Here is a 72,089-nt window from a genome sequence, read left to right as displayed (position 1 = left end):
AACTTTGGCTACCTAGCTGTCTATGAGGTGTCGAGCTGCTTGTGAGGTGCCGAGCTGCCTATGAAGTGCTGGGCTGACCAGGTGGCGAGCTGCCTATGAGTCGCCGGGCTGACCAGGCGCAGGGCTGCCTATGAGGTGCCGAGTTGACCAGGTGCAGGGCTGCCTATGAGGTGCAAAGCTGAATTGATGAGGTTCGTTGCTCTTTAGAGACCTGCAAGGAACCAAATGTTAGAGGACCCGGGGTGGCTAACCCGGCGAGGTCGCTCCGATGCTTAAGTCAGTACTCTCATAGTAGACTGTGAGCTAAAAAATCACAAAGTCTAAGAGCTAGAACTTGCTTGCTTGCTCACTTTGCCTCTAGGGTTGGTGCCTTTATATAGGCATTGTTTGAAGTGGGCTTCACACACCATATCCGAGATTTCTACAAGGTCATCTAAGTGTTTTGAGATTCCTGGAGGTAACCGCCATGCATGTTGACCACCCTCGAGATCGTTCGACACGTGAGCCAACTTCTAAGGATCGTGGGAGTGTTAGGATATGCATGCTGAATTCGTTGGCGAGCACGTCTTACAAGTCGCTAGGTCGGCGCATGTGCCAGGTCGTCAGGTCACACCAGGGCCATGCTGCTAGGCCACGCCTGGGCCGCCAGGTGTGACACCATCAAGTTGGCTAAGGCAAATTGTTGCCAAAGTGATTGCAGGCATCACCTAATTGTTTTGAAGTGCCATGTGTCACAATATCATTAGATGGTTAAATCCGCCCTCATCAATAAGAGTGTGAGGAGATAGTCGTTGCTTTGGACTTGGTGACCCATTGAAATAGCTCTAGGTGCTGGAACTTGGAGAAGAGAGAGGGTGAGAAGTTATCCATCCACGTAGAACTCGAGAGAGACTTTTGTAGATTGAGATGCAATTATACAAAGTTGTTCAGTTTTTAAAGATGTTCAGATTTCTGATTTATAAGTGAACAGAGATGGTGTTTGAGCCGTGAACTCAACTCTAAAGAGACATGCATGTCACATTTATGAAATTGCCAAGTTTGTATTTTCATGGCTACATTCAAATAGTTATGTATCGTTTTACACTTTTACTATCATTGTATCTTCTTATTTTTCATTTGCCACATAGATTGAATCAAACCGTACATATAGCATCATCAATAAAGCACCAAACTGAGCCTCCTCATGACGATGTACCAGATTAATGGATTCAAGGCAGCTGTATGCCATACGGATCGGTCCAATCTGTTGGGTAGTATTCTCTGGAAAAGCACGTTCCAACAACCTTTATATCCTTACGTTACGTTGGAAATATCTCTATGCTTATTTATATGATTTATTTTGGTGGGAGACAAAAGGGCCATTCGCACCGACATGCCCCGACAGAAGTCGAACTCACTTTGAATCTAGTAAGGCGTCAATTCCTGAGCCAAAATTGGCAAAACGTACTAGAAACCGACGGGGTCCCTCCTGGAGACGGATCAGCTCCTCGTAAATGGGCGCCGCACATGCACATCCACCGTGCATTTGAAACATTTCTGTGAATAATAACTAATATTCACGGGAGACGTTCGCAAGGCATGATAGGATGTGCGCGTGAGGCGCAAGGTGTGAGAAACAGATCCCGTCTCTCCCTCCAATTTCATGGTATCTTTGAAGAATGGACTGCAATTAATCTTGATATTTTGTTTATTTCAAATATCCCTTGATATTGGTGACTTACTTCTTGGATTTGCTTCTCATCGGTCGCTAACTGGAAAAAAAAAAATCTGCTGGTTGATTTAAAATAAATAAATAGGACAACGGATCAATATGTTTCACAAAGATTTGAAATGTTGAAGGCAAAAATTAATTGCCAAACAACGGTTATATTGCTTGCTAATAATGTATATATCAAAAATAAAAAACCAATTTAATTTGAAAAATAAAGAAAAGGGATAATAAATTTACCCTAGGTTTGAGCTAAATAGTATATGATATATATATGGTTTCTACTATTAATCATAGTGTACTTTGCTAATTGGCCCTACTTGACACAAATAGGAAAAATGTCATGGGTCGTTTATATTGAGAATTGGGGTCATAGAAATTTAGATGAGAAGCTCTAAGTCATGTCCAAATACACTGTTTTTAGAACATCATTTGCCTCCATTCAGTTTTATTGGGTTTGTTATTGGGTTATAGATGAATTCGTTCACAGGATACAACAGAGCCTTGAATGAGAATCCGTAACTAGTAAAGTCGAAAAGTATCTGAAGAAATCTTCTATGAAATAGTAGCAAATCGAACTAAGAGAGACAAAAGTGATTTTCGAAAATTTATGTTCATTTGCTTGATTCACACTCCTTATATAATTTTTAAAGTCATGGAAAAGAGGAATGTGCTAGTTCAGAAAAGGCTCTTTGAACAGTCACAATTTCAAACCATGTGACTGTTAAAAGGTAGTTAATAGTTAATGATTATTAACTTTAAATAATGCTTCTTGATCACAACCGATCAAATCATAACCATTGAAACATCAACAGTTAGCCTCGCACCAAAAGTCATAACCGCCTTATATAAACCACATGAAGTGCGAGCAAAATGCACCTCTAAAGCATCTCATTGCACCGCATACTAGTGTGTGCGCATGTTGCACGGTAGCAAGTCTCCATACTCTCTTATAGTTTTAAGGCATGTAAACAAGTTCCTATTTAAAATCTCAAAACATTTTTATTAATTTAGAAATGTAGGACAAGTTGAAAACTGATTTTAGTATAAGAAAATAATTTTCCAAGATATATGTGCAAGTGTGTTTTCCATGTAATTAACCTATCAAACCCTAATGGATTTAATCTTTAATGAGACTAAAATCCAACAACCCCCTACTTTGATTGATTAATTATATAGGTCTGTCTCGATCCAATCTATTATGACATAATTATGCATATAAAATGTGTTTTATAACTTAAACCTTCAATTAGTATAGATATCTTAGAGTTTTGTCAATATTATTATTGACAAGACATTAAACTAATTACTCTCAAGACAGACCGAAGATAACCTATACACATAAAAATGTCATGTCTCTAAAGAGTTTCAAATATTTACTCAACATTATTTATAGTCATGTGTTTCTTTCCTAGTTTAATGAACAATCCCGAGAGCAAACCCAACCTCTCATGAGAAGCAACACCACTATTATGTTCACATAGGTGAAGTTCCACTATGTGTTCCGTTACTTGACACGTTTCAAAACTTCATTAAGAGTTTAACTCAACCTCTCATCGTAATGGATAGCACTGTTTATATTGTGATGGAAATTTTCTCAATGTCAGTAATAACAACCACATCACAGTAACTTGTTGTTATTCGTTAAACCAAATATCGATGTTTTTAGTTCAGGTTGGATTATCATTACTAGTGATTAAGTAAAGGATTTTAATCTCATATCTTTAGTTGTCATTCTTACCAATTTTATAGACAAATCTTTGGTAAGAGGATCAACCAAGTTGTTACTTGACTTCACATAAATTATAATGATGACTCCATCTTGAATCAATTGTCTAACAAATTCATGCCTCAGACTTATATGTCTAGACTTACTATTATAGGTATTATTATATGCTCTAGACAGAGTTATTTCACCATCATAGTAGATGAAAATTAGAAGCAAAGGATTAGGCCAAAGTTTTATATCTAATAATAAATTCCTAATCCATTCAGCCTCTTTTCTATCAGCCGCCAAAGCTATGAAATCAAATTCCATGGTCGAGTAAGACATACAAGTTTGTCTCATGGATGCCCAAGAGATTGCACCCGCACGAATGATGAAAATCCATTAAGAATTTGGACTTGTTATCTCTATTACCAGTAATCCAACTTGCATAAGTGTACCCTTCTAATATAGCTGGATAATCGCAATAGAATAAGCAAGTTCTAAGGTCCTTTTAAGGTATCCAAGTAGTCTTCCAACCACCTCCCAATGCTTTGCACGAGGACTACTTGTAAACTGACTAAGTTTACTTACTACATATGCAATATCAGATCTAATATAAAGTATAACATAAATTAGACTTCCTACTACACTAGCATACTCAAGTTGTGCAATTGGCTCTAATAGAATTTTCTACTAACTTTATACTAGTCATATGGTGTGTTATATTCTTTAAATCCTAAATGCTTAAATTTCTCAAGTATTCTCCCAATATAATATGATTGGATTAATGTATAACTCCTATTATACTATGTTTTTTAACTTTTATTCTTAAGATGATATCTATTTCTCATAAATCTTTCATCTTGAAGACAAAGGATAAGTAGTTTTTAGTTTCATTTATGCCAACCATTTTAGTACCCACAATAAGCATGTCATCAACATAAAAACATACAACCATACCATAATTTTCACTAAATTTTGAGCAAATGCATTTATCAGCACTATTGTGCTTAAAACCAATAACTATAATGCAAGAGTCAAATTTCATATACGAGAGGGTATTCATCACCTTGATGCATGAAGAGTTCAAGGAAAATTGACCAACCACAACCTTCAACAAGGCTGGTTGGAATGTCATTAGGAAACAACTTCGTAAGAAGACCGGTAATGATTATTCAAGCACACAGTTTAGAAACAAATTTATAACAAGTTGAGATTAGTGTATAGGGAATTTGAGAAGTTACTTAAGCACACTAGGTTTGGATATAACTCAATCACTCATATCGTGACAGCTTATGACAAGGTTTGGGATGCATATCAGGGTAGGTGAATTTGTTTTGATTTTTCTTTTTTTTTTTAATAATACAAGTCACTAATTGGGTTCATATATAGATAATATATGATGAAGTGTATGTTTTATTTTGATCCTTAAGTGATCAAGGATCAGGTGGTGACAACATGAAGACATTGCTATGACAATGACGTGTTTTTTTATGGTTAATTTTAGGCTTAATGTTGGTCGATTTGCAAGCATATCTATTACTCCCGAAGAACAAGGAATAAAATTCTTGTTCTAAAACATGAATTTTTAAACATATCTAGTACTCTTGAAGAACAATAAATAAAATTCTTGTTCTAAAACAAGAATTTCTAAAAGAACAAGAACAAGTGGGAACATTGCAAAACAAGGCCCTAATTTCCCCGATGGGTCATTACCTTTTTTACTTGTTGTCTCTTCAATCGGGTAGTTGGTTTTGTTTTCCTCTTTGTAGGTGTTGTTGTTTAGTTTATTTTGCTTAGGTGTTGTTGTGTTGTTCTTTCTCCTTTGTTTGCTTTTGTTCTTTCCTTCGTTCTTGTTCAATGAAAGCAAGGTTTAACAAAAAAAGAAAAACATCGTCATTCTCTTATCCATCAAATAAAACTACAACAGTATCTTCATAGCTCATAGGTTACCACCCTACTTATACTAGGTAATAGCTAGTACTTATAAACGAATTCACATATGCACCCAACATCTCCCGTACTTGTTATCGTGCCATGCCATGTGTGGAGCCAACCCGAAATCTTCAATTTGTATTGGGAACCCGTGCGATGGATAGGATTTGTTAATCAAGAATGAAACAATTAAGACTTATAAATAAATTAAAAGAATCCAATTAAAAGAAATGTATTTATTTGAAAAAATATATAATTATTATTGAATTACTGTATTTGTAATAATAATTATTGAAAAACAAATTATAATTACTGTTAAACTATTGAAAACAAATAAAATGCTGTTAAATTACCGTATTAATTTGTAACTATTAAAAATATGGTTAATCAAATTATAATTACTGTTAATTAACAGTATTTAAATAAATACTGTTAATTATATAAAAATACTATAATTATTTAAAATAAATGTAATTACTATTAAATGTAATTAACTTATAATCATTTTAATTACCATTTTTAATAAATACTGTTAATTATTTAAAAATACTATAATTACTGTTAAATTATTGTATTTGTAACTATTAAAAAATACAGTTAATTAAACTATAATTACTGTTAATTACAATTTAAAAATATTTACAGTTAATTAATTTCTATTTTCTAATAAATATTGTTAATTATTTAAATATACTATAATTACTTAAATTTCTGTTCATTATATTGCTGTTAAGTAACAATAAAATTATATAAAATACGGTTAATTAATAAAACTCTATTCATTAAAGTAATTAAAAGAAATGTATTTAATATATGTAATTATTAAATTATAATTACTGTCAATTAATTACCGCTAAATAACTATGGAAATTAAATGTATTTTTCTGCTGTTTATTATTATTATTATTTAATAAATACCGTTTATGATTAAGAAACATGTGTACTACATTGGTTGTTGATCAAGCGTGACACGGACTGTTGGGTTTCGCAACCTGCACCGTTATCCTAACGGAATTTTTGGATATGGGTGGAAGATGACTTGATTGGATCGTCTTCTTCACTCGCACGGTAAAACGGGTCATGCGAAGACTCGGTTCTGTTTTTTTTACCATTTTTTCATTTTTTCCAAATTTTTGACGTTTAGTGAGTTGACTTGGATAGAGGTCTAAATTGGGCCGGGCCGCGGGTGGCCCGACATGGCATGATGGATAATAGGTCGTGTCAGGCCCGATACAGAGGTCCATGTTGTGCTGGGCTGGGGGTTCGAGGCCCATGAGCTGGTATGGCACGGCAGGACAGCACGTACCATGCTGCTTACGGCTCACATTCTGGCACGGCCTAACCCGTGGCACGGCCCACCACAGGCCAGCACAACATGGCCTGCCAGGCCCGTAATGGGCTGCGCTCGGCCCGCTTGGGAATATAGTCGTTGGGCCCCATCTCAAAGGGGCCCAACGGCTAATTTCATCCTTTTTTGGTGGGGGAGGTTTACAAAAATACCCCCCAACAGCTATAAATAGCCATATTAGGGGGGGGTATTTCTGTATTTTGCTTATTTGGGAGTTAAAAAAATGACATAAATGCCCCCCAACAGTAATATAACAACTAGTTTAAGGGACATTTAACCAAAATACCCTTCCCAACAATTAAATAACAAATAGTTTTTTGGGTATTTTAGGCAATTGAATTATGTTCAATTCCTATAAATAGCTCTATCTTCCACCATTCTCATCACACCAATTCAACAATTCTCTTAAGTCTTTCTCTCATACTCATACATTCTCAATTATCTACAATCTGAAAAATTCTGATTAGCTAATTGTCTGACTTTGCATTTTCCAATTCTCAAGTTTCAATTTTATCTAAGTTTCGACTTTCAACAAGAAGAAGACTTGCTCAACCAATCCAGTTATCTCAATTCGAAAGGCTTGGACGTTGAAAGGCCTCAACCATTGAAATCAATGTTGGATTTTGAACTAACAATCCAGGTAAGTCGAATTAGATTAATATTTATCCTTTTAGAATTTAAAAAAAAAATGACTGGCCCTTCTCAAAACCGATTCCCCAACATGTTCACCGTGGATGAAATTCAATAGCATCATGATAGTATTAGTGTTAGCACTGATGACGATGCGTTTGATGTCGATGGAAGTGGAACTCTCACCCCTAATATTACTAATACTATGGGAAAAAGGAGGGCTTCTAAGCTTAATAACCCGATCTGAAAAATTTTCAAAGCAGAGGATATTGAGGGGAAGGGGAAAAGGGTCGTTCACCAAAAATGTAGGAAATACTTTAGTTGTTGTAGCAAGGGTAGTACGGGTCATTTGAGCAAACATTTGCTCACACATGAGCGAGAGGAAGATGAAGGGAGAGAAAGTTTTGGTACTTCTAGATATTTACAATAAAAAATGAGACAAGAACTTGCTAAGTATATTGTACATACATAACAACCATTTATGTTAGCTGAAGATCTAAAGCTAGAAAAATGGTTGTGTATAGTTCTGTAAACCCACAATATAAAAATGTTTTTAGGAATACTATAAGAACTAATGCTTTAAAAATTTTTGATTCATATAAACAAAATTTAATTTCTTTGTTAGCAAATCTTAATTATAAAGTTGCAATCACTTCGGATGTTTGGGCATCCAAATTTAATATTAGTTATATTTGTATTATCGGTCATTTCAATGATGAAAATTAACTTTTGAATAAAAGAATTTTAAGTTTTACTAGGCTTGAACGGCCACATAGTGGCCCAACTATTGCTGCAAGTATTTTAAATACTTTGCATGCTTATGAAATTGTTTTCTATTAGTTTTTATAATTCTAGCAATAATGATTCTGCAATAAATATTTAAAAATCTTAATTAAAACTATGCTTAAATGGTAAATTATTTCATATTAAATGTGCATGTCACATCTTAAATTTATGTATTCAAGATGTCGTGAATATTATTTCAAATCATATTTCAAAAATTAGAATTTGCATTATATATATAAAAAGTTCAAGGGCAAGAAAACAAGAATTTAAATATTTATACCAAAATAATGGTTTAAAATATAAACATTTTATATTAGTTGTAAAGCATAGGTGGAATTCTACCTATGCTATGTTAGAAAGTTGTATATCTCATAAACAAATTCTTTCTAATTTTTATAATTTAAAAATGCCTAATAATATGATATTTGAGGAAGACTGTGAAATGACAGTCTAAGATATTTTTTAAAACATTTTTATGATGCAACAAATGAACTATTTAGAATTTATTATCCAACTAGTTGTAATTTACCATATCAATTAATGGTAATTAGTGATTATTTTGCCAAATATAGAAATAATCCACAATTTCAATGTATTGTTGAAATTATGGAAAATAAATTTAAAAACTATTGGGAGAACATTTCTCCCTTTTATTGTTTAGCTATAATATTAGACCCTAGGATTAGGAAAGATGGTTTAGATATTTTACTTGAAACATATTATGAAAATATGAATATTGATATAGGAAATAAAAAAGAATAAATTAATAATTTATTATTTGAAATGTACAGTTTGTATGAATCTGAAGTTGTAGGATAGAAAAGCTTGTTCATCTTCTTCTTCTTCTCTTTCTGACTTTGAGCCCAATAGTAGAAGAAAAAAAGCTTTTTTATTTAATAAGTAGAAGGCAGAAATCTGTTAGTTCTACAACAAATTCATTTACTGAACTTAATTTTTATTTGTAAGCAATTTTTTTTTTTAATTTAGGTGAAGTATCAAATAATTTTGATATTTTAGCCTGGTGGAGTGAACACTCGAAAAATTATCCGATTCTCGCCGCCATGGCACGTGATCTAGTAACCCCTCCAGTGTCTACAATTCCATCGGAGTCTTGTTTTAGTGCAGGTACCAGGGTGTTGGATGACAAAAGAAGCTACATGAACGATGAGAGCATAGAGATGTGCATCTCTGTTTCAAGGATTGACTAGATGCAGAAGATAGATTACAAGACAAGGGAGGGCATCATACAACACCACACATTTCACTCGAAGCAGATGATGAAAGTCATGAATTTTTCATTTTTTCAAATTATTATAAAATTTTTAAGTTTTATTTAATTTATTTGATATATTGTTTTAATTTTTTAACAATGTAATTTTGTATTTTCAATTTGTAACCATATTGTATTTTTTATATTTTATTAATTTATTCCATTTTTATATTTCATTTATCCAAGTTTGCAATGATCCAATCGTTGTATGTGCAATTCACTAATTTGTACCATTCAAATTTAAATGAAATAAAATTCCTATTTTTCTTCCATTTGTTATTCCATCATTCTTATTTCAATTTGGTTAAGTATTTTTTTCATTTATGTATTAAATAATTTAAATTTCTCATTTCTTAATTTTTTAAATAGTTCATAATTCCCAAAGTTCATATGAAAGTTAAATATTTTAGTTTTACAATTTTACTTAAAAAAGAAATCAAAATTTTCAACAAAAAATAAAAAATAAAAAAACAGTGTAGCCCGGTTCGACCTATGCCCAAGCCCGCCCTATGGCCCAACCTGGTATAAATCAAACCCACAGCCCAGCTTGCAACCCGGCCTGGCCTAGGCCCACATGCTAGCATGGCACGGCATGAACCCACCTGGGCCTAAGCCGTGAACCATACTAGGCTGACCCCCAAAATTTCCAACAGGGAGGATGGCACAACCCACGGGCCCGCATGACATGGCACGGCCCACTTTACACCTCTAGGCTTGGGTGTCATCTACCATACGAAATAACAAAATTGACCTAATTATGCCTGTTTATTGTTGTTGTTTCTTTAAGTTCTCAAAGCCCTGAACCGACTTAAAAATCCAAGGGAGAAGGCGTAGTTGAAAATCCAAGGGAGAAGACAAACCTGAAAATGAAAAGCAAACACAAAAATCCGGTCTACGTCCGGGTTATTAATCATAACTTAACGGAGTCCAAACGGTCAACGGGAGCCTAGACTCCAAAAAAAAGTTGAAGTCTATAAATCTGCCTTCATTGTCCCCTCAATCGTTTTCTCTTCCCAGTTCCCACCTCTCTTTCTCTCTCTCCATTCTCCTTCAACCCATCACTGTCGTCCGATCCATCACAACCACTAGCGGCTGACGACGAGCAATGTTTCTCTCTCTTCCTTGTTATTTCCCTCTCTCTTGAGATTCTCTCTATCTCCCCCCTCCTTCGTTCTTCTTCAGCCACCACCGGAACCAGTACAACAAAGATCACTTTAGATAACGCTTTTGTTTTACAGAATTGCTTGAAAGTTGATCATGTTTTGGATTCAATTATGAGAGAAATTTCTTAGTGGTACAATCCTTTTGGCCTCCATGCTTGCCTAAGTAGAAATTCAAGTTGAAAACATCGAGCAGAGCAATTATATAACAAACAGTTGATGGGATCTCTTCCACGATCCATCAAAAGCTTATTTGGCAAGCAAAAACTCCTTCGCAGGATTTTTTTATTTTCAGGTAGCAATACAGCTAAGATAGTAAGATTGCAACAAGATGGATTTTAGCAAAAACAAGTTCTCAACCCCATTCACCTTAGAGATCAACCAATGCAAGCTGCTAACATTCATTGACCAGAATAGGAGTGAATTACCTGGTGGGATTCCACCTAAGATTAGAGGTATACGAATCTTGGATCAACTGAATCTATTGAGGAATATGAAAAATCATTTTGTAGGGAGCATCCCTTGTGTATTGAGTGATGGATCAATGCTTTTGCCGACTGGTGTGGTTTTCCTCAGTTAAAATTTCCTTCTTCCTTAGGTTTTCTCAGCTCTTTGACTCTAATGTGGTAGAGCAAGGAGGGCGACTAGATGATTTAACATATTAGGAACCATAACCTAGGAGCATTTATATTTTGACCTAATAGGATCCCATTAAGTCTATATGGGCCAAAATGTGGTATCCACACATTAAGCCCCATACCCTTTTGTTGAAGTCTATGGGCTTTGCATAATGAGTCACTTGATGTAGCCCACTTACAAGATAGCCCATCAATGCAATTGTTTCACTGAATATGTAAGCTCACTTAACAGAGATTAAAACCTAACAATCTCCCATTTGGGCTACATATGAGAACTGAAACAATTATATTAAAAGAATTCCTTATGTGTACACTTATGCTAATTTCTTTAGACTTCTCCTTAGTTTCAATCTGGTCCATTTCCTGTACTAATAAGAGACCATGACGGCTTTCGCCACATATATGTGTGATTAAGCCTTTCATGCTCACCATATCAATGCATTCAATGACATATATCAAGTATAGATGAGTGGCATAGAAATTACATGCAATGTGATCTCAAAACATGCCTATTTCCAACTGGTTCAACTTTATTCTTTAGAGAGATCAATCAAAAATCACAAACATATTCAGAAATGTAGATGATGGAAAGAGTGATAAACTTTATTATGTGTAAATGTAGACATGCAAACATGCCTTAATCCATAGTACATCCAAGAGCAAAAGAAAAGAAAACTCCCACTAAATCAAGGTATCATAAAACATGCCTATACCCATACGAGCAGTGTGCTCATGAAAGACCTTGGGTTGCAATCCCTTGGTCAACGGATCCGCTATCATGGAGTTTGTCCCTATGTGCTCTATGCAAATCTGACCACTCTGAACTCTTTCCTTAACAGATAGAAACTTGATATTAATATGTTTCAACTTCACAGAACTTCTGTTGTTGTTGGAATACAGAACTGCTGATTTATTGTCACACAATAACTTTAATGGTCTTTCAATGCCATTAACCACTCGCAGCCCCGTGACAAAGTTACGCAGCCATATCCCATGATTGGATGCCTCAAAGCAAGCTATGAACTCTGCTGTCATAGTTGAAGGGACTATGAGTGTCTGTTTGGCACTTTTCCAAGATATAGCTCCTCCAACTAACATGAAAACATATCCCGAAGTGTATCGTTGGCTGTCTTGGCATCCCGCAAAATCAGAATCAGAATACCCAATGATCTCCAAATTGTCCAATTTTCTGTAGATTAGCATGAAGTCCTTTGTTCTCTGTAAATACCGCATGACCCATTTGGCTGCTTTCCAATGATCTAGTCCTGGGTTACTTAAATATCTGCTCAACAGTCCCACTATAAATGTTATATCGAGACGGGTACAATCTTGAGCATACATCAGACTTTCTATAGCCGAGGCATAGGGAACCTTTTGCATCTCCTTTATTTCAATGTCCGTTTTGGGGCACTGACTGAGACTAAACTTGTCTCCTTTAGCCACAGGCGTATCACCTGGCAAACAACTTTCATGCCGAATCTGCTTAGCACCTTTTCGATATAGCCCTTTTGTGACAATCCAAGAACGCCTCGAGAGCGATATCATAGTATTTGTATGCCTAGCACAAAAGAGGCTTCCCAAGATCTTTCATCTCAAAATTCTTAGTGAGAAATTTCTTGGTTTCGTGCAGCAAACTTATATCGTTACTCGCCAGCAGTATGTCATCGACATATAGTACCAGGAAGATAAACCTGCTCCCACTGAACTTGTGGTATACACAATCATTTACCTCAAAACCATATGAAGTAATCACTTGATGAAATTTGTGTTACCATCGACGAGAAGTCTGTTTGAGACCATAGATGGATTTCTTTAATTTGCAAATCATAGATTTTGAATCTTTGGATTCAAAGTTTTCTGGTTGAACCATATAAATCGTTTCATCAATGTCTCCATTAAGAAATGCTATCTTTACATCCATCTGATGTAGCTCTAAATCAAAATGAGCTACAAGTGTTATTATTGTCCTAAAGGAGTCCTTCAAAGAAACCAGAGAAAATGTCTCTTTATAATCAATGCCTTCCCTTTGAGTGAAACCTTTGGCAACTAGACGAGCCTTATATCTTTCGACATTACCTTTTGAATCCCTTTTGGTTTTAAATATTCATTTGCAACCAATGGGTTTCGAGCCTTCAGGCAACTTGACAAAATCCCAAACGTCATTGTCTTTCATGGATTTCATCTCTTCTTGCATGGCATTGATCCAATGTTGAGAATTATAACTTTGAAGGGCTTCGCGAAGGGTGATCGGATCATCTTCCGCTAAGCCTATCGAATCTTCTTGTTCTAGGAGGAACACCATATAGTCATCTGGAATTGCACTTCTCCTTTGTCTGTTGGATCTCCTCAATGGCACTTATTGAGGTTGTTGAGTTTGCTCTATGGAAGGAACTCCATTGTTGTCTTGAACCGGAATTGCTTCATGAACAGTGACAGGAATTGTTGTCTGATCACTGTCGATAATAATATCAGGAAGAGAAATGAATTTCTCTTCTTACAAGACAATTGTTTCGTCAAAAGAGGCGTTCCTTAATTCTTTCCTTCCAAACTCAACATCTTCAAGAAATCTCGCATTTCCCGTCTCAAAGAAGGAGCGGGTAGTTGGATCATAGAACTTGAACCCTCGAGAACGTTCCGCGTATTCAATAAAGTAACAGCTAACTGTCCTAGAGACCAATTTCCTTTCGTTGGGCCTATAAGGCCTCGCTTCAGCTAGACATCCCCAAATGTGTAGGTGCTTTATGCTAGGCCTTTTCCCAGTTCACAACTCATATGGAGTTTTAGTTACTACTTTGCTGGGTACTCTGTTAAGGATATACACTACAGTTTTTAATGCTTCTCCCCAAAGTGATTCAAGTAAAGAAGAATGACTAATCATGCTCCTTACCATGTCCTTAAGTGTCCTGTTTCGTCTTTCAGCAACACCATTCATACTGAGTGTACCCGACATGTTGTATTGTGGGATGATACCACATTCCTTTAGGAAGTTAGCAAAGGGTCATGGACGTTGCTCTCCTAATCCATCATATCTGCCATAGTATTCCCTACCACGGTCAGATTTGACGGCTTTAATTTTCTTACCAAGTTGAAGCTCAACTTCAGCTTTATAAGACTTGAAAATGTCCAGGGATTGAGACTTCTCACTTATTAAGTATAGGTACCCATACTGTGAATAGTCGTCTATGAATGTAATGAAGTACTGCTGGCCATTCCATGCAGGCATAGGGAATGGCCCACAGATGTCCGTATGTATCAGTTCTAAGACTTCCGTACATTTATTGGCACATATTTTCTTTGTGTTCGTCAATTTTCCCTTAATACACTCAATACAGACTTCGAAGTCCATTAAATCAAGGGAATCAAGAATTCCATCTGACATAAGCCTATGAATTCTCTGTTTAGAGTTGTGGCCTAAGCGGTTATACCATAAGGAAGTAGAGTTTTCGGTTAATTTACGCTTTGCACCTTTAGTACTTGCATGCAGGATTGCATTGTGGGAAGCAATAGTTTCTGACATATAAAGACGATCAATTAAAATACCGGTACCAATAATATTTGAGTTTAGAGAAATACTAAATTTATTATTTCCAAAACCACAAAAGTAACCAGATTTGTCTAAATAGGAAATAGAAATTAAGTTCCATTTAAATGACGGAGCTACAAACGTCTCAACTAAATTTAAATAACAACCAATTTTTAAAATCAATCTAAAATGTCCTACAGCTTCCACAGGAACTTTATTGCCATCGCCTACATAGATGAACCTTTCAGCATCAGTTGGTGGTCGGCTCCAGGTGCAACCCTACATAGACACATTTATGTGAGTAGTAGCGCCAGAATCTATCAACCAAGTGTCTATAGGTATAAAAGCTAAATTAGCCTCAGAACAAACTAAAATGAGAGACATACCCTTCTTTGTGTGGATGTTCCATTTGCAGTATCCTTAGTCCTCTTCTTTTTATTATTCTGAGAGGTTGATGCTAAGTGAGCACTTTCCGTCTTTTCTCTCTGGATTCTTTCTTCTTCTTGCACACATTGAGAAATGAGCTCATTAAGAGTCCATTTCTCCTTTTGAGTATTATAACTCACCTTAAATTGACTGAATTGTGCAAGAAGAGAAATAAGAACTAAATGCACGAGCAAATCATCATTTATCTCTAACTTTAGTGCCTTTAGTTTACCCGCAAGTTTTGACATTTCCAATATGTACTCCCTTATATTTCCTTAGCATTATTGCTCTCAGAAATAAAGCCTCGAAATGCTTCCAGTATGGAACGTTTCATAATCATCAGACTCATGCGATTAGAGTGATCCCATTTCTCAAATTTGGCCTCATTGGAATTGTCCTCAGCCGGGATGGGTCGTTCCGTCCTTAACGCAAGGTCTAAATCCGTGCAGCCGAGAACGATTTCTACATTCTCTTTCCAGATCTTAAAATTTGTACCATTCAGTATAGGAATGGCACTGATTTAAGCAGAAACATTATTTGTAGTTGCTGAAACTGAACAGAGAACAAAAACAACATATAATCAATAATAATATAAATTACAAAGGCAAGATACCCAACGCAATTTGACATTTAGTGTTTGCAAAGAAACATCAATTGTAAATGGTACTCTCAATGCAACAATCAAACATTGATAATAAATCATGTCGAACAATAGTCTTTCTTTGGACCGACTACTATTCACATGGATAATAGCTTTACAATATCAATATTCATCATCGCATGTGTGTTCATTGCCCGGCCAAACATCAACCTCCCTTTGGGCCGACCAATGCCTGCAAGGACAATGAACACACAAAATCTTTATATTTCAAATCAAATTAATTTTACACTACAGAGGCTACTTTGGTAACATGCTGCTTCAATCAATTTAATTTGAAAAGAAAAAAAGGTATTCATCCAAAACTGTATTCATCACATGCATGACAAAGTCAAAAAAGGCTCAAGGTTAATTCTATGCAAAAGGAGAAAAAAACGGACGCATTTACTTACGTGCATGCAAATCACGATTCCCAAAAAAAAATTTGAGTCGGTTCTATAGACACATCGAATCACTGATGCGAATTCTTGGGTTCCAGAGACGCATTGCAACACTGATGCATCTTCCCTTTTTTTTCCTTTTTAGGGTTCCAGAGACACAAAACCGATGCATCTTCCCTTTTTTTTTTGGGTCGACTGAAACCGCATTGAATCATCACAATGCGTCTTTGTTTTTTTTTTAAACAGCCTTGCTTCATGGTTGTTCGACAAGCACACACAGCTGAACAACTGTATCCTCAATCGAGACGCAACCACAAAGAAACCAATTCAGAAAAAAAAAATAGTAATCCTAATAACCCTACATGATATAAGGCTCTGATACCACTTGTAAGATAAATTAAGGGGGAGCAATCAAATCCTAATCTTGCAATAGCATACCAATACCATACAATACACGAAGAACAAGAAGCCATGTTGCACCCCAAAGTATATCATGTTGTAGTTATCAAGGAGGTTTGAATATAAATACTTGTATCCATCGTAGCAGACAAACCCTTGTGGATTGAGTGATAATCAATGCTTTTGTCGACTGGTGTGGTTTTCCTCAGTTAAATCTTCCTTCTTCCTTAGGTTTTCTCAGCTCTTTGACTCTAATGGGGTAGAGCAAGGAGGACGGCTAGATGATTTAACATATTGGGAACCATAACCTAAGAGCCTTTATATTTTGACCTAATAGAATCCCATTAAGTCTATATGGGTCAAAATGTGGTATCCACTCATTAAGCCCCATACCCTTTTGTTGAAGTCTACGGGCTTTACATAATGAATCAGTTGATTTAGCCCACTTACAAGATAGCCCATCAATGCAATTGTTTCACTAAATATGTAAGCCCACTTAACAGAGATTAAAACCTAATAGAGAGAGCTCGAGAGAGAGAGAGAGAAATAACAGGGAAGAGAGAGAAACATTGCTCGTTGTCAGCTACTGGTGGTTGCGATGGATCAGACGACAGTGTTGGGTTGAAGGAGAATGGAGAGAGAGAGAGAGAGAGAGGTGGGAACTGGGAAGAGAACGATTGAGGGGAGAATGAAGGCGGGTTTAATAGACTTCAATTTTTTTTTGGAGTCCAAACTCCCGTTAACCGTTTGGACTCCGTTAAGTTATGATTAATAAGGTGGAGTAACGTGGCTTTTTTTTATTCGTGGTTGCAGATATTTTAATACAACTCGGATGTAGACGATGTGAACTTGGAACTTATACCAAAAATGGAAAAAAAAACTAACGATATCAGAAATGGAAAACTGATGCAGAAAAACAATGAAAAAAATACCAACCTGAGACTTTTCCCTAACGTTCTCAGACTACTGATTCTCAAAATCCAGAACCGACTTGAAAATCTAAAGAAGGCGCGGTTGAAAATCCAAGGAAGAAGGAAAATCTGGGAATGAAAAATCAACGCAAAAATAAAAATAATAAAATATAGAAAAAAATCTAAAAAGTACTGAAAAAAATCCAAAAAATATAGAAAATTTTCCAAAAATAAGGATTAATCAAGGCACAGTGAAAGGGCAACTCTGAATCAGTTAATTGATTGATTCAGTTGAATCAAGAGCTCCCTCATCAATCAGTAAAAATAAGGATTAAGGAATTAAGTGACCCCTTTAGAGTCATTTTCTTTCAATCTCAAGTTGTCTCTAGAAATCCTACCAAAGAAAAAAATCTCTAGAAAAATTAATTCATGCTTACTAAACAAGTATATATGTATATACAGGGTTAATGACAATAAATTATACCATTCTAGCAAGTCCAAAGAATTCAAAAAATCAATTAAATCACAAAAAAAAAATCAGAAAAAAAATTATACCTTCAGGGATTTACCGCCAGTGGGCTCGGGCAGTCCGCCACTGTTGCAAGTCACTCACCATTTGCCACTACAAGTCGCTGCTGCTGCAAGTCACTCATCGTCTGCCATTGTAAGTCGTTGCTGCTGTAAGTTCGCTGGTCGCCATCAGATGCCAGAGTTGATGGCCGCCACAGGTGGTAGGGTGTGAGGGTTGAGACTTGAGAGTTGACAGGACTGAGGAGTGACTAAGTAAGGAGGGAACTCGGGAACCCTAAAGGCTAAACTGAATAAGGGACTGGGATTCGGATTCGAAAATCGTGGGATATAATTGGCATTTTAGTTTTAGTTTTTTATTTAAAACATTAAAAATAAAAATATTAACTCGCAAACTGCTACTCGGGTCAAACGGTTTAGTAGTTTGACTGCCCGGGTCAGTGGTTTTTTTGACTTTTTAACATTTTTTTCAATTTTCCGGTTTCTAGTAAAACCGGACTCAAATGGCTGATCGGTTATCGATTTTTCCGGTCCAACCATCCAGCCTGATCCGATTTTAAAAACCATGGATCCAACCCAAAACTGATCCATTGACACCCCTACTTATAAGCACAATCGCAATACACCCGATGGTCCGCCATGGAACTGTCACCATAATCAGTACTCATGTATTTGTTCAAGACATAAAAGTTTATTATCCTACCTATAGGATAAAGCACATAACTCCAATGTTTAAGATAGTAGAAAAAGCTTTATTCTAAGAATGCATTCGCATCCACTTACTATCACTTTGACAAACTTGAAACACAGCTAGACTCTAAATAGCAGAACAATCTAACTCTATTAGGCTATGTTTGGTTTGAAGAGCAAGGTAGGGAAAAGAAAGGAAAAGTAAGAAAATTTATTGAAGATTTGTAAAGGTTTCCCTACATTTTCCTTCTTTTTTCTACTTTTTCCTTCAAGCCAAACATAGCCTTAGGGACAAGATTTTATTAAGAATGGCCATGCAAAAATTCAGTAGAGAGGGGACCCGAGAGTTCCTCCATATGCCGATAGAACCATGTATCATGATTCAAACAAACCTAGTTTTAAAATGTCTCTTGTCTTACAATTCCTCATCCAACTTGTTTGGTCTAACATTTGCTAACCCAACCTGAAATTCAACCCATAGTATCTTGACCCAATCCGGACCCAACTCATGCCCAACACAATTGCCAGGTCTATGGATAACGTATACTTAACAGAGGTCTTAGTTCATTTTGAAAAGAGAGGGTGATCTTATTATTTACCATAAATATAAAAGGGGAGGTTTAAGTCTTTTACCCTAATTTGAAACATTTAAACATCATAATATGATAATACTATATATATATATATATATATAATATCATAAGGAGTTTAATTCGGTGAAATAGATATCATTTGCAGCCCTAAATGCATAGGTACCAATAAGATGACTCCAGATCTCCTGCCCACAAGAATCCTATCCATGTTTACCCACGACACACTACCCCCGTGAATTGAGAACATCTCCCTCTTCATAATACTATGCAGAGGTTGAGATATTCTCCATGTGTGGCTGAGATAAACATGGGCAGAGTTTGTGTGGATAGGAAATTCGGACTCAAATAAGACTTATAAGTGAAAGAGATGAACTACATAGTCTAGTTTATATATAAAATTTTGGGTTGGACCAATCTGGGCTTAGAAGTTTGGGAGTAGGCCCTGCTTGCAAGTTTTAAGGCACGATGTAGACCAAAGCCCAGGGCAGGCTGGATACAGCCCATCTTAGAAATATCGCTGGCTATATAGGACATGCTAGGAATGATCACCCTTATGGAAGCTCTATCTTCACTTTACATCTCCTCAAATTGCTATTTATTTTTTATTTTATTTCCTGAAACCCCCATTTATCACATATTACTCTTCTCTTGTATTATGCCAGATTCTCCCACCTGTTAGGGTTCCCAATCAGATAATTCCTCTTTTTTTTTTCTTCATCGGACTATACAATCAATTCAGATCACCTACTCACATAGGAGATATTTCCAATGTACAACTGCAATATCATGTGGGTAGGTGTGGATAAGAAATCATTCGATCTCAAATATCTTTTACAAACAGTCTGAATACCATACCAACTAGCCTGTTGGAACCTTGCGGCCATGGACTTAAGAAGTGAAAATGTGGCCAAGCCATAGAGTGCTCTCTCTGGTATAATGACATTGGATTGACAGTAAATAAATTAGAAGTTATTAGTTTTTCACTATGACTACGTTGGATTTTGTAGAGATTATCCGGGCAGTGGCAAATTTAATTCATATTTTATCAAAAAATAAAGCATGATTTGGTATTCAATTTTTCAAAATTTAATTCATATTCAATCCATTGCATATTGAATCTCAAGCATAGCCCATGCCCAATTTGTTCAATTTGTTGTTGTCAAGGACTCAAGGTCATTGATGTAGGAAGAACAACTAACACAGGTTTATAACAAAAAATCCAATGTGCATTCATTAATACTTCATTACAAGCTATTGGAGTTCCCAATCATTGGTATAATCTCACCATGTCTTGTGTGCATACCACCTCTTAAGGGTATTGAAAGAGGCTGTTTTACTGGCTATTAAAATATCTCGAGGCAGTATTGAAAGAGGCTGAACTAACTTAGATGGTTCAACTACTTGATGTGCTTTGGATAAGCTATTGAAAGATGCTGAAGTGGGCAGCCCTTCAAATGAGTGACTACCATTGGATATGGGCTCTCCAAACTTCTCACCAAACATGGTTTATATTTGAAGGTGGAGAGAGATAGACATATAAATAGATATAGAGATATAGTGGGAGGAAAAGAGACATGGTTTATTGAGCATGTTTGATTGGGAGATATTAGGAGGAAGTTTTAAAAGGGGAGATAATTTAGGAGAAATTTTAGACGACGATATGTTTTAGGTGATCCTTGAGAACATGAAAGAGAGTGCTGAGGTGGCAAGTTAAGAGTATTAAGAATGATATTTTGAGGAGTGAGAGAGAGGCAACCAAGGAGAAGCCTTGGTTGAAGAAAGGGAAAAAGGAGAGAGAGAGGGCCACTTTTGTTTTAATATGTATTAATGATAGATTGGGACAAGAGTAGACTATAGAGGAACATTTTGCCCTTGAACCTTTAAATCCCTAAACTACCATTTAGACAATTTTGCCCTTTCTCTTACATATTTGTCTAAACCCTTTACTTGTTTTTCTTTTTTCTTTCTCACCCAATGTGGCAAGTAGGCGAGAAAGAGATAATTTGCTTTGCCCTACCCAATTTCATCATTTAGAAATGTCGTCCTCTCACGGTCTCACCCACACAAATCTCAAAAGTATTTTGGTAAATTACATTTTCCCATCGACAGGGAGGGGGCAAGGTATTGGAATTTGAAAGGTCAGGGCCCCACAATAAAAGTGGTGAGTAGTGAACTAGGAAGATATTTCAGAACTTGAAATATGAATCACTTGGGTAGAGGAATCAAAAGATTCATGGTATGCATTGGTTAAGGAGAAAATGTAGAAACTGAGAACAAGCGTAATGGCCTATTAGCTTAGTTGGTTAGAGCGTCGTGCTAATAACGCGAAGGTCGCAGGTTTGAGACCCGCATGGGCCAAAATGTGGGGATTAGTATTTTTACTATGACACACCACCTCTGGTTTCACATGTAAACATGGCTTTTAAAATCAGGCCAGAATCCACTTCATCTCAAAATCATTTTTTGGCCAAAAACCATTGATTTCATCAACCGCTGACCCAAATGGTTGGATCATTCGACCTGGGAATCAGTCCCTAGAATGATTCCTTATTGGACCCGGTTTTAAAAACCTTGCATGTAAATACTAAGACCTACCCTATAATCTGTAAATTACTAAGGCCCTGTTTGGTTTGCAGGAATAGGGCCTATAATCGGAATCAGAATAGGCTATTCCAATTCCAAGTTTCCAACTGTTTAGTTGGGTGGAATCGGAACCCCATTCCCATTTCTGCTGGAATGGAATTCCCCCATTTCAGGGAATGGTCATTCCTTGCCCCTCCCTTGGGAATGAAATTTCATTCCTGCTGATTTCAATTCTCATTCCCATTCCTATCTGAACCAAACGGACTATGGGAATAAATCACTTTGATTCCAATTCCGACTCCAACCGCAAACCAAACGGACCCTAAGAAATCGTCAAATTTTGGAACAGCTTTACTCAATGAAATTTTTTGTTAGGAACCATTTATATATATTTCACAATGGTTTTTTATTTCAAAAATGAGCCTTGCATACATTTGGGAATGGCATTTATTTCAAAAATATCTATTAAAAACTCTCATGTCACCCTTTTAGAAATTAAGGCTCAGTTTGGAAAGAGTACAAATACAAATGATTATAGTGCAAATACATACAAAATACAAGGTTTTGCACTCTACATATTTACATTGTACTCCTTCCAAACTGAGCCTAAAGGTGTAAAATGAGCCTTGCATACAGTTGGGAATATTATCTATTAAAAAACTCTCATGTCACCCTTTTAGAAACTAGAGATGTAAAATGGGCCATGCAACCTGTGGGTAGGCACATCCCACAAGCTACAACCCCAAGGCTGAGCTATATATAAACAATTGTTTACATCAAAATCCATGTTGGCCCACGGCCCAACTAGTCTTGCAACAAATTGGGCCTGAGCCTTGGGTCGTGTTGGGCTTCCCTTGCAGGGAAATAGAATTGTGGTGCAAAACAAAGTACTTTGATAGTTTGGAACAAGTTATTTTGCACTTGGATTGTGTAGTACAAAACAGAGAATTATGCCCAAAATTGGTTTTAGATTGCTTTAAGTGTTTTGTTGACCATTTCATTGTGTTTTCAAGGCCTACAAATTGGTATCAAAGTCATTGTTGGTTGTGTTGTGATTTTCTTTTGTCCCAATTGAAATGGAAGAGAGTTCTTGTGCAATGTTTAAGTTGATAGCTACAAACTATACCGTTTGGACGATAAGAATGGAGGATATATTGTATTGCAAAGAGATGTTTATTAAGCTAAAAGGTGTTAAACCACCAAAAAAAAAACAATCAATGATGATTGGGAATTGTTAAACAAAAAGGCATCAGACAAATTAGGCAATGGGTTTATCAAAGTGTTTGTCATCATAAGATGTTGATGATTACAAGCTTTGGCTAGGAGAGTCTATAGGAATGCAAGACCTCACAAAACAAAGCATTCATGATTAGGAAACTTAAAAACATGAAATACAAGGATGGGTGGAGTATTGCAGAGCACTTGAATAGCTTCCAAGAAGTCTTGATTAAGCTGTCTAATAGGAAGATTGTGTTTGATGATGAGATTCAAGCATTACTTCTCTTGATTTCCTTGCAAGGCAGTTGGGTTGGTATTTTCACTTAGAAACTCTGCTTCTAATAGTGTTGACCTTGATCATGGTGAAAGATAGCATGTTTAATGAAAAAGCAAGAAGAAAAATAGCATGGTACATTTTCTCAATCAGAAAAATTTGTTGTAGAAAAGGAGAAGCAAAATGTTTTCATTGTGACTAGCTCAATCATATGAAAAAAGAGCATAGAAAGCTTAAAAGAAAGCAATCAAGGGAAAGAGAGGTGAAGATAAAAGAGAAGAGACAACTGCAGTTACAAGTTACAACCGATGGTGATGTTATTATTAATGGTGATGGTAGATAGTGGATTCGGGTGCCTCATTCCACGTTACTTCACGACACGATTTCTTCACATCCTACACTAGCGGTAACTTTAACTATGTTAGATAGGGAAATGGTGGGGTATCCAAGATTATCCTCATAAGTGATGTTTGCCTCTAACTTGATTTTCACTGGTTATCTTGATAATGATAAATGTTTCAACTATTTTGGTGAAAAAAAAGTGGAAGCTCACCAATTTAAATTATAATGTTAAGTTTTGAACTATATTATTATTATTATTATTATTAGGGGGGTGAGTAAAGAAAGATCAAGTTCCACCACTTTGTTTGGTTCGATTGGCTAAACCCAACCCATTTACAGCCTTATCTTGGTTAAGGGAGAGAAGTTTTCTTTGATATACTGACCCAAATGGGTACCCATGAAACAACCAACCAAATCCTTTTGATGACACAATGGTGATTTGACCCATATGCAATCCATATTTTTATTTGGTGGGGTTGGGTGGGTTGCAGCTTACAAGAGAGTGGAGGTCAGAAATTGCCAACCCCAGATCCTAGAGAGTGGCTTTGGGTCAAGTTCGTCGCTGGCAAAAAAAAAATTCTGCCGAGCCCTCACGGTAATAATCTTGATAATGATTAAATAGTTTTTGTATTACGGCTTTTTTTCTCTTTTGTTTCATCTATTACAAAACGTTTAGCCTATACTTCCACCAGCTCCTTCCATGCCATACTACATAGGGAGGTGCCCAAGACCCATGAACTCTAGCTACCTGGCAATAAATAAACGCATAATGCAGAAGACTTCACTGGCAGTTAATCCATGTAGCTTGTACAACCCTATTTTGGTCAATCCCAGGAATACTAAGGGTCCATGTATTTCACATTATCGTCATCTTAAAATGTCCCAAGATTGGTTCTTTGACACAAGGAGAAAAGCGTCATTTCCCTCGCCCTTTGATTTGAATAGAAATGTCATTATTTGTAGGGAAATGGTCCAATGAAAACAAACAAATTTAAGTATCTAGAAATGCTCTTTGTTTTCACTGATTCAAGTTGCAAGGCTCGCATCCATATTGTTGTAAAATGTTTAGCTCTTTTGCACATGGTAAGAAGCCATTTCCCTTTAATTCAGAATTGAAGTTCTATTATTCATTGGGAAGCACTGCAATATATATAATGAAAATGGGGCAGGTACAAAAACAACTAAATTTAGACATACTCTTTGTTTTCACTAATTCTGAATGCAAGAAGACCCAGCATACATGGCATTGGATATTCATTTTCCATTATCATCACTCCTTTCTCCTGTATATTGCTTGTATATTAAGATTTAGAGATGATTTTCTTAACCTGCATAACAAGACTTTACTTTCCTGTCCTTGTTTGTTATTGGATTATCAACACCAATAATACAATGAAGATACACCAAATCAATCCACAACCAAATAAAAGCGATTCCAATCACTGATGCCAATGGCAAATACCTATCCCAGACCCTCAGCAGCTCTCTGCAGAGCAAGAAGCAGGAAAGAAGAATCCATCTACTATTATCCCAAAGGAGAGAAAAGGCTCCTTTGCCAGTCATTCACTGAATATGAGATAATAGCACCCTACTCCATTTTCAAACATGTCAAGATTTTTACTCAAGCATTCAATCAACCAGTTTCATGGTGATTCCTCACCAGAACAACTGGTCCCTTTGCCATTAATGTTGCAGTTTGATTCATTGATTGGATGACATGCAGATCCATCAGATTGTAAACTGTCACGTTCTTTTTCAGAAGATCCTGATATATTGGATGATGGATAATGAATTGACTGCAAGAAGTTGAAGTATGCATACTTAATATCAAACTGCATATCATACCCTGCCACAAAATGTGTTATTAGCAAATTGCCTTCAACAGAACCCTGACTTAAGAAACAGAATATTAGCATAAAGCAGCATTCTTACAATAGTTTATTGCAACAGTGCGCCCTCTACTGTCTGGACTCTGCCTAACATAATGAAACCACATACTTGGCCTGTGTTAACGCAAATAAATCCTTTATCCCATTAATGCAGTGAAGCTGAAAGCAAAGGTGGATAGATATAGATTCACAGAATATAGCAAAACAGCAAACTTCTGATTCTAACTAATGGTACCTAGATACCTGTATAACAGTGCCATATTGTTTTTGATACTTCAATTTTGGTATGAATGTCCAGCCATTATTGTCTTGGATTCTAGTTCTAGTTCTTTTATACTCCATCTTATTTCCAAAACATAAACATAGTTGTCAAACCTTTATTATACATTGCCAATGTTAATTTTGAGGATGACCTAGCTTGTTTTTCTGTGACTAATCTAAACACTGATACTCCAAGTGAAGGATGTCTCACCATGGCTGAACCCTGAATGGTAGGCTCTTGGGGAAGTGACAACAAACTCCCCCACATTTTGCACCAATCTGATTTATGATAAATGAATTAAGAAAAAACAATGTGTTCATGCCAACACCCAAAATAACAATTTTGATTTGAAAAATTGTAAATGGACAGTGAAAGAGATCTAGGGGCCACCTGCAGCAAGGAATCCCTGTGATGAACATCAGTGTGGTCTTCTCACCAAGATGGTGAAGCTCGTAGGTAATTCATTGGTGAAGCTCATTGGTTAAGCTCCTGCTCATTACCCCCTTCTCCTCTGCCTTCCTCACTGCCGGCAGAGGGGAGGTACCCTCTTCCAGATTCCAGTCCCTATCAGGACTTTTTCAATCAAAGCTAAATCCTTCGACCTTGGGTTTAACCCTAGTGTGGAGGAATGTTTCTGCCAGATAACTGAAGGGAGATAAGGCTTTTGGGCTATGGTTTCCTTAAGACAATAAGTGTTGTCTGATATTTTTCTTTTCTTGCCAAAATCTCTTACAGGCGCTCAGTCTCTACAAGACAAAAAAAAAAATTCTTCAATGGTCATTGCACAGTGGTACAGTTGAGATCAAATGCTCAAAGGCATTACATCAGGTTAGCCTCATGGAGATGTGAAGAAAAATCCAGAGGTAGTTCTATCCCAAAAGGTTCAAAAGGTTGTGAATGGAAATGCTTTGTTGATGCCTTGTCCCCAGTTTGTCAAAAGAAGCAAGAGAAACCCCCTCCACAGCTTGGTGTGGAGTCTTTTCCCCCGCCTACCAAGACAGAAAGTCATATTATTAGATCCCGTGGACGAAGTTTCATCAATATCGTGCACCCTTCCAACCCTTTTGGTATTTGGAAGTTGGCATTTGTTTGTGATAAGAAAACTGATCCGAAGTAGTCTGAAATTGAACAGGGGCTTACTGCCAACCTCCACTCCCAACTTGGATTTCCCTTAGAGGCTGAGACCTGTAAACGAGTATCAAGCTATAGGTTTTGCAGAGTTTGAAGAACAACTTCGGCATTGGCTTCAGCTGGATGGCAACGAGGTTAAATTAAGTAGATGGTGGCCTTTTGTTAATTCAGCAGATGAGTCCCTAAGTTTTGATGGTTGGATAGCCATTAGAGGCCTGCCTTTCTGTTATGGGCCCGGAAATAGGATCTCGTCACGGGTCGGTCCGCGGGGAAAACCTCCTGTTTTCCCTTGTCCCTTCTTGATGAACCTATCTTGGTGCCTTTGGTGATTTGTTCAAGAGATCACCAACTCTCCTAACTCACTTCTTTAACTGAATATTCGATATCTTTATCGACTGATAGCAGCTCCTTAAATAGGAGATTACAAGAGTCCTAATCTTAAGGAGACTCCTTGCTGATTAGGGAGACTCCCAGTTCTATCTTGCTAAGGATCAGATAAGCTAGTCCTAATCTGATAATCTACTAACAAGATAAGATAAGATAATCCTAATCTGATAATCTACTAACAAGATAAGATAAGAGCAATAGAATAAGATAAGAACAAGCAAGATGACTAATCTAATCTGGATGAGACTACTGTTGCCGAACTGGGTAGGATGAGAATCATTGGATCACTGCTGCTGCTGGCGGTGGGTCAGGTTCCTGTTGCTGGCGGCGGCGATGGTACGTCTTCCCGAGGAATGCGTCCATAACATTACTCCCCTCCTGGACTACGAGCTTGTCCTCAAGCTCGAACTCTGGATATGTGGCGTGGAACTCTTCCAATGGGAGCCATGTAGCTTTGGCCGATGGTAAATTACACCATTCTACCAAGACTTTAACAGCAGCACCAACAAAGAGCTTAGCTGACTGATGGGGAAGCTCAGTACCAGTATCATCAGGAAACAAGTTGCATAAGATGTTGTTCTGAGGTCCTTCTTGAGAGCCATAAATTCCAAACAGGGGGCCCCATGAGCCATAACCATTGTTAATGGCATCCGATATTCCAGCAACAACTCCAACCATGTTCAAGATAATCAGTGTTGTAGGAGGAATGAGAAGTGTAGTCCATTTGAAGAGGTACAGTTCACCAAACTCTGTATCATCTGCAGCCTTTGAAGTTACAGTGAAGTTGGTGTCAACTCCTGCAAGAACTTTAAGAAGGCCTTGGAAGACGGCAAAAAGATGAGCTGAGACACCTTCTATCACCCAGAATTGTTTATTGCACCACCAATCCTGAATGCTAACACTGCTCCATCGGAGCTCAAGCACACCAGTGGCTATGATGGACAGGAAGAGGGCAATGAACCATATGCTAGCAAGATTATTCAGAGTGGGAATGATGAACTTTCCAGTGAGAAGACAGACAGCAGGAATGATGCAATAGGCAAGCAAAGGAATGGAAGTTAAAGGGTAAACAATGGTGTTAGTATAGGTCAACCTCTCTAACCATTTTAGTTTTACTCCATAGCCATACCATAGAGGGCAATGCCGACTAAGGAATATCTCAACTGATCCAAGAGCCCACCTGAGAACTTGGTGCAGACGATCTGAAAGATTTATAGGAGCTGAACCTTTAAATGCAGCTAGTTTAGGAACACAATACACTGACTTCCATCCTCTGCAGTGCATCTTGAACCCTGTCAATATGTCTTCTGTGACTAAGCCATAAATCCATCCAAGCTCTTTTCCCCATTCAGTTTTCTCTTCATAGCCACAGCTAATAACAGGAATAGCCTCCTTAATGAGGGTTATGTTGTTGGTACCCTCAGGAAGACCACCTTCTTCCATAAGTGTTGAAGCAATGAAGACAGGTGACTGTCCAAACCTCTTCTCAAAGTTTTTCTGAGACACGAGAGATGATTTCTCTAGCTCATCGTATCCTAAAAGCCCTTCTTCAATCTCTTCAAGATCAAGGATAGGGGCAGAGCCTTTCTTGGAATAGTCCTTTGCCATCACTTCGTCTTCTTGCTGTCAAACCCTCCAAATAAACTTTTTCTCCCTTCTTTGATTTCAACTTTTTCCTTGATCCACCATAACAACAGCAACACCAAGAAGGCCAGCAATCACAAGTCATCTTTGGTCTCTTTTCAGACACTAGTGGGTCATAGCCATACAATGCTTGCCTGTTCAAGACACAACCAGTTCCAACGTAGACTGGTCCTTGGATCCCATCCAAGCCTTTCTTGTTGATATCAAAGAACACTATATTGCGGTTAGTGTATCTATCGTGGCGATCAATACCGTCGAACCTCTGTGGAAACTGGACATAACATAGCTTCTTTCCAAGCTGAGGATCCATCAAAAAGCACATGGCTTCCCTTACAGCCTTGCTGTAAATCACATAGAGTGGAGGTGGCAGTAATTCTGCTAAATTATGCTGCTTTAATTTCTTTGTATGCAGAACCCCTACTTGGTGTTGGACAAACAAGGATGCTTTCTTCAGAGATTTTGGGAGACTTGAAAGGAACTTCTTTCGGTGTGCAATGGTCTCCATAAGGCTTTTCTTGTGTTGCTCCAGTTTCTCATGAAGTTTGCAGAGTTCTTTTCGCTGGAAAAGCTCAAAATTAAGCCGCCTTAGCATTAGGTCATGTGCACTGTCTTTTGATAGTACAGATCCTTTAATATCTTGAGGGGCTGAACTGAAAAACTCTTCTTCAAGCACAAGTTCAATATCAGGATACTTTGACTTGAAATCCTTGCACACTTTTATGGCTTTCCCAAAATGAATTTTCTCATACATCAAATTGTGAAGCTGCAATGTAGTGAAATCTACTGGTGCCTTAGCACGTTCTGTTTCTGCTTTAACACGATCCTCTTCTAGCAATATAGAACGATTTACCTTATCCCGGTCATTTGTTCGTTGATTCCAAAAAAACTGCTCGCAGCGATACAGCCAGCCTAAGGGGTCTCCGTTGCTGTTGTACGACGGGAATTCCAGCCTGCTGTACTTGGGGATGACTGCGGCTACCGGGGCGACGACCTGCTGTTCGCCGGACAACTCCGTCAAGTCTAGTCGGCAGCTGTTTGTGGTTACAGCCCCTTCTGGATCCCTCTCCTTGTTAGAGAAATACGATTCCAGCAAGTGTCACAGCTCCCGGACATCGTCTTTGACCTCACGAACCTCCACGCGGGTTTCCACGAGCCTATGCTCCAGTTCTTGGACCTTGGATGATAGCTGCTCCAGATCTCCCATGACGGTAGGCTCTGATACCAAGTTGTTATGGGCCCGGGAATAGGATCTCGTCACAGGTCGGTCCACGGGGAAAACCTCCTGTTTTCCCTTGTCCCTTCTTGATGAACCTATCTTGGTGCCTTAGGTGATTTGTTCAAGAGATCACCAACTCTCCTAACTCACTTCTTTAACTGAATATTCGATATCTTTATTGACTGATAGCAGCTCCTTAAATAGGAGATTACAAGAGCCCTAATCTTAGGGAGACTCCTTGCTGATTAGGGAGACTCCCAGTTCTATCTTGCTAAGGATCAGATAAGCTAGTCCTAATCTGATAATCTACTAACAAGATAAGATAAGCTAATCCTAATCTGATAATCTACTAACAAGATAAGATAAGAGCAATAGAATAAGATAAGAACAAGCAAGATGACTAATCTAATCTGGATGAGACTGCTGTTGCCGAACTGGGTAGGATGAGAATCATTGGATCACTGCTGCTGCTGGCGGTGGGTCAGGTTCCTGTTGCTGCCGGCGGCGATGGTACGTCTTCCTGAGGAATGCGTCCATAACACTTTCCACCTTTGGTCTCAGTCGGTCTTTGAGTTGAAAGAAAATCTGTGGGGCTTGTAATCCATTCACCCAGACACCAAACAGCTAAAAGACCTAATATGTAAAGGGTAAAGGTTAGAAGCAGAAGTCTGTTTGCCATTCCCAGATCTGATCTTGTCCATGAGTGCAACATTGGCATCTCGCTGGGAAGGGAAGAGTGTGTCCAACTCAATGTTCACTCAGACGAGTCAAAACTCAGCTAGGATTTTGCCTTTTGGCACCAAAGTACATGATGTTGATTGGTCAGAGTTTTCAGGACTCAGGAGGTGATCGTTTGAATTCAAATTCCTGTTTCAAGTTGAACCGGTTTAGTTCTGAAGAGCCTAGTAAGGGGGTGGGCCCTCTATCTCCTAAGGTGGGCTAGCAGGCTAGCTTAAGTAAAGAGTTTGATCCAGCTGTAGGGCCAAAGTCCAAGATTTCCCTTTCATCCTATGCTCAGGACAAAGCTAAAATAAAGCAGGGTTCTTCTCTTTCAAACAGATTTGTCAGGCTAGATCTCATCGAAGAAGAGTAGTGAAGCAGCTTAGATACTTTGAAACCTGTCCACTGTACCCATTAGGGGTCTCTCTCTCTACCCCTCTGGTAGCAAGTCAAGAGGTCCCTAAAGTCTACTATCTGCATACCACTTCCTCCTCTTCGGCTTTGGATTCAGATGATGAGGTGAATTTGGAACAGAGACTGGTATAAGTCCAACCAGGATCCTATCACAGAAGGCCCCCCACCTCCTAGATGGGTTAAGATATTCTCAGAAGGGTCAGTGAAGGAGCTACAACTACAAAAAGAAGGTACTGCAGCTTCCAATAACCTACTTCCCAGGATTAGGGATCTGAGAGCAACTCAACAAGTTTAAGTCCTTCCATGCTCCTACAATCCCAGAATCCAAGTAATCTTTTCTTCATCCTTCCCTCAACCTTCTGTTCTCCTACAATGGAACAAGTTGCATTTTTGCCTTGTCCTCTTTCTTTGGTAGGTCCATTTGTTGGAACTGCCCCTCCAAGTGTTGCTCCTCTCCTGTCTCCTCCAGGCAATCATTTAAGGCCATCTTGCAGGGATTGCTTCTACGAGGGAAAGAACAGGGAAGACAATGGAACAAATGGTCCGGCTGAAAAGTTGGGTATTTCTACAGTTGGCAAGAAAGGTAATAAGTGGAATAGGTAGCTTTCTTTCTAACGAAGGGAATACATTGCATCCCGAATCTGCAAGAGACCAATGAAGTGGAAGGAAGATTCTGAGTTAACAGTTAGAAGGAAAAGGCTTGGGGAAAAAAACTGTAGTAGTGATCAATGAAGATCCTATCCTAGAGGGTGGGGTGGTGACCAGAAGAGAAGTTTAGTGAAAGAAACCCTTTTAAGAGAGAACCAAGATAATAGTTGTGTTTCAGGAAACTAAGAGTATTTGGATCGTAGGCTGATTAGAGCCATCTAGGAGGTCAAAAGCAAAAAATGGATTTGGTTTCCATCTTCAAGTGCTTCAGGAGGTCTGTTGATAGTTTGGGATGAAAATCACCTCACGAGTGTTGAAGTTGATAGGGGGAGTTTCCCATTTCAGTTCTCTTTACTAACGTAGAGGATGGTTTTACATGGACTTTGACTGGGGTTTATGGTCCGAATAGACTGAATCATAGAGGTTTGTCTTGGGAGGAGCTTCAAGCAGTCAGTTATCACAGCTATTTATCTTGGTGTGTCTGGTTGGAGATTTTAATGCTACTAGATTTGTAAGTGAGAAATTTTATGGTGGTAACTTCACTAAGTATGAGAGACTTTTCCTCCTTCATAAGCCTTAATCTAATTGATCTGCCTCTGCCTTATGCTAGTTTTACTTGGCCCAATCTGCAAGTTGTTCCCATTTTCTGTCAATTGGACAGATTTCTTATTTCATTTGAATGGGAAGAGCATTTTCCAAAGGTGTCCCAAGAGATAGGCACACAAAGCACTTTAGATCATTGGCCGATTATCCCAGATACAGATAAAACTTTGAGATATAAGATCCCTTTCAAGTTTGAAAACTTTTGAATTTTTCATCATGATTTCAAAAGGCTGATGGCTGGGTGATGGACAGATTGTCAAGTTGATAGTTGGGCTGGTTTCATACTTGTGAAGAAATATCAGCTTTTCAAACATAAGCTGAAGGATTGGAGCAAAGTTAGCTTTCTCCCTTTCGCAGTTGGAAAGGATAAGATTTGGGCAGAATTAAGGGAGCTTGGTAAAAAAAAGCTAAAGGGCTCTTAGAGAGCAGTAAAAGCCAAGTGATATCTATTTTGCAAGCTAAGTGGGAGTAGGTGGTTTTCGATAAGGAGATTCATTGGATGCAAAGATCAAAATTTCAGTGGATCAAGGAGGGGGGATGGCAATACTAGTTTTTTTTTTCCACAAGTATGCTAATGGGAGAAGGAAAAACTTAATTTCAAATTGTAGATTAATGGTCAGATGGTGGATGCTCTTGATGAGTGTGGATGGTCCCTCCTTTGTAAAGGAAAGAGATTGTTAGCTACTTTACCATAGTTGTCAAGGCAATGCCTAGGCGCCCTTGGAGGCTCACCTCACCCAGTTGCCAAACAGTTTTTCGTACTATGTGATAAAATACTTTTATATTGTCATTTTTTTGAGAACATGATTATAAAATAGACATTATTAAAGAAAAGTATTCATTTTTTGTGTTTATAAACTAATTTCTTTTTATTACTTTCTTATTTGTTAGGATTTAATCAACGCAAACATTGCTAACTGCTGTTTTGAACCCTCAATGACTTCAAAACCTGAACCAACAAGTAAGGCAAGAACTTAAAAATTCTTCTTCTTTTCTTTTCTTCTTTTCTTTTCTTTTCTTCTTTTCCTATAACAAAAATAGGGGTTCAGCCCCTATATTTTTTGAATTTTCTATCCTTTCTTCTTTTTCTTCTCATAAATATGTTGATTTTCTAGACTTAAACATGAAGTTTATAATTTTCTTATGAAAATTATGGATATTTATTAAAGAAAGGTGGTTATGGAACCTAGGGAACTACCCTAGGATAAGTGATTTTTACTTAAAAAATTCCATCGCCTAGCAACACCTAGAAAACTAGTGACAAGGCACCCTCCTGTCGCCTAGCCTCACCTTGGTGCCTTGAAGACTATGTACTTTACAGAGTTGTTTTCTTCAGATAGATGTTGGAGACCTTTTCTTGGCTCTTGGGAGGGACCAACTCTTTCGCCTGAAGCTAAGAGTTGGCTTGGAGAGAGAAGTGTTTTAAAAGCGCAAGGTGCAAAAAGGCACAGGGGTCAATTTGCACCTAAGGCGCAAGGCGAGGTGCGTGCCGTTTTGAAGCAAGGCACAAAAATACAAAGCAGTGACAGGGCTAAAAACCAACTTACAGAAGAGCAATATTATTGGTGTTAATGTGCCTCATCAAAGGTAAGCTGAGTACAGTAATACAATGGGTTGTAAAGTGGAAAAATAGCCAATAAAAGATCTTGACTTGCCTCTAGGAGGAAATCCAGAAAAGGTTGACTTTTAGGCTCCAGTCATTGAAAAGTGTAAGAAGAGACTTGAAACTTGGAGGAAAAATTATATCTCCAAAGGTGGTAGACTTACTCAAGGCCTCATTGTCTAATCTTCCTACCTTTTTCTTGTCAGTGATTAAGAGTACCAGAAAACGTTAGAAGTCAGTTAGAGAAGCTCCAAGGAGACTTCTTATGGGAAGATGGAGGTAAGAAGGATCACTTGGTTAGGTGGGAAGTAGTCTACAAGCCCAAGAAAGAAGGTGGGTTGGGTATCGGTTGCATTTCAGAGAGGAATACAGCTCTCCTAGGCAAGTGGCTTTGGAGTAGGGGTGCAAATGGATTGGATCATGATCCAATCCGATCCAAAGTCCAATCCTATATTCTCATATTCGGATCAAATAATAGGATCCGATCATAAATCGGATCGAATCCGGATCACCCCTATCCAATCCGATAGGGGTGATTATTTATTTATTTATATAAATATATAACACACACACACACATATATATATATATGTTATTTATTTATAAATACATTATTTATATTGCATTTTTGCAGATTTGTTATTACTTAGTTTTTTTATAAAAAACATGTATATATGATCAAAATAGTTGAAAAGATAGCTGTATTTTTTGTTCTTATTTATTTAAATTGTTATATTTTATTTTTATTTTGATAATTTATTTTTTTTTTTTAAATCAAATCAGATTGGATCAGATCCGAAGATCCGACTGCCTCATCGGATCTGCAATTAATAGTGTCTGATCGAATTCGGATCCAATCCAGTCCGATCCGTTTGCAACCCTACTTTGGAGATATAAGAAGGAACCACAACCCCAGTGGACATCTGTAATCCGCAGCAAGCACGAGAAGAACAAAACCGAAAGGGGTAGCTTCTCTTTGGCCAGTAGAACTTCCTCAGCCGGCCCGTGGAAAGTTATCTCCCAAATTCTTCCCATTTTCCAGTCTAACCTTAGATTCTGTCTAGGAGATGGGAACCAAATAAAATTCTAGACAGATCTCTGATGGGATCCTTCCCCCTTGTCTGATTCCTTCCCTAATCTTTTCAACCTAGTGCGTGATAAACAAGTCCTAGCCTCTTCTACTTTAATCACAGACAAGCATGGTGTTTCCTTCAACTTTAATTTCAGAAGAGGCCTAAGCGACTTTGAGTCATATGAGTTGTCCTCCCTACTTTTGTTGTTGTCTAATATGTATCTAATCTCCTCCCATGATAAGTTAATTTGGTCTAGCACCCCTAATGGTGCCTTCTCCACCAAATCTTTCTTCTTTAGCTTAGTCTCTAGGTCCCCTCCTCCCTCTTTCCCATCTAGTAGGATCTGGCCTCTTCGGTCCCTCTGAGAATATCATTTTTCATGTGGGAGGCAGCTTGTGGCAGGATTAATACTTGTGATATCTTGCAGAAGAAATGGTTGGGACAGTGGTGCCTCTCTCCTCATGTCTATAGTACGTGCTTTGAAAGTGGAGAATCTATTGGACACCTGTTGACTGATTGCAGGGTGGCCCGTAGTGTATCGCAGTTTCTCCTAGATTTTATTGTCCTCCTAACACAGTTGGTGAGTTCTTATTGTAGTGGAAAGGTAAGGAGAGGAATAAAATGATTTTTGAGAACAAAGCCTCCTCTAAAAGCTGTTTAAAGAAAAGGATAATGACTCAGCTGATTTCTTGAATGGAGACAAAGAAAGCTTTCATTGGTTATAGCCATGGAGATTTAAACAGGAATCTGTTAGAGATCCTTCAATCTACTACGATTGGCCCTCAGCCCCCCATTTCCCCAAGGCCTGATTGTGCTTACATGCTGAGATTTGACAACAGTTTAAGAAGAGCATTTGACTCTCCTCTGATGGCAGGAATAGGAGGGGTTATTTACAACTGAAAGGGGGTAATTTCTTGGGTTTTCAGCGGCCCTGTTGTAGCCCAGGATGCTTCTGAGGCTGAGGTTCAAGCTCTTTTGGTGGGACTTCGGGCTGCTAGAGCTCTTCAAGTGGAGTCATTACTGGTGGAAGGAGAATCTAGAATCACCATTGAGTGAGCCAAAAGGAAAAAGTGAAGGCCCCCGGAGGCTTGTCCATTTCTTGCAAGAAATTTTTTCTCTCTCTTGTGTACTTCCATTGCTGTTTCAGATGGATTCCTAAGAACTTCAATGTTGTGGCAGATGCTTTAGCTAAAAGTGGGCTGAGAAGGAATTTGATGTATAGTGCAAATACGTTTCCTATTTCTTGAGTGGGCTTTAGTTGTTTTTTTTTTTTTTTAAGCCCTGTTCTTTCAAATAAAAAACAAAAAAAGTTGTCAAGGCAACACCTAGGTGGGTGTCTAGGTGAGAAGTTATCCATGGAGGGTCGCTTTGCTTAAGCCCCTAACTATTACATGGCACTATTATATATTTTTCTATCATTAATTTTTTTGAGATTATAATAATAAGATAGCCATTATTATTACACTAAACTATTCATTTTGTGGGTTAAAATACTAGTTTCTTTTTTATTTTCTCATTTGTTAAGATTCAATCGACACACATGTGGTCTATGCTGTCTTTGAACCCTCAAAGGCATCATAACCTGAACTGATAAGCATGCAAGATCTTAAAATTTTGTCCGATCAACATATTATCTGAAATTTTCTTCTTCCTAGGAAAAAACAGGGGCTTAGCCCCCTCTATTATCCAATCCACTAGTGTAGTTCATCCATGGTTGTTGGTTTGGCCTGTGCAAAAATGGTTCACCAACCACTGTCTTAACAGCCATTTGATCTACCAAATTTCTCCGTGCCTCAACAATTTCAAACTTCTATGTACTTCATTGAAGACCAGAACATGAATTTCATTTAGCATTTATAGAAGAACCACTTGACATACAAAAGCCATGCCCTCAAAAATCATGTTAAATCTAGGATCTACAATATTCTAACACCATCTTCCTTTATGTCCTTGTTCAAGTTATCAAGTTGAAGGTTGTTACAAAGGGATGAAATTAATTTAAGCGACCACAAATAAATCATTAGTTGAATCAGAAAATTACAGACTTACAGTTCAAGAAGTCGGGCTTACAAGTAAAGAATTTCTCCAGCCTTGACAGTGCACTCAAGTGGCTTTGGGCCATTGAAATATAATGGGTACAAGGATATCTCCCTTTCTTCATTGCTAAGTGATGGGTAAGGGTTCACGCTGCACCAAGGCACATTTCTCACCGGTTTCTCAAGTTCCAATGTGAATTCACCAGTATCCTACAATAAAGAATCCTAGAGATTTAAGTAGATAACAGAAACAAAGAGAGAAAGAAGAAGCAGTAGAACATAAGCATACAGATAGAGACAACCATTGGCAAAGGTAGTTTCTGACCTGGGAATAGATGTACTGGGCAGCAGGATATTCGCGAACATACATCCTGTGAAGGTCGGTCGGGGGGAGAAGGAGGAAATGCTTCTCGCCGGAGATGACGGCATATAAGTTCTCATAATGATCCTTGTGGAAGGAGGTCTCAGAGAGATGGTTGCCAATCCAGAGGTTGACTGCTTCAGGGAAGCAACCCAGTGCTTCTGTTGCCCAGGGAATGTGGGATTCAACGTCGGGAGAAAGAGCAGAGTACTCGGAGCGAAAGCAATCATTCTGCTGCTGGGCATATGCGACGAATGGCTTTGAAATTGAACCAGAAGGAGAATTGGAAATGTGTTTGAGAGCAAGATCAAAGGGCATCCGTTCTACATGAGCAGAAGCAAAGCAGAGGGAAGAAGGATCATCGGGTCGGGGGACGAGGGCGTCGGCTCGGCCGTCTGGAGTGAGGTGGACGGAGACAAGAGCACTGGCGGTGGTGGAGGCGTCAATGGAGTCGGAGGCGGAGAGAACTCGAGTGAGGTAGGCGTCGTCAGTCCAGGAAGTAATGGCGGGCCAGTGGAGGGTGGCGTTGGAGATGATGCAGGGTCTGTTGGCGGAGACGAAATCTCTCAGGAACCGAAGTGGGGATGGGGGTCCTTCGAGACGTTCAACCCGGGAGGAGGTGCCCAAACTGAGTTCCCTCACCTCCTCCCACAGCTTCTCTATTGCCGCCATTAATATTACAGCTATACCTTATAGGGAAGACATTAACAAAGAAAAACAAGCCAAGATCAAGGAGCACTTGCACACTTCTCAGTTCTGAGTTCTAAGCTCTGAACTAGAAGCCTATTCACTATTGAGAGAGGACAAGTAGGTGATGGAGACAACAGGGATTTGGGTAGGAGGAATGGAGGATTTAGGCAAAACGGATCGGATCAAATCGGATATGCTAAACCCAAATGTGATACGTTAAGGATTCGAATAGGGGAACTTAACAAATGATACTCTAAGACCAGTACAATAATCAAAATACTTTTTAGGCATTGTTTGCTTATGCTAGATTTGGAAGGAGTACAATGTACATTGCAAATACATACAAAATAATACAAAATTCAAGGTTTTATAATCTATAAAATGCAAAGTTATTTATCTATTTTCTCTAATTTTTGCATTTTTTCTTATTTTTTTGTTTTAAAAATATAAAACAGTAATAATTGTTTATCTTGATTAGATTAATAAAACTGCACACATTTAAAAAGAGGTCTTTGGATTTTTCAAATGCCTCTTATTTTAATGTATGTTATTATTATATTTAAAAAAGGCATTTAAGAGATAGAACTTTGGATTTTCAAAGGCCTCTTATTTTAATGTATGTTATTATTACATTTAAAAAAGACATTTAAGAGAGAGACCTTTGGGTTTTCCAAAACCTCTTATTTTAATGCATGTTATTATTACATTTAAAAGAGAGAGAGAGAGAGTATAGTAATAATATAAATCAAGTTTTTTAAAACCAAATCGAACAACGAATCAGTTAGAAGTCCAATTCCTGGGTCGAATGATCCGACCGTTCAAATAGAACGAATGACCCATTCTGACAAAAAATAAATAAAAAATGGCCAAAACCATTGGACAGTTCAAACGGTTTGACCACCCAGGTCAGCGGTTTGCTGACCAAATCAACGATTTTTGGTGAAATAATGATTCTAGGGTAAAACGGAACCGATCACTTGACCGGTTCCCAATTTTTCTAGTCCGGTCCGATTTTGAAAACCATGATATAAATCAAATAATATAAATAGGTTGAGGCTAAACAATCAAAAAATTATTAATTTAAAAATCCACTAAACTTTCCCTAAAAGTAAATATTAACAAAACTTAGTAAATATTAAAAATGTGTTTCAATTCCACTTAAAAATCCAACTTAATAAATGCTAATAAAAATAAGAAATTTAAATATAAAAATATTAATTGATAGTTTTAAAATACCAACAATTAATTAAAAATCCAAAAATTCTAAAAAAACTATAGATAATTAATATATTAAAAATATTGAAAATTAACAATATTTTATGTTAATAGGGTATTTACTAAAATTAATTAAAATTAAAATTAATAATATTTTATTATTAAAAATTACCCAAGCTAGAAATTATTAAAAATTTGCTATATTTTTTATTGACTATGTTATTTATTTAGTTATTTAATTTATTTTTACTAAAAGCAAATGCAAATTAATTTTGTAGTGATTAATATGCAAAAATAAATGATGAAAATATTGAAAATTATTGAAAAATACTCATATGCAAAAATTACTAAATAATAATGAAAAAACACAAAAAAAATAATTAAAAATCCAAAAATTCTAAAAAACCTAAAGTTTAATTAAAATACTAAAAATAATTAAAAAAATAAATTAATTGTATTTTATTGCAAAAAAATACTAAATAATAATTAAAAATAATGTATTTTAATTATTAATAATAATATAATTAACAATAATTATTTTTAACCTGTAATTAACAGTAATTATAATTTAAGCTATAAATAGTAGAAAATTACATTGAATTACCAAAATGTTATATTTAATTACCAAAAAATTACATTTAATTAGTTTTAGACAAGAAATTAGCAATATTTATAAAAATATGATAATTTCCAAAAGTTATTGTATTTTAAATAAATATAATAATTTAATAATTACAATATTTTAATAGCTAACAATATTTTAATAATTAATAATAAAAAGTAACAAACCGTTTATAACTTAACCTAACCCGATTAGATCTATAAATTTGCAGGCTCAAGCAACAATTTTCTTTTGCGTTAGGTCTAAGTGAGATATGCACCATACCCACATATTATCAGAGAAAATCAAATCCTAAGTGTAATTGAAAATCAAACTTTTGGAGTCCAATGATGGCTTTAGCGGATAGAGCCCAAACTAAACAATCCTTAATAAGCTCAACTTGGAAGTTATATGCATATATGTTAAATATTATTATATAATATTTAAATAACAAAGTTTATATTAATATATATAGAAATGTTATATATATTTTTATACTAGACTAGAATTAAATAAAAAATTAATTTGTAAAAAATCATAGTTTTATAATTAACACAAGCCTCTTTATCAACAGAAAATGTGCAAGCCTGAGTCCAAGCCCAGCTCTTATATAAAGCCCGAAGCTTAAGCCCAAGCCCAAAGCCCAATCTGTATACAAAATGTCTTATTTTCAGTATATTTTTATAAAGTAATGTTATATTAATTTAATAATAATTTAATAGTAAATTGATATTTATTAATAATTTAAGAAGCATATATATATGATAAGAGGTTATAGAGATATGCCAAATAGTAAAATGGAGTTTGTGCTTGGCATGAAGACATGGGTACTACTATTGCCGAGTCAACGGATAAGCTCAACAACATTGGTCAGAGAAAGGTAACACTATTGCATGCTATGCCATCAAAACATCTTTACTGAAAGCATGAAAATACCAGAAAGAGTGGACTAGATAGCGTGAGGAAGATAGTTTGTTGATGAGGTTGCTGTCTTTATGGTTGCAACTTGTTGCTAAGAAAATGTTTATCTTGGAGGATTATTTCATAAGCAAAGGGTATTTTGAGCCAAATAGTGAGAATGAGAAAGGGCATGTGGATCAACTATTTATGCAGTTGTGTGAGCAGATTTCCCAAGAGGCCAAGAGCATCTCAATTTTCCTCTGCATTAGTCTTTGCCTTTCTTGTTTGGGACCTTCAAACTCTATTTAACATTTCACTTCTATTTTCTTTGTATGTCAAAATATATGTATGTCATTCATTCACTTAGCATAATTTTATACACTCCACTTCAATTCGTTGTGTATATTATACAGCGATAGTAGCTTATGTGCGATTAAAGTTCTTGTAGGAGGCAATAGTAGAGAAATACCTTCTAATCAGGTATGCTTGTAGAGCTCGTTATATGAGAAATTTATAGGGTTGGAATCAAGGACGATAGTGGAAGAGTCTCCTTTGTTGCATATTTTGGAATAGGCACGAAAAAATTTATTCTATTGGGTTGATGAATAGATAACAGATTTAATCATTAAGCTCTGAGATTTTAACCAGTCAACATCTTTTATTTTATGATCAGCTTTGTCAAAATCTTTTATTGAGGACCTACATAAAACAGCTGCTAGGAGGGATAGTAGTTGGATGTCATGTGCATCTTTTGTTTGTATTATGATCCAATTCATCATCATCCTCATGCTTCTCATAAACCCAGATAAAAAATAACATAAATGATATTTAAAGCACGAAAATGGTCAATTAACACATTTCAAACATTACACCATCTGGATTTACTAAACAGATGCATTCAGAGGGGCAATTTGAAATTAAATTCAGAGATCATATAATCAAATATCCCAATGACTTCACTGCATTAGAAAAGCAGAAAAGCAGCTTCACCTTTTTAGTGAAAAAAAAAAAAAAACTGTTCTCGGAAGTTTTCTGCTTATGAAGGATCATCCAATGTTGTCAACCACCACCTTAGTATCTCCACTCCTCTCTGATATTGATTATGGCACTAAAATCCTGGAAAACTTTAGAATGGTGACCAATGAATCATCATGTTACAAATTTGCATCATTAAACCATAAATCTTTGTTTTGATTTTTCTTCACCATGAATGGGTAAAATGTTTAAACCTCATAGCCTTCCTTTACCAAGTTTTAAATATACGCAAATGCTTGATTCAAAGGCAAAGTGAACACATCCTGCTTCTGGGAATAATGTAAACTGGAGTATTACAAACAAAACCATTTCATCATGTATGCCTTTGCAATGTTTTGTGATCAAACTAACTTGAAGTATTAGCATCTTAGTTGCCAAGAGAACAAGAGGTACGACTGTTAAAGCATTCTTAAACTCAGAGGTACTTAAATGCAAGCCAATGTAAGTAGTTACAAATATAGAATAAATTGTCTGTCTCCCAATTTATATTAATAGAAAAGAAATTATCTGTGTATATATACAATCTCAGATATTACTGATTGCAATGATTGTAGGTGCATTTCTTTCAAAATATTATTTTTCTTTCTGACTTTTTCAAGAAATTAAAAGGCCTATACAAGAATGAAGGTGGAATCAGATGCAGAAAAGAGAATATGCATCTACTTACATTTTTCCATAAGTCATCAATCGTCAAAAAGTATGACTCTTGTCCTGATATTCTGTTTCAATTTATGGAGGGAAACGTGGGGTTCATGCTAAGTCCAGACCCACCAAAAGTTCCAGGATTGGCATGCTTTACTCTTCCAAAATGTCGGATGTGACGCAAAAGCCTGGCCAGGAAGGTGTTGTGGCATATAGTTGAACTATCGCAAACAACTGCTACATGTTTGCGTGCTCGGGTTATTGCAACATTCATTCGCCTACTATCGCCAAGGAATCCAACAGCACCCAAAGTGTTTGATCGGACCTGACAATACAAGAAATACATGTCATGGACCTTTCATTATCATAATGTTGAACCCAGGAGACTTACTGTACTAAACATTAACATATAAATGGTGTACTTGCTTTCTTCATTTATATGCTTCCAGGGCTGAATGCATTGACACAGAAATAATGCCAAAGGGATTGCTTCCTCACTACCATGTTATCTTTCTGATAAAATATTTTAGTAGCTATCTCAGTATGTGATATGGTCTATGAATGGGTTCCAAAAAGCAGGCTGGCAATCATTTAGACATTGGACAAGAAAATTATCTTTTGGGTTATCTAAATACAAAATTCAAACCATTTGAATGATTCCAACAATCTTAATCTTTGTGATTATGCATATCAGAGACAAAAAAAAATGTCGCACTCTTTTCTAGACTTGGACTTGGAGTAGGTTGCTTGAGGAAGAATAACAGAAATGCATACTGAGTGGAGGTAGAGATTGTCTTGAACTCTAGATGACAATTACATTAGGAGGGATTATACACACTGTCATTTGGGGGAGAGGAGTATGGGGGGAAAGAAACAGCTGTATCTAGGAAACAGAACCATATTTTGAAGCACCAAAATGAACATTCAATTTCCAATTAGCTCATGATTAATAGCCAGAAAAGAATTCAGAAAAGTTTATTTCAACGATTTTAGGGTGAACCTGTTGTAGGTACCCCACACCAATGTGATTACATAGAGCAAAAGGATTTTCGGAGCCTAAGGATATTAGCCCATTATTGAAATGAGATTAAAGAGAACCGATTTTATATGTCCATATAAATTATATGGACCCCTAGATAGCCGAATACAGTTGTTGATGCTCTGGCGAGATATGGGTCGATTGGCCTTTTCCCTTTTAGGCCCCATTCGTTTGCAGGTAAATATGCATGGAAAAGTCAATGGGTAACTTTTTTCCATTGACCAACTTTCCCATGTTCTTTTTGCATTAAGCAGTGAGCCCCATGGTAAAGTTACCCTTACTTTCCTGGGTAAAACTTACCCATCTCGCAGGTGGGAAAGTGACCATTTTGCCCATTTTAATACTTACTTTTTGTGGGTAGAAATGCCATTTTATTATTTACCTAGGAATCCTGAAAATCAAAAGAACATGGACATTTACCTGGGTAAGCTGCACTGTTACAAACGAACAAGGCCTCAATATTTGTTAGGCAGGAGGGTATGTCTAAGATATGCATTTATTTTACATTTATGTACATCTTTCACTCTGTTCTTGCACTTAATACAAGTTAGAGTTTTCTTTTCCCCCAAAACAGAAAAAAAGTAAACAAGAATAAGAAGAAATCCCATATTAATGTAACGTAAAAACAACTATAAATGAGCATACCATTGATATAATAACTGCATCAGCCTCCCGACCTTGAAAGCTGTCTATAGTTGCCACCTCCACACCAACTGCCTCTGGAAGTTCATCAAACCTATCCCTCAAAAGTTGTACTTGAGAAACATAAGGAGATTGCACTGTAATAGCAGTTGGGCTGACTCCTACATGCAATTTGAAAAATAATAATTAATTGGAGTTAGAGGAAACCCAGAAGAAAAGACAGAACCACCAAAGGTGCACCTAGTGCATGGCACATGATAGAGAAAACAATTCTGGATTCAGGAAAAGACTTGTTATATCAAAAGAACCTAACAGCTGAATGAAACATGGAACATTTAACAGAGAGAATGTACACCTTCCAATTATAGGATAACTGCACCCATATAAGACTCCAAGCCATGTGCCATTATAATGGAAAAAAAGAATTAATTTCAGCAAACTAGACACTATTCCACAGTGCAGAAATCAAGGACCAACAATCTCACAAGGAGAAAAATAAAGATGGAGATAAAGGAAAATGAAACATTTAAGCTCCCATCAGCTGAAACAATTGAAAATAAAAGTTTCGAAATTGGATAAAAACAACCAAAAGGGATTACCACAAGGTAAGAGTAATAAAAGTTTATCTCTTGGAGAATGCCAGTGCTACTCTTGGAAGTGCCTTATATAAATCAATGGAATTCTTGAAAACTATCATGCTTGTACTAAAACTTGGACTAAGTTTCGATATCAGTAAAGTAGAATCAAACAATCAATGCTGTCAGATCAGACTGGATGTAAGATTCTTTTGGTCACTGGATAATGGGTCAAATAATCTGATTGTCCATTTCAACTCATTTAAATAAAAAAATTAAAAAAAAAAAAAGCAAATGGTTCAACATTATCTTTCAAAATCAATTTACATCAAAATAAGCCTAGAACAAGGCCGATACGCCAGTACAGGCAATATCATCCTGTATCGAAGCTCGCTCTCCCCTTTTTTTTCTTTAAAACTGGTTCAGAAGGGTCGGTTTAAGGCTGGTCTACCCCTGAACAAGTTTACAAATCCAATTGATGATCATTAGCAGATAATTTCCTCTTCTTTTATGCTTCTCACTTTTTTTTCTATGAGGACATAACTGGGCAAAGTGTTAGATGTAGAATTTATAGATAATTGAAGTATACAACACAATATGGTACCCTTAACGGGTATCTAGGTATCATGGGTTTGTTTTAGATTAGGAATTAGGCTTTAGGACTTGCATTAGCAACCAATTCATGTTATTAGAAATTGAAAACATATACCCGCATAAATCAGAGAGAAGACATGTTGGACAACAATATCAGCTTCGCCTTCATTATAAAAGGAGCCTGTGCCAGCTGGGTCCATTTGCTCCTCACAGCCAACAGATAAACTACCATATGGCATTCGTGTGTCAAGCAAGAGCAATGGGCATAAGGTTATCCATGTGGCCTACAATTGAATCATAGGCAGTGGTTAGAACAGAGAATAAGTATTTAAAGTAAATTTTTGTAAGAAAATAAAAAAAAAAACCTGAGAAATTAAGCTTTCCAACTCATAGTGCTCTTTGTTAAAGAAAACATATTTTTCTTAATATGAAGCTACTAAGTAGGTCCTAAGCATGTTGATATTGATTACCAATGCTCTCTCTATGTTTGGAATCACAGAATGAGCTAAAATCTAAATAATGTTACATCCACCTGGTTCAATTACCACCAGAAATAAATTATGTAAACAAAAGAAAATACTAATGAAACAAGGAAAAAAGGAAATGAACAAAGATGAATGAAAAAGCATATAAAATTCAGATAAAAAATTTAAAACAAATAAGGGAAGGATATCTGAAACAGGAAAAATACAGTAACCATTGTCTTCTGCAACAGAAGACATGAGATTTAAATGTCATTTCATCAAGATTACAAACAAGAATGAATCTTCAACATCAGACAAAGGGAAAGAATGAAACCATAAGTTCAATAGACAACCATGCCCATAAACCAGAATGACAATACAAAGAGCATTGCTTCCATCATTCAGAATTTCTCTTTTGCATGTGAACCTTCTTATATGTACTAGATAGTAGAAAAAGAAAAAAACTTAACTAGTCAACAATAACAACCTAGGGCAGCAATACAAACACTTGCTCTTTTTGGCATGCCAATATACATGCACCGAAAGAAATAGAAAAAGGCAGGAATTTTTGTACGGAAATGCAGATTTTTTATAGAAACGAGAAAAAGGACAAATACTTCCTATCAAGCATTGGAAACAATAGCTTCGCATTCCCTAATAATTTGAAGACCCATCGTCATATTCTCCTTGCAAAAGATGTATGCCAATGACTGATCGAGAATAAGATGGTCAGAGTTTCCTACGTATATCTCAGATGTTTAGTGCATAAGATTCCATGTACAATAATAGCAAGATTCAAAACAAAATGGATTTATTAATGTAAGTATTGCATAGATAGGATGTCCCCAGTACAGTTGTTACAAGCCTAACATACAAGTTGAGATTGAATCAAGAATCATACCATAACAAATGGGGAATCAACAAGAAGGTGTGAGGACACAGTTGGAGAAGACTGTAACAATCCATCATACATCTCCTTTGAGGCCCAGCTGGCTATTGCATCATTCATCCGGTATTGTGTAGTCAACTTGGTTTTAAGAACTCCATCATGCAGAGTTGATGCTCTTTCCAGAAGAGATATGCCAAGTCCACCTTCCAGGGCTTTTCTGGACAAAACCACTGGAGCTAGCTGGCATTGATCACCTGCAAGTATACAGCGCTTTCCTTGCAAGATTGGAATCCAGCAGGATGGCTCAATTGCCTGCCCTGCTTCATCTATAACAACCAGATCAAAGGTATCCAGCCTTCGGATCAAAGGATCTGCTGCCCCAGTATTTGTGGAGAGTACAACCTGAGCACTTGATAGTACTTCCTTTACAGTTTCCTTCTCTTTCTTCTTCAATTCTTTTCCAAGTTGTTTTAGGAGTTGGCGTATGCCTGCAGCTAGAGAATCATCCTTTAAGCAGAGTCGTAGATCTTTTCTTAGGTTTGCCTTCTTTCTTTCAAACTCTTTGCGAAAATTTTCAAGCTTAGCATTGACGATCTCCCCAAGAGACTTTGAAGCTACAGGTGCAGATATTCGTGCTGGATTTCCAACACGTACAATGTTTATCCCAATATCTGAAAGCTTTTCAACCATATTGTCAACAGCAGCATTTGTTGGTGCGGTGACAAGCACCCTTTCACCTTGTTGAACAGAAAGTGCTATCAGTTCCTTAAGCAAACCTGACTTTCCGGTACCAGGAGGCCCTTGGATTATCAACACAGGACGCTTCTTGTTCAAACCTAAGGCAATTGCTCTTAGTTGGGAATTAGCGTAACTGCCATCTTGTACTAGCCCATCTAGCTTTGCTTCATGCCAATCCACCACATGCTCCTTCTCCATCCATGTAACATCTTCCTTATCTCCAAATAGAGTTGCTACAACAGCAATGGAAGGATTTTTCTTATGCAAACCATTCTTCCGGAGCAGCATAAGGGCTTCACAGTTGCGCTGTAAAAAGAAGATAAGAACTAAATAAAACAAAAATCAACAGGGACATATGGCTAGAGATTCTACACATGTATGAATTTGGCCAGCAACTAAAAGATCTTCCCAAGACATCCAAAGGGTATATACACAGAAAGATGGCAAAACTGTCACATATATCAGTACCTCATCTGTCATCCATAACCATAGAATTGAAATTGCAGTTAAATAATAATTCTTCAGTCTTGATAGAAAACATAGGTAAAGCACTATATGGTCTTGTTTTTTGTTTTCATTCTCTGGTTTTGATAATAACATTGTTGTAGTACTTTCTATAAAAGTTAATTCATAATTGAAAATGTTAGCATGACTACAGAATTGACAGGAGCAGTGTCAAATTCCACAAAATCAGTAGCATTAGAAGCTACAGAGTGGATAATTCATATTTCAGTATATTTCATGCTTAAGAAAAGGTCCTTCCAACATGCACCTAAATCATTTCAATATACTTAACACAACCCCAATTAATTACATGAAGGGGTAAGTGGAAAAAGTTCATTGTGACAAACCATATCAACCTTACAACCAAGCATATATTCACCATTATGCCTACAAACAGTTATGTTTCAAGCCTCTAAGAATAAACTATCTAATAAAGAAGAATACCAAATTTGTTTCTTGGTTGTGTGAGAGAGATATCAGGCCATAACTTGCCATATGAAGAGAGGTAGATCTCTGAAAAACCTGAACAGCCACCTAAGATGTACTTGTAAGTTTGTAACTTGTAAGAGTACCATTGGTTCAAATTCATTTACAACCTGGAACTGTATATACCAGTCCCTTTTTTGTAATTTACTTGTGCATTTTCGGAACTTCTCCTGGTTGCAAAATAGGCCCTTCTACATGTAAACAGTGAAAAATCTCATGTCAACACTGAACAAACGTTAAAGCAGCTTATTGTAAATCATCAAACAGAAGTGTCATCTATGAGAGAACTTTTGGTCATGTAGCTGACTCCATATAGTTGGGTAAGGTTATGTTCAGTTGTATAGATGGTCAGGATTTGTCTAAAAATTTAATCAATGCAGTCCAAAACCTGACAATATAAAAATGAGCAAGCATGAAGTATCATAAACTAATAAACAGCAAGAAATAAAGCTGCACTTGTTCCAATAATAAGTAGGAGGCAAAAGTCTGAACTCTGAATATCCAGAAAGATAAGGATAGGCATATCTCCATCTATTGCAGAGCAACATTTTTTGGTATTCAGCATGAACAATTCAATTTAAAGAACCCCAAATTCCTTTGCAGATGCACTATCTAGGAACTGATACATATAATTTGAATTGCAAAAGGCCAGAAACAAGTGTCAAAATGCAGCTAACAACCTATAAGATGCCTTCTAAACTGTAATGATTTTCTAATGCTTAAAAAACGATGAAGCCTAGTAACTGATTTCTTGACAAGTTATAAAGAGATTGCAGTTTAGGCAGCAAGAAATAACTTGTTCTTGGACAGGTAAAGAGAAGGAAGAAAGGACCAGGGATATTAAAAAATGCCAATTCAGTTAACAAAGTAAGATAATTTGATTTCTAGATTACTTAGATTATAATTGGAGTCATTTGCATCTTGAAACATACTCACAGAGACAAATTCTGCAACATAACAATCAGAAAATATTGTGGGATTTGGATCAAGCTTATTATTCACACCTCATAAGTGAGTGCATCAGCCAATCCATGGATTCTGTCAATGCGCACATTCTTGCCAAACAGCTTAGAAAAAGTAGGATCACCATGGCGAGATTCCAAAGCCACACATATGCTACAACCATCTTCTCCTAGGTTGTGAACAAATCCCTGCATGCAAGAAGTTGCACCAGCACCCCTGCTGTCACATGTTCTCACACAAACCATGTCTCCAGGAGAGAGTGTAGTAGGTGGCAATCGATGATTCCCTTCAACCCTAAACAGAACCAAATGCATGCCTCCTAACCCTGTAAGCATTATTACAGCTGAGACAATGAGACGCTGAACCATGCTAAATCACTCCAAGAACATTCACTGAATTCATTAAGAAAAAAGGAGCCAATAAATCAATCACATTGAGACAAGACCCATTAAGAAGAGAAGAAAGTGAAGTCACCTGTAGAAGAACTAATAGCATTCAGATTGCAAATAGTATCACAGAGCTCTTGCTCAGCCTGGCCATGGCTGACCAAGAATTCAATAGGCTTTGTAGAGTTAGAATTCTCATCTGGCATTGGAACAGCATCCAATTCTTCCTGAGTAAATTCCAACTCAGCATCCCTTTCAATGCGAAGGAGCTCCGACATGCATTTTGTAAAGTCATCAATCCTGTTCTGTATTGCCCTAGCCTTCTCAAGGTCCATTCCCAACCCACTGTGCACAGGCTTCTGGGGAATCTTCCGTGCAATCGCTCTATGCTGAGCTGCAAATGAATAACCTCACCCCCCATAATCAATCATGCTCTAGAGTGAAGAAAAGGATTTGAAACAAGACAAATCAAGCAAAAGAGGAGGAGAACCTGAATTAGCAAGCTCCTTTAGCAGCTTCCATGACTCAGTTTCTCGCCAATCACTCTCAATCTGTGAATTGCGCTGGAGACCCTGTAACACATCTCTCAACTCCCTCTGGAAGTGGTCGAAGAGCGTCGGATAGTGAGTGCAGGCTTTCAAACAGAGTGCCTCCGCACCAATAGGCATGGGAATGGCATTGAGATACGGCTGTGCCTGAATGACAAACGTAAGACCGGGTCCCATACGCTGCCTAACCTCAGAGAATTCACCTTGAACCTCAGCAAAGGCAAACTCCGACGCCATGGTTCTCATTCCCTGAGAAATCCATTTCACCACGCATTTCCCCAAATCCCTCCGACCCAATGGGTCTCCATTCTGATACAGTGTCCGGACACTCACTTTAGCCTCCTTATCTTCATGGGTCTTCTTTACTGTCCTATTCTTCTCTTGCACGAGTTGCTGCTGTTGTTTCTGCTGCTGCTGCTGCTGGTTCTGCTGTGGCTGACTCTGCTGGTTTCGTCTCAAGATCGACGAGGAGGGAATAGAAGAAGATGTGATAGAAGGAATGGTCGGACTTCTGTTGTTGTTGGGTCTGGATGTGCGGCTTCTTCTTCTGGTGGTGGTTTTGGAGTTGCTACCGCTGCTGGTGCTGTTATTTTGGATTAGTTGTTGGAAAGCCAAAGAAGAGGAGAACAAATGGGTGTCTTTCTTCTTCTTCAGAAACAGTAAACGGATGGGACGGAAAGAAGACAAGTAGGAGAGATTCTGCAGAGGGAAGCTCGACCTCGAGGAGGCCTTTGAAGAAGCTGCCAAGGGGACCCCGCTGAAGATGCTGGTGGCTTCCATTTGTCCACCAACAGTCGCCACGCTCCAACCACCCGCCCACGAGAATCTCGAGTTCAGACTAGCTACGGGGACGACCCATCAATAGTCCATCCCGTCCATGGCGACGCAGCATGAGCAGAAACAGCAATGCAGTAGTTGTTGTTGGCGCGAACAGCAAATTTAGTTTGGGAAGTTGAGACCGAAATACAATAGAAGAATTGGAGAGAGAAAGAGGGGGACTAACCTATTTTTATTGGAATGGGAATTTAATGGTTGTGACTTAGTGACAGAAACTTCGATATTTTGGTTCGGACTCTGAACCTTCTTTTTTTCTGAGAATTTTTGGGGGCGATTTATTCGAGCCTCGACTGAGAATTGTGGTGAGAAATGAGGCAACGAATCTGGGAAGAATGCAAAGAAAGCAAATATTGTAGAAAAAACAGAAATAAATGCACGAGAGAGAGAGAGAGGATCGACTGAGATTTTGCAAATCGAGAGTTCTGATTGGATGACCTGGATTTTTTGGTGAGCAGACCTGGCCTGTGTGGGTCCACGTTTCGGCGGTTCGACCTTTTCCCTCCGGGTTTTGTGGTTGAAACGGCCCCAACGTGTGCGGACGCTGCAACTTGCAAGCATGAGGGAGACGTGTCCTCCCCCTTCCCGCTCGGTATTCTTCGATTTATTTTGGAAAATAAATGAGGAGATATTAACCATATATACATGGCAAAATCGACCCAACCCACAAATCCAAATCGACCCGATCCGAAAAAACGGGTTAGGGTCGGTCTCCCTGGTCCGGTAGAAAATTCTGATCGGGTCATAAGCTGTCAATGGGTCACCACCTTTTTTCATGTCAACATTTTCAAATCGGTAAAAAATCATCAGGACAAAAAACAGTTGATTGAGACCGTTGATAGATCGAACTTAACCTGAATATTTTGGGTTACATTCTAGCTATTCGCTGACCCAATCTGAAAGCTAAAATCTATATCTACATCTATACTATTTAAAAAGTAGGAATAGCTTGAAGAATATTTATGAAATTTTTTGAAGACAAACTTTATTCTTCTATATTTAAATTTATTGATAAAAAATTAAGATAAATAAGATAATTGGTTATTAATATTAAATGAATGAAATGAGATAATTTTAAGATATTTAATACATTTAATTCTCTCACATTAAATCCAACACTTAAGGTATTAATTTGCATTCATCTTTATTGAATCATATATTTCAGGCTTTTTTGTTTCTTTTCATCATTAAATTCTATAGTTAAATAGATACATAATGAATTAATAATTTCAATAACATAAAAACATGTACATTGAAAATCTACCTGGAAAAAATAGTGTTTTCATCTAAGTGGTGGTAAGAAATTAAATCATGTGGGTCAAATGAGCCAATCCATGTTGACACAATTAAATAATAAAATTCAAAAATATATAAAATGCAAAAAATATAGAAATTAAAAAAAAAATGGGAACGTTAAACATCATATATTTGACATATTAAACAATAATAAGTATGATAAACAATGTTTTAAAAACCGACCCGAAGGCCGACCTGTTTTTGCCTTTGGGTCATAGGTCACCGGTTTGACTATCAAGGTAAAACGAGTCAAACCGCTCTGTGTCAATACTATTCACTATATGTGTGTGTAAAAATGCATATTTTATCAATAAATAGTATAATTATGTTTTACATATATTAATTGCATATAATATATGTATTATGTTATATTTATTTATATTTTTTAATTCAATTTTTTATTTATAAAATATTAAAAATAGCAATTTGGGACCAGAAAAAGGGTTTTTTCACAAAAATAGCAAGGCAATGTGCCTAAGGCCCATTGGGACTTATAGATCTTGAAAAGTTACTCAAAATAATAATAATAAAAAAAAAAAAGATAACTTAATCAGACACCGAAATGCAAAGTTATGGCTTCCAAAAGTTTACACATAATTAAGTGTGCAACTTACGACCTGCTTACTAGGTTGAACAGGTCAATGGTTAAAGCACTAGGGTTAGGCAACTTTTAATTGAAAGGGGGAGTTTCAACAAAACTAAACCCAGAATCAAGGCGGAGTGATGGTTTGAATGGTTCAATTAGCCAACTTAACAACAAGTTAAAAACATTGATGATAAATAAGAAATGTTTTTATTAATGATGGAAGTTGAATGTAAAACTTAAAACCAATTGAAATTTGGAGGTAAAACTGTTTTCTTATTATCTCTCATTAAATCTCATATCTAAGATATATTTTCTTATTAAATCCTATATTTAAGATATATTTTTCTCATCATGAAATTCTACTAATTAAATCAACAACATTAATTTTAATAATATAAAAATAAATATTTTGAAAAATAATTAGAAAACAAAATCATTTTCTTCCCTCTCAGTGGTGGGTAAGCCATTCAACCATTTGGGGTCAAATGTGTTAATAAATAATGTCATAATTAAATAGTCAAAAATTAAAATAAATAAAATATATAATACAAAAAATAAAAAGAACTAGGCATGCCACTAATATTGTATATTCATTATACTGAACAAAAATAAGTATGAAATGGAAGAAGTATTTTTATAAATGATGAGAATGGAATGCCAAAGTTAAAATCAACCTAAAAATTATAATAAAAATTTTAAAAATAGAAAATACAAAGAATCACAAAAATAAATATTATACATAAGATATAATGTGGTCAAAAGAATATATACAAAAAAATATATATTAATTATGTCAAATAAAAATTAAGTATGATAAGTAAAAACTATTTATATAATGTTGATGAAATATATAATTTAAAACTGAACTGGTCTAAAAGAAAAGCTATTTTGTTATCTAAATGGTGGGTCAACGATCCAATTTTTCAAAGAAATTTGTAATGCCATAATTGAATAATAAATAATTAAAAAAAATATAACACAACAAATAAAAAAGTATAGAGTTTTGTTAAAGACATTTCAAAACATTTCTACCGTTATATAGTCATCATATTAAATAAAAATAATTATTAAAATAAAAATTATTTTTATTTAAAACAAAAATAAAATACAAAATTTAATAGTAGTAGTAACAGCAGCAAATGTAATAGTAGTAATAGTAATAAATAAAATTGTTATTATAATTTAAAATTTCTACAAATGAACATTTAGTATTTAAGTTTATTTTTAATTAAGCATGCAACGCACATGCTTTATTATTAGTAACCCAAAAATGTCTGAACCTGCTCCAACTATTAACCATTTAATTGTGTTTCAAAATGGAGCCCACGAATGACTTGCTCCATACTTCATACTCGTATTTTCGTATACAATACATTGAGGTCTGATGAAAGAAAATTTGGCCCGACCTCTTTATTATGAGACACGTGGCAGAAACGACAGCTTGGCAAAAGGGGTCAAGCCTAGGCGGCAACAAGGGCACACTCCGCCGAACTAATCCACCTTGTAACAGCTCGGGGTAGACTTCGCCGAACTGCCACCTTGTAACAGCTCGGGACACACTTCGCCAAACTGACCCACCTTGTTACAGTTCGAGATACCTCCGAGCTCAAGACCGCCTCGCTCAGCACTTCGCATCATCTTCTAGGCACCAAAGCCAAACAAGTCGTACCATGCCTGGCACCAGGGAATTCCGTGCCCGAGGGCGCCACGCCTGATTGACTTGGGATCTAACGTTTTGGCAGCAGCACTCTAAACGGCCACTTGCCACCGCCACTGACGCCGCCATCTCCAGTTAGACGGTTAGGCAGTGACGGTTCTGTCTCAGTAGAAGGGACGACAGCCGAGTTGACAAGCGCCAGAGTAATCATACCCGATCTGACAAGGGCCTCGGGACGAGTACGCGAAGCGACTATAAGAGCCCCCTGCCCCCCCGATAAGAGAGGTATGCAAAAACTTTGCGCTATCTGGTATTACCTTGCTTTTGAAAGATTCTAACTTGAGCTTCGGAGCCTCTACACCGGGTTCCCCCCGGAGCTTTCCCATCTCCCGTTTCAGGATCCCTGCTACCTCGTTCGAAAGCAAGGCAGCGGACAGCTAAGACCAGCCGGATCGCGCTCCATCAATTGGCACCGTCTATGGGAACACGCTTCAAAAAGCCTCCCTCCAAACTTTGATACCCCCTTTCTTCTTCAAAAATCCCAACACTCATGGCCTCCTCCAGCAACACCGGACGCGGCACGGAGACAAACGCCACCGGGGAGCAACTTCAGGTCCCCGTAGTGTGCGTTGGACAGTTCACCATCCCCCTTTCGGCGGATGGGATCCCCATCCTGAACACGCCACAAGCAGTGGCACCCGTAAACCCTCTGAAGTTCCCTACGGACTTCGGTCTAGGGGTAGCGCGGGGCGACCAGCTCGAGTCCCGCAAGTGTTACATTGCCGCCCTAAAGGGAAAAACCAAGACGGCCGACGACCTCGAGCTGGAGCGGCCGGTGGAGCAAGGTGAGGAGCGAGCTTCGCCCACGGAGGAAACAGTCGCAATCCAGGCTTCAGCTACGGACCCAGCTCGCACACTAAGCATCGGAGCTTCCATCGAAGATCCCCTACGAGCCGAACTGGTAAGTTTTTTACTCCAAAATTTAGATATTTTTGCCTAGTCCGCGGCCGACATGCCCGGCATTAGCCCTGGACTGATAACTCACAAGCTTAATACTGACCCTGTAGTCAGACCCGTTAGACAGAAGAAACGCAACTTAGCCCCAGAACGCTGGAGAGCGGTCGACGAGGAGGTTGAGAAGCTCCTCGCAGCAAACTTCATAAGGGAAGTCCACTACCCGAGCTGGGTGGCCAACCCGGTGTTGGTAAAAAAGGCAAACGGCAAGTGGCGCATGTGCGTCGACTATACCGACCTGAACCGAGCTTGCCCGAAAGACTACTTCCCCCTCCCCAGAATTGACCGCCTAGTGGACGCGACCTCAGGAAACGAGTTGCTAAGCTTCCTGGACGCCTACTCGGGCTACAACCAAGTTAGGATGGACCCATCCGACGAGGAAAAAACCAGCTTCATTACCGAGTTCGGCCTGTATTGCTACAAAGTCATGCCCTTCGAACTAAAAAACGCCAGGGAAACCTTCCAAAGACTTGTAAATAAGCTGTTTCGGCCCCTGATTGGTACGAAGATAGAGTGCTATGTAGACGACATGGTCGTCAAAACTCAGTTTTCACAAGAGTTAATACAAGACATAGATTCTGTTTTCCAAATCCTGCGACACTTTAGCATGAAGTTGAATCCCAACAAGTGTGTCTTCGGCGTCACCTCGGGTAAGTTCCTAGGCTACATTGTCAATCGGCGCGGTATTGAGACCAACCCGGACAAAGTAAAAGCCGTTCTAGATATGAAACCACCTTGGAAAGTAAAAGAGGTCCAGAGGCTAAACGGCCGCATAGCCACTCTAAGCCGCTTCTTATCCAAGTCAGCAGATCGCTGCCTACCCTTCTTCAAGGCAGTCAAAGGCAAAGGGTTCGAATGGACCTAGGACTGCCAGTTCGCGTTCGACGAACTAAAAGGTTACCTCGCTAGTATACCAACCTTAGCCCGGCCCGAGGTGGGCGAGGTCTTACAACTGTACCTCTCGGCGAGCAACGAGGCGGTCAGTTCGGTACTAATAAAGGAAACAGACCGGGTCCAACGACCCATATATTATGTTAGTAAGATTTTGCAGGGAGCAGAGGCAAGGTACCCGGAGATAGAAAAACTAGCATACGCCCTAGTAATAGCAGCTCGGAAACTCCGCCCGTACTTCCAGGCTCATACAGTCATCGTCCTAACTGACAAGCCTCTCAGACAAGTTTTACTCAAACCCGAAGTCTCCGGTCGACTGATGAAATGGGCCATCGAACTCAGCGAGTACGATCTCCAGTACAAACTGAGAATCGCTATCAAGGCCCAAGCTTTGGCAGATTTTATCGCCGAGTGCACTTTCAGCCATGAAGCCCCGCAGGTCAAGCCCGAGGTCCCCATTTGCGGCGAACCCGGAGCTCCTGAGCCCATAGAGTTCGAACCCCGTGAAGTAGCATCCAGTGTGGCATCTCTCCTGATCAGGCGAAGAGCGAATTGGGATGAGGAGCCCTGGATCCTTCACGTGGATGGTTCCTCGAACCGGCAGGACAACGGAGCTGGAATAGTCTTGTGCGGCCCAAGCGACACAAAAGTAGAGTACACGCTACGCTTTGAGTTCGCGGCATCCAACAACGAGGCAGAGTACGAAGCACTAATCGCCGGGCTGGACCTAGCGCGAAAGTTAAAGGCAAAACACTTGGTCATCTGCAGCGATTCTCAGCTCGTGGTAAACCAAGTTACCGGCGAGTACGAAGCACGCGATCTCTCCATGATCGCATATTTGGCCAAAGTAAAAGAAGCCCTGCTCAACATCTGGTCACACATCATCAGGCAAATCCCGAGGTCCGAAAACACTGAGGTCGACACCCTGTCCCGGTTAGCCAGCACGAGTCACAACAATATGAGAACTGTGTACATAGAAGACTTACCTCGGCCTGGTATTCTCGGGGGGACAGAGGAGGTCGCTCCCATCTTAGAAGCAGAGCCGAGCTGGATCGATCCACTCGCGAGCTTCCTGATAGACGGAACCCTCCCTGTAGAACGCAATATCGCCAAAAGGGTGCAGCGCCAGGCGGCCAAATATGTCATAATAGACGAACGATTATACCGACGGTCGTACACGCTCCCCTATTTGCGGTGCCTACGACCTACCGAAGCCGAGTTTGTACTCCGTGACACTCATGAAGGCCTGTGCGACGGACACTTGGGGGGCAGAGCACTCGCTCAAAAGGCACTTCGACAAGGATACTATTGGCCAACGATGAAGGCAGAAGCTGTCGAGCTCGTCAGAAAATGCGACAAGTGTCAGAAGCACGCTAACATCCACCATCAACCTGCCTCCGACCTCAAATACCTCGCCAGCCCGTGGCCCTTTGCACAATGGGGCATCGACCTCCTCGGGCCATTCCCACCAGCAGCAGGCGGGCGAAAATTCTTAGTTGTTGCGGTAGATTATTTTACGAAGTGGATAGAAGCCGAACCTATGGCAACTGTTACGGCCCGAAACATACAGAACTTCTTTTGGAAGAATATAGTATGTCGCTTCGGATTACCTCGGGTTCTAATTTCTGACAACGGCAAACAGTTCGAGGATATCAAGTTCCAAGAGTGGTGCCAGGACATGGGGATTCGGCAAAATTTCACGTCAGTCGTGCACCCACAGGCAAACGGTCAGACGAAAGTAATGAACAGAGCCATCCTACGCGGACTGAAAGCACATCTGGATCGAGCTAAGGGATTGTGGGCCGAAGAGCTACCAAGTGTCTTATGGGCTCACCGAACGACCGAAAAAGCAGCCACGGGAGAAACCCCCTTCAACCTCACCTACGGCACTGAAGCGGTGATCCCGGTGGAAATCGAAATACCAACGTTGCGATTAGAAACATACGACGATCGGACGAATGGAGACGAGTTACGCACCAACCTCGACCTACTGGACGAGGTAAGGGACCTCGCGCACATCCAAACAGCGGCATACCAGCAGCAGGTAGCCCGCTACTACAATAGCAGAGTAAAGCGACGAAGCTTCCGAGTCGGCGACCTAGTCCTCCGAAAAATTATGGTGCCCGAACCCGGCGTCGGCAAGCTTGGACCTAATTGGGAAGGTCCCTATAAAGTAAAAACAGCGCTCGGGGGCGCATATGAACTCGAAACCTTGGAAGGCAAACGAGTACCCCGAACGTGGAACATCGTGAACTTGATGCGATACTACCTATAAACCACCTAGCAAAGTGGACGAAGTCAGGCCGTGCCACAAGGCAAGCCGAGGAACTTCAGTACATTATCAGCTCGGCAAAAAATCAGTTCGCGGCATAAAAGACCACGGAAATCTAAAAACCCGGCAAAGAAACAGCTCGGGGAAGACGAGCAAGGGGAAAAAGACACTCCATTGCAAGAAACAGTACATTGGCAAAAAAAAAAAAATTACATGCCCGGATCTACTTCTTCGCCATCGGAAGGCACTTCAACAACACCCGAAGGCCCTGCCTCTCCTTCAGAGTCCGGCTCGCCATCGGCAGCATTGTCCATCTCCTGAGTTATGCGCGAAGTGGTTATGGCACTCACATCGAGGCCATGGGGGTATGTATTCCGGATCATCCACCGGCTCAACTTGAACACCCTCCTGTAAGAGTCCACCATTAGATCGTCAAAACGCGGGGAGGAAATATAGTCTTCAACTGCCTTTTTTTTGGCATCTTCAATGCCTTGGGAGAAAATCTGTGTTCTCTCCCTAATGTCCTCCTGAAGATACTCGACTTGATGCTGCAAATCCAACTTCAAGTCCGCCATGTGCTTGACAACTACCCCCATGGCCTCGGCGTCACGCTGAGACCTCGCCTGTCTGGCCATCGTGACGCGAGCAGCCTTTTCAGCAGCGTAAGCAGCCGCCTCAGCAGCCCGGGTATTTGCCTCTACAGCATGGAAGGCTTCTTCAGCCGCATGAGCAGCAGCCTCAGCAGCTCGCGCCTATCGCGAGCTCCTCTCCACTTGGGCAGCCAAGGCATGAATTGAAGAATTCACCTACCAAAAGAAACAAGTGAGCAAATAACAGCAGAAGCAACAGAATAAAAAAGGAAGACGGAATCTCACTTACCACCATGGCATGTGTTACGGCGCGACAAGCGACCTGATTCAAGGGAAGATCGGTCCACGCCACGACCTCCTCGGGGAAAGTAGCATCCCTACTCTTTTGAAGAGCGTAGTTCGGCATCAACACGCTCCTAAACTCCCCTTGAGCTCCCGAGCCTGAGGGCCCAGCCCGCGTATGAGCAGACCCAGAGTGAGGAGCACTTGAGTACGCAGGAGCGCCCGTATGAGTGGTTTCAGCGAAAGGCGCCCCGGTAGTCTCGTGCACCGGTGGAGTCACTTCGGGCTCCCTGGGCAGATCCTCTGTCGTATGGTCTGGGGCTTGGGGCTCCTCATCCAGGGGCAGCTCAGTACGAGTTCGCTTGGCGACCCGCTTCCTCCTCTTCATACCTTGGAACAAACGCCCGCCGCGAGTTCTCTCCGCATCCATCACACCTGCAGAACGAGTTCGACATCAGAAAAAATGAAGGAACAGAGCAAGCAAGAAACCGCATAGCCAGAAACCTACCCGAACTCAGGCCGGCTGCAAAAAGCTTAGCCTCCGTTAAGTAGTGGTGGCACTTTAAGCCTTGCCGTGCCCACTGCCGGAGACCCTTCACCGTCTCTTTATCAAGAGTTACGCCCGAGTCGGGAGCGGCCTCACCCCACCCGGTCTGAAAGGGCCATCCTTGTGCACTTCGCACGCCGAAATAGTCCCGCTTCCACGCCGGGACCTTGTTAGGGAGATCGTGCAGAAGCTTAAAACCCTGGCGAGGAGTAAGGTAATACGCCCGTCTCCCCCTAGGAAGAGGACCCGCCTGTCTCTTGAGCATCAAGATAGAGGAGAATATCTCTAAGTCCAAGGGGAAATTCTGCTTGCAAAAAAGGGATATCGTCCCCACCAGGTTCCGAATAGAGTTCGGATGAAGTTGGCCAATGGTGACACCGAAGTGGTTTATGACTTCGACGAGGAGAGGATGGAAAGGAAGTCGCAACCCTGCGGCGAGCTGCTCTCGAAAAATCACGATCTCGTCGGGATCGTGTTCCCAAGGAAAGCTACCCGAAGGAATGAAATAGGTGTACCCCCCAGGAAGATTGTAGGACAGAAGTATGGATTGAAGCCCCTCAGGCGTCATGGTCGAAGGACCAAACCTGTCTAGCATCCGACCTCGGCGGGAGGTAGACGCCAAACTGCCCGAAGCAACTCGGCCCACTAGTTCATAGTCTTCAAGCTCCACCTCGGGGTCACTGAGGTAGTTTGGGGACACGGCTCGGTTGGTGGAACCTACGTCGGCCCTACTCGAAGAATCGTCTGAGCTATCAAAGCTAGACATTGGGGAAAAGATAGATTCAAGAAAGTACTCATCGGAAAGTTTGAAGAACAAGCTAAAGAACCGTGAAGACTGTATAACCAGCCTTGACGCGAGCTGAAAGAGAGACACGAGTTGGAAGGTTGGACGCGAACTCGATAGACAACCGCAGAAGTGACAAACCAGCCGGAGTCCCCCACTATTTATAGCTACAGTAACCAAGAATCGACCGTGCAGACTGAAAACGATCCGACGGCCCACGTTCTTACCAACCTTGCAACCCTTAAAGTCGAGACGTGATTGGCACACGTCTTTCCGAAAAAAGCGAAACGTCAGCACGTCTTTCCGAAAAAAGCGAAACGTCAGCACGTCTTTTTGAAACCGACGTCGCTTCGACACGCGTCTTTTCGAATCTGACGCGCCGCACGTCTCCCTGACAGTCGACGGCGTACGTACAGCAGTGGCGTGCCTTTTTTAAATGACCCGCTGTCACGTCCCAGCGGCGCGAGTTGGTTTGAAATTTAAAACGCACGGTCACAACCACCAGCGTTTTTGAGTAAGGCACGTTTCCAGCCTTCTCGAAAACCGAAAAAACCCTAGCAAAAGCGTCTCGTACAGTGAAGGTTTGAAGGACGGGACAAATCTACAACCACCTCGTAAAACTCCCCGCACCATGGCAAGGCCCTCGGCGCAAGGAGTGGGGGGCAATTGATGAAGGAAAATTTGGCCCGACCTCTTTATTATGAGACACGTGGCAGAAACGACAGCTCGACAAAAGGGGTCAAGCCTAGGCGGCAACAAGGGCACACTCCGCCGAACTAACCCACCTTGTAACAGCTCGGGGTAGACTTCGCCGAACTGTCACCTTGTAATAGCTCGGGACACACTTCGCCGAACTGACCCACCTTGTTACAGTTCGGGATACCTACGAGCTCAAGACCGCCTCGCTCAGCACTTCGCATCATCTTCTAGGCACCAAAGCCAAACAAGTCGTACCATGCCTGGCACCAGGGAATTCCGTGCCCGAGGGCGCCACGCCTGACTGACTTGGGATCTGACGTTTTGGCAGCAGCACTCTAAACGGCCACCTGCCACCGCCACTGACGCCGCCATCTCTAGTTAGACGGTTAGGCAGTGACGGTTCTATCTCAGCAGAAGGGACGACAGCCGAGTTGACAAGCGCCAGAGTAATCATACCCGATCTGACAAGGGCCTCGGGACGAGTACGCGAAGCGATTATAAGAGCCCCCTGCCCCCCCGATAAGAGAGGTATGCAAAAACTTTGCGCTATCTGGTATTACCTTGCTTTTGAAAGATTCTAACTTGAGCTTCGGAGCCTCTACACCGGGTTCCCCCCGGAGCTTTCCCATCTCCCGTTTCAGGATCCCTGCTACCTCGTTCGAAAGCAAGGCAGCGGACAGCTAAGACCAGCCAGATCGCGCTCCATCAAGGTCCAAACAAAGATTCAAATTCCAAATTAAAGCTGAACCACCTTCACATCATATGTCCATTTTCATGACGACTCAACCCATTTTTCGGTTTGAATACATGAATCCACCTTCAGGTCATCCAGGTTCTGTACCTCCATATGCACCCATTTACCCCATCTTGGATATGGATCTAATTTCCTTCCAATCCAACCGGTTTATGCCACAACATCCGGCAGAGCTTACCATGGGTCCATGGCCCTCCGGTCCAACCACTCTAGCCCAATACCAGGTCTGGCCAAAATATGCTTGAGTGTTAATTGGGCCATCCGAACTTATATAAGGGCAAAGAGATCCATGGATGGATCGGACCCGCGGTTAGCTTTGGTCCTTTTTTAAGTCAACAAGTCTATGACTATAAGCAAGCAAGCAGGGCGTCATAGCAATGTTGTAAGATTCGAATTGGATTAAAAATTGGAATGCATTATGGGTTACGTTTTTTCAGTTGGTCTGTTCAACTCATAAAAACCATCATTAAATAGTAATCAATTCTCAGATTTTATTATAAAGTGGATATTTGTCTTGATTTTGGTGTAAATCATGAAAATTAGATTTGATTTATGATATTGATTTATATTTTTACTATTTACTTGTACATGCATATTTATGCTTAGTATCCAAAAATAGTTTTTTTATAAGAGATATAAGATATTGTTGGGTCCTTTGATCTAAGCACACACTGTGTCATGATCAAGAGGTCAATGTGAACTTCCCACAATATTTATGATTATATGGGCAAGTTTATGTAAGAAGACAGTTTTGATGCCCTTTATAGTAATAAGAAGCCTACTAGAATGAAAGGGTTAGGTTGTGGAATAGGAGAGGCTTTAGGACAAATGTCTTTAAGAAAGTTAAGGGAACCTCTTGTCGGGAAACTCTTACAGCCCATTGGTTCCATAACACATTGAACAGTTAAAGCGTTTAACTAATCCAAATTTGAGGATAAAAGGGGTTTTGCAGCACATTTCTGTGTGACCATGCATTCCAAGTTTTAGGAAATCATGTATTGTGATTTCTCCGTTCGTCTTATATAAGGGGAACATTTCCATTTCCTATTTCTGATCGTAGCAACCAAATGGGCTGTAAGAGTCTGTTCAATTCCTTTTCTCGATATGCACTCCCCATGTTGGTGTACTACATCCGGACAATCTCTTGAGGTCATCAAGGTGATCTTCCTTTCTTTTAGATTTAACCATGGTTTTCAAAATCGAATCAGAAAAATCAGGAATCGGTCAAGTAACCAGTTCTGGTTTTTCTTAAAATCAGATTTTTCATAAAAATCGTTGATTTGGGTTTTGCTGACCCGGGCAATTAACCATTCGAATGTTTTGACCAGTTTTTATTTTTCTAAATTTTTTGTCAGAACAGACTGACCGTTCGATCCAGTAATCGGGCCTCTGATCGATTCAGTCTCCGGATCGATTTTAAAAACCATGGATTTAACAACTAAGTCATCCATGTAGTCCACTTTGTGCATCATATCATGGAATATAAACATCACATCTTGTTGATAGGTCACGTTAATATTTTTCTAATTCAAATGACATGATGGTATAATAAAAGTCCTCAGTCTTGAACGTAGTTTTTGACGGGTTCGGATGTAGTAGGCATGTTAAGTAAATACAATAAGTGAACACAAAATAGCTGCATGACACATGTCCCAGTTAGTGCCCCTTTCATCCAAACATTTTTGCTCCGTTAGACAGAAATTATTCATTATTTTATTATTTTTGTCAAAATAATTAAAAATAAAAATAATGAAAAAGAAAAACCTAAACGTGTTGGGAGTTGGGACTCATTTACATTATTCTTTTTTATTGTTTTTCATTTTTAATTATTTTGACAAAAATAAAAAATAATAGATAATTTCTGTCTAACGGAACAAAAAGTTTAAATGAAAGTCACATTAACCAAGACATGTATCACACAGCTATTTCATGCTCACTCACTATACTTACCTAACGTACCTACTACATGCATACCCGTTTTTGATGCATTTTCGTTGGACATTTTGATCTGATTGTACCTACTATATCCATCTATGAAACTGAACCTTTTGATGACTCACCATTGTAGCAGTAAGTATAGCGGCATTAGGCATCAAAAATTCATCTTTAGGTTAACTTTAAGATCATATACAACCAAGTTGAGATCCAATTCTGGCATTTCATCATAGGTTCATGAGAAGATGTTTGTATATTCCATCAATAATGCTATTATCTCCTGTTTTCTTCAATAGGGAGTTAATAATTTATGTTGATGGGTTGAGGGTTTCCAAGTTCTTTTGCCAGGCTGACTTTCCAAGGCTTCCTCAATGTCATCTATGACATTGATGTCTTCCTGTATCTATCATGGGTTCGAATCGCATATCCCCTCTTCTTTCTTAATGACATAGATCTCTTCCTTCTCTTGTTTAGATTCTAGGTTTTTGGGGTCCCCTCCAAAAGACAGCGTAGGAGAGACCCTTGCACCGTCAAATACGATAAACAATTCTAGGTTCAAAGCATCACTTTTAACTTATGAATCCATAGATGTCCCTATAAGAGGTAGGTAGTGTCACCTTCAATCAAATGAAATTAGACAGGCATATCTATTTCCTCGATCTGGGTCACAATAGTAATCGGTCCGATCACCATTTCTTGAGAAATATTAAACCCAATGATTCATACGGCTTCATGTAAAGGTGGCAATTTGACCCATTGCCATGGGGCTCCGCCCTGCCCCTCCCTAATTGATGCAGGTTTCCGATCACTGATCGGGGTGCCAGGTCGATCGCAAGGAAACCCGAAACTCAATGGAATTGGGGATGGGTCAGGGATGGTTTTGTTCACCTTGTCGCTAGCGCGGCCTCGAAACAGCCCCAACTATATTATATTGCATAATAAATATAAATACAAAATTATTAATATATTATATTATATAATATAATTCCAAGAAAATTTCAATAAAAAAAATTACATACAAGTAATAATGACCAAGGCGGAGTGGTAAATTTGAAGATCCTCGTTCCCCATACAAGGACAGAAATGGGGTTTGAAGTTCTGGCCCCTGTTGCCATTCCTAACTTTGTGCACTATTTGACATCACATCAATCATGAGGCATAGAATGTCATTATAGACATTAAGTTTTAAGGATGATTTGGGGTTGACGAGGTCTCTTTTTAATCTTAATCTGTAGGTAATAACAATAATGTATAAGGATTAATTATGATATCATGGTCCCATAATATCCTATTCTAAGAAATTAACTCCAAATGTTCCATCTTTGCTGGCATGTGATGGTGACATTGTCACTTGCTCTCTATTGGCAAAGGTAATGGTGGCAGAGCTATCATCTCTCAACCATGCCAAGATAGATTCATGCCATCACAAAACTCCCTAAATTTGGGGTGCCACTATACACCCTTGTTTCTCTCATTGAGACTCGCTTTCTTATATCATGCTATTCATAGATACGCTATCTGCATTGCAATACCTTCTTGCTACCAATGTTCTAGTTCCCCTCCTCTTAAGGATATGTGGATGAATGCCCTTACATGTTGGAGAGGATTGTGACGAGGTAGTGGTTCTTCATATCATGGTTTTTAAAAACGAACTGGTGATTAAACCGGCCAGGGGTCCAGCTACGATCATTCAATCCAAATAATCGGTTCGTTCTAACAAAAAATAAACAAATAAATTGAAAAACGGTCAAAACCAGTCGAATGGTTCAAATGGTTCAGCAGTTTTTTGATCAAAATCAGCGATTTTGAAAAAAAAATAAAACCGATCAGATAACTAATTCCCGATTTTTCTGGTCCGATCCGATTTTGAAAACCATGCTTCATATACCTGAGGGATGGGCTCCTCGATTACTTTGACCTCTTCTACTTTGTTAGCATAAAATCTCATCGGTGCATACCATTCAGGAGTCAAATACTTCACAATTGCCAAAATATTAATCATTGTCAGACTGAGCTCTTGATCGTGCACTAATTTGAGTATGGCTATGCTATGGTGTTGCATCCCTCATTTAAGCATGTAATAACACACCTACGTGGCTCGAATCTAATGATTTTTTCTTTTGCCCAAAATCTTCTTGAATAGATGAATTAGTTGATTTATTAACAAATTACCAAGCTAAAGATCTATAATTATGAATCCGGATCTATTACTCATGTGATACTAGCCACATTATTTCTAACATGGTAATCATATTTGAGATATTTGAGATGTGCAGCTACAAATCATGTTGGAAACAAATGTATGTGGCAGGTCTACTTTCGATAATTGCAATTAGGTCTTTTTGGGTCAATATACAAGTATATTGTCCTATGAATGACAATATACAAGTATGAGTGATTTTCTAAGGCTGCGTTTGGATGGAGTACAAATCTAAATATATAGAGTACAAAACCTTATTTATATTATTTTGTATGCATTTATGCTGTACATATTTATATTTGTACTCTTTTCAAACTGAGCCCGATGTGCGAATGTAGCGTCTTGCGGGTAATAGGTTTGAGCTTGATTAATAGTAGGGTTGGTCCAAGAACCCACAGGCTGCCTTAATTCAACTTAAGGCTTGTGATGAGCTAGATGGTCCATTCATCTTCGGCTTGCTAAATATTTGTTGATCCCACCTCACAATAATGGATGAAGTGGCAAAATTGAATGGCTTATATATATAATATTGTTTTGTACTTTGGCTCCATTCGTTTTCAAATAAATTACTTTTTCGAGTAAATGCATATTCTTTTTTGCCTAGGTATAATTTTCTTTTTGTTTCCGTCTATATCCTTATACCTTTTTTTATGTTTTTAGTGCCTATTTAATGGGAATTTTTGTCTCATCAAATTTTAGCTACTTTCCCTCTATGTGGGAAAGTAACTTATCGGAGAAGGGTAGGACTTTCCTGGGTAAGCCACTAAAAAACATACACAAGGGAAATTGTTTCACCTAAGTCCCATATTTACCAATAAAAGAATATGGAAAAGTTTACAAGGCATGGTTTTTAAAACCGGATCGGACTGAAAAAATTGGGAATCGATCAAGTAATCGGTTCTGTTTGACCCTAAAACCACTTTTTCACCAAAAACGTTGATTTGGTCAATGATCCATTGGCCCGAGTGGTAGAACCGTCAACCCGGACAATGGTTTTTGGCCATCTTTTATTTATTTATTATTTTTTTAAGTTAAAATGGATCGTCTATTCAAACCGAATGGTCAAATTGTTCAGCCCGGGAACCAGTCATCAGGCAATCACAAAATTCTAAAGGAATTGGAAAGCAATATGAGAAGAAGTATGACATAGGCAACTACATTTTGGAATATGGTACTATTTTTTATATATAAATAACCAATAATTATTTTTCCTGCATAGGGGTTGGTTTTCTTTCTTTTTTTTTTCTTTTTTTTTCAAGGAACCTCTAGGCATTTCATTCTTTTTCTTTCTTTTTTTACAATTCATGAGGCTACACAACAGGGGTAGCCCATCCCTCTCCCTTAAATCCCCCCAATCCTTGTGGCAGCGAGATTTGATTGGTTGGTTCTAGGTCTCTATTCTAACGAGTCAGAGATCCTATCAACTGAGCCACCGTCAGCTGGTTTTTGGATGATATGAACAAAGGAACACAAGTTTTTCTTTCTTTTCTTTTCTTTTTTTTTTTTTCGATATTTGGTGATACACACCATACAAGTTAATTCATATGCTCATTAGAGGATTCAGATACCAAAGGTGTAACAAGAAATTCTGTGATCACATACCACAGCCATGCAGTGCAATCTTATGGGCCATGGAGTTAGCTGACCTTGGTACATACTAGATCAAGCATGAAGGAAATGGAAAATTATTTGAAGAGGGAATGGAGTCTAAGATCCAGTCTGATTACTCAAATAAAAGGTAATTACGAAGAATTCGGATCTCCTACCCACATCACATTACAGTTATATCTGATTTGAGTAGCTTACAGGCCCATTCAAAATTTAAGAAATGCTCGACCTAAGCCTTCTCAAGTTAGGCCTTACTTCTTCAAGCCTGAGAAAATTCTTTAGAGTGCCTATATTTCTAAGTTTGATTAATTTCTTACACTAGTTATTAAAATATGATTTTTTTGAGATTGTGCGAATTTGACCCATCAACAGCTCTATTGAAAGCCCAAAAGAAAAAATTATTCCAAATAATGAAATCCCCCTTTATTGGACAATCTGTTCAGTTGTCACCATTCATGGGCCATACAGAAAACGTTTTCTTGTAACTGTTGAGCCTGAAATTAAGTTTATTTTTCCAATTAAATATACTTCAAACAAAATCTATCAAATTCTCGAAAAAAAAAAAAGAAAGAAAAGAAAGAAGAAAAAAGAAAATAATAAATAACGAGAAAATCAACCATTTATTTGTGGTGTTATAGCCTCCAAATCTCTCAAAAGGACAATCTTAAGTGAAAGCACAAGGGAATTCAGAATTCCATGTCAACAAGGACCACAAAAAGAAATTAGGCAGACACGGTGTCACATGGAATGCTTTAAATTGAACGTGCCATGGAAGTTCCAGCTCCAATTTGAGCCAATCAAATAGAAGTTGAATGTGTTCATGTTTATTGTGAGGACAAGATTCAATAACATGTTCTATTATTGAACGCAACCATCTCGCGCGATCTAGTGATAACTTTGCATTGGAAATATTTCCGTATTTATATGTTTTATTTTATGGAGAAATATTTTCAATACAAAGTTAGGAGAGGCTGTTGGAACGGTATTACGCCGAGGGTAGGGCCAACCCAACATAAAGGTATTTATGTGTATATATCATATATTATATGAAATACGATGCCAGAAAGTCTTTGACCCATTTAATTGGTTATAAGTTTATTTGTTTGTTTGTTTTTTTTTTTTTTTAATATGAGGTCTGATGGAGGATGATTTGACCCGATCTCTTGAGATAATGACACGTGGACCTGACTCAACACGAGCAACAGCTCAACACTACTACCTAACTGTGACTAAGTAACGAGCTTGCAGGACAGCTCGCTACAACGCAAGCTCGAGGTCCCCCGAGCTACTAAAAGGGAATACTCCAAGACTATCCCAATTCACGAGATAGGGTAACCAGCTCGCTCCAACACTTACGCAGAAAGACTGCCCCAAAGACAATCTCGGTGAAGGTCACATCGAAGTACCCTAGGAAGCATGCTACAAAGTAGCTTGCGACAAGATAGCTCGCTGCGCGACAGGGTAACTCGCCACTAACCAACGCAACGCTCTCAGGAAGCTTCTATCTAACAAGACCGTACCCGTCAGACTGCTCCACGTCTCTTGACTGATGGTGCAGTCTCTGCCCATTCGACAAACTGTACCCACGTCTCTCGACAGATGGTGGCGTGCCTGTCCTCCCGGGATGTGTCACCCATCCAATTGGGTAGTACCCTGCAATGGTCACCTGCGCAGCCCTGGTAGGTAACGGCTACGATAGAAGCCCAGTGGCAGTTACGCCCAATTTGACAAGAACGCCTCTATAAAAGCCCCTTAGTCGAAGGGGAGAGATCTTTGATCTAATCTGATTTTGAGTCATCTTACTTGCTCTCAAGCTAATCTTGAGAAATCAGTGATCTAGCGCGACCTAACTCTTAGCCTCTTTGCACTCTTTACTTTCTCTCCCAGCATTCTAATTAAACTTCGGAGTATTCCCGCTAGGCAAATCCCCTGGGAATCCTTCACCTTCTTCTTCTCAGGTGTCGTCTGTTGCCAGGTAGTATCCAGTTAGCAGCCAACTAGGAGTGTTTGGATCGTGCCCCATCATTTGGCGCCATCTATGGGAATCGCTTCAAGAAACCTTCCTCTAAGCTTTTACAGTTTCCTTTCCTAAAAACTCAACATTCATGGCTTCCTCCATCAACGCCAGATGTGGTGCCAGGAAGAACGCTTCTGGGGAGCAGCCCCAACTTCCTACTGTTTGTATTGGGCAGTTCAACATCCCCCTCTCAGTGGACGAAGTTCCCAGTTTGAGCGTGCTTCTCACATTGGCACCCGCGGTCGCTCCACTCCCTTCCACAGTTGGAGCAACCTTTGCTGAACCTTCGGTTGTGCCCCCAGCGACCAACCCGAACCAGTTGGAGGGCTTAATGCAGTGCATGCGAGCCATGCAAGCTCAAATGCAACAATTTCAACAATTTCAACTCTATCAACAACAAGTGTTGCACCAGGTTTCCCAATACCAGTATCAGTAGCAGTTTCCCTCTTTGCCTCAGGCCCAGCCGTCTATTCCCCCTCGGCATCCGGCCTAGGATCCCGCCAAGAGCCAAGCCTCTTCCCATAGCCAGAAGGAGAGGCCAGCCACCCCCGCTTCATAGCCTGTGGGTAGGTCGGGGGCCTCCTAGCCAACCAGGCTTGTATCGTCCCAACCTTCGCTGTTCGAGCTCCCGCTCATAGAGAATCCATTCGAGGTCCTGGCCGCAGACTATAGGTAGGGCCCTTTGGTTCAGAGCCACCACAAGTAGTTTGAGCCCGTCGAGCTCGACGACACTGAAGCATCAATCACCAACACCGAGCCAGCAAAGCAACAGCAAAGACGCCAGCGAGCTCACCAAACTGCTACCCGAGTCTCTCCTAAGCTCAAAGGAAAAGAGGAGGTATGCTCAGGTGAAGTGAAAGCTACCCCTCTCCTCTCAGTTTCTTCCCCATTATCTCTAGAACTCCTTGTTGTCTCCATGCCAAAGGACTTCAAGCTCCCATCATTGGACAAGTATGATGGATCCCTCGATCCAAATGATCACGTGGACGCCTTCTAGTCCCAGATGCACCTAGCAAGAGCCAGGGAATCCTGCATGTGCGTGGCCTTTTCCACCACCTTCAAAGGGGTGGCTCGCACATGGTACCATAATCTTGCACCTAGTTTGATAAGAAGTTGGGCACAGTTCATGCAAGTTTTCACCTCCCACTTCGTCACCAGCAAAAGGTGCTCGAGAACTCAAGAAAGCCTCCTCAGCATAGTTCAAAAAGAAGGGGAGTCCATTTAGAGTTACATCAAGCGGTTCAACAACGCTTGTCTGCAGATACCCGACCTAGATCCCATAGTTCGCCTAACCGCAGCCAAGCGATGTATCACCCAAAAAGAGTTCAAGTGGCACGTAGTTGTCAATCAACCCAAGATCGTGATCGAGTTTCTCAAGCTCGCGGATCGGTTCATAGGGACGAAGGAGGAAATCAACCAGAAGGGCGAGCAGACCCTTGAGAAAAGGAAGAGGGAACTAGAGCCCCCAACTCAGGGCGACAGTAGGAAGAAGGACCAAGCTCGGGGGGCAAGGCCAA

General features: G+C 39.0%; 2 protein-coding genes, 1 non-coding gene and 1 pseudogene across 6 annotated transcripts; 1 reads left to right on the top strand and 3 right to left on the bottom strand.

The window, feature by feature from the left end:
• The first annotated feature begins 21,575 nt into the window (after positions 1–21,575).
• Positions 21,576–21,649, top strand: TRNAI-AAU (transfer RNA isoleucine (anticodon AAU)). The gene has a single exon. It is a non-coding gene; the product is annotated as a tRNA-Ile (tRNA).
• A 3,227-nt stretch (positions 21,650–24,876) lies between these two features.
• LOC148873564 (2-oxoglutarate (2OG) and Fe(II)-dependent oxygenase superfamily protein) lies at positions 24,877–38,537 on the bottom strand. Its single transcript, XM_088966201.1, has 4 exons — positions 37,660–38,537; positions 37,369–37,544; positions 25,641–25,711; positions 24,877–25,554 (listed from the first exon to the last, which is right to left on the bottom strand). Exons 1-4 carry the CDS (start codon positions 38,365–38,367, stop codon positions 25,352–25,354), a joined length of 1,158 nt encoding a protein of 385 aa, XP_088822327.1. The 5' UTR covers positions 38,368–38,537; the 3' UTR covers positions 24,877–25,351.
• Positions 27,510–30,096, bottom strand: LOC148873565 (cellulose synthase A catalytic subunit 4 [UDP-forming] pseudogene; annotated as a pseudogene).
• A 3,440-nt stretch (positions 38,538–41,977) lies between the features above and the next one.
• LOC148873563 (P-loop containing nucleoside triphosphate hydrolases superfamily protein) lies at positions 41,978–51,856 on the bottom strand. Of its 4 annotated transcripts, none has more exons than XR_016105270.1 (8): positions 50,549–51,856; positions 50,147–50,452; positions 49,714–49,997; positions 46,994–48,025; positions 45,744–45,912; positions 44,463–44,620; positions 42,804–43,103; positions 41,978–42,421 (listed from the first exon to the last, which is right to left on the bottom strand). XR_016105270.1 is itself a non-coding variant. In XM_088965448.1 (7 exons), exons 1-7 carry the CDS (start codon positions 51,384–51,386, stop codon positions 42,861–42,863), a joined length of 3,030 nt encoding a protein of 1,009 aa, XP_088821574.1. In that variant the 5' UTR covers positions 51,387–51,856; the 3' UTR covers positions 42,595–42,860. The 4 variants fall into 4 exon arrangements, 1 of the variants encoding a protein (XP_088821574.1); XR_016105269.1 differs by having other exon boundaries at positions 41,978–42,225; XR_016105268.1 differs by having other exon boundaries at positions 41,978–42,217.
• Positions 51,857–72,089: the final 20,233 nt, after the last annotated feature.

This window comes from Nelumbo lutea, chromosome 1 (genome assembly GCF_056320005.1).
Source record: "Nelumbo lutea isolate HS-2025 chromosome 1, American lotus-T2T, whole genome shotgun sequence".
NCBI classification, from domain to species: Eukaryota; Viridiplantae; Streptophyta; class Magnoliopsida; order Proteales; family Nelumbonaceae; genus Nelumbo; species Nelumbo lutea.
This window is presented reverse-complemented; position numbering and strand designations above follow the sequence as displayed.

Coding starts and splice junctions, on each gene's coding strand:
- LOC148873564 (XM_088966201.1), bottom strand. CDS start 38,367: ATGGCGGCAATAGAGAAGCTGTGGGAGGAGGTGAGGGAACTCAGTTTG. Junction 25,712..37,368: donor GCTGGAGAAATTCTTTACTT/GTAAGCCCGACT, acceptor GCGTTAACACAG/GCCAAGTATGTGGTTTCATT. Junction 25,555..25,640: donor CACTGTTGCAATAAACTATT/GTAAGAATGCTG, acceptor ATTTTGTGGCAG/GGTATGATATGCAGTTTGAT.
- LOC148873563 (XM_088965448.1), bottom strand. CDS start 51,386: ATGGAAGCCACCAGCATCTTCAGCGGGGTCCCCTTGGCAGCTTCTTCA. Junction 50,453..50,548: donor AAAGGAGCTTGCTAATTCAG/GTTCTCCTCCTC, acceptor ATTCATTTGCAG/CTCAGCATAGAGCGATTGCA. Junction 48,026..49,713: donor CTGATGCACTCACTTATGAG/GTGTGAATAATA, acceptor TTCTTTTTACAG/CGCAACTGTGAAGCCCTTAT.